The 57,555-nt window shown below is 49.1% G+C and overlaps 3 protein-coding genes and 1 long non-coding RNA gene across 10 annotated transcripts; all 4 read right to left on the bottom strand.

Moving 5' to 3' along the window:
• Positions 1-2,414: 2,414 nt before the first annotated feature.
• On the bottom strand, positions 2,415-28,888 carry arhgap10 (Rho GTPase activating protein 10). 5 transcript variants are annotated; one of them, XM_048971818.1, is made up of 23 exons: positions 28,379-28,888; positions 23,390-23,485; positions 22,861-22,922; positions 20,652-20,723; positions 20,450-20,551; positions 19,886-19,990; positions 18,414-18,518; positions 17,682-17,811; positions 17,483-17,589; positions 17,264-17,358; positions 16,699-16,780; positions 16,460-16,499; positions 16,101-16,169; positions 15,718-15,792; positions 15,428-15,536; positions 14,106-14,164; positions 12,937-13,042; positions 12,616-12,775; positions 10,833-10,947; positions 9,706-9,817; positions 4,782-4,865; positions 4,007-4,086; positions 2,415-3,323 (listed from the first exon to the last, which is right to left on the bottom strand). In XM_048971818.1, the coding sequence occupies exons 1-23, from the start codon at positions 28,530-28,532 to the stop codon at positions 3,235-3,237; spliced, it is 2,208 nt and encodes a 735-aa protein (XP_048827775.1). In that variant the 5' UTR covers positions 28,533-28,888; the 3' UTR covers positions 2,415-3,234. The 5 variants fall into 5 exon arrangements, 4 of the variants coding, with proteins under 4 accessions (XP_048827775.1, XP_048827776.1, XP_048827777.1 ...); XM_048971819.1 differs by having other exon boundaries at positions 15,428-15,515; XR_007381467.1 differs by having other exon boundaries at positions 3,255-3,323; positions 4,007-4,375.
• A 1,709-nt stretch (positions 28,889-30,597) lies between these two features.
• On the bottom strand, positions 30,598-35,382 carry LOC125705318 (transmembrane protein 184C-like). Its single transcript, XM_048971822.1, has 10 exons — positions 34,938-35,382; positions 34,637-34,767; positions 34,463-34,499; positions 34,155-34,360; positions 33,697-33,771; positions 33,060-33,153; positions 32,778-32,890; positions 32,579-32,678; positions 32,097-32,268; positions 30,598-31,937 (listed from the first exon to the last, which is right to left on the bottom strand). Exons 1-10 carry the CDS (start codon positions 35,052-35,054, stop codon positions 31,654-31,656), a joined length of 1,329 nt encoding a protein of 442 aa, XP_048827779.1. The 5' UTR covers positions 35,055-35,382; the 3' UTR covers positions 30,598-31,653.
• Positions 35,383-36,693: 1,311 nt separating this feature from the next.
• LOC125705156 (endothelin receptor type B-like) lies at positions 36,694-47,430 on the bottom strand. Of its 3 annotated transcripts, XM_048971558.1 has the most exons (9): positions 47,272-47,430; positions 46,126-46,605; positions 44,737-44,864; positions 42,098-42,296; positions 40,885-41,037; positions 40,100-40,233; positions 39,520-39,628; positions 38,901-39,036; positions 36,694-38,776 (listed from the first exon to the last, which is right to left on the bottom strand). In XM_048971558.1, the coding sequence occupies exons 2-8, from the start codon at positions 46,564-46,566 to the stop codon at positions 38,902-38,904; spliced, it is 1,299 nt and encodes a 432-aa protein (XP_048827515.1). In that variant the 5' UTR covers positions 46,567-46,605; positions 47,272-47,430; the 3' UTR covers positions 36,694-38,776; position 38,901. The 3 variants fall into 3 exon arrangements, with proteins under 3 accessions (XP_048827515.1, XP_048827513.1, XP_048827514.1); XM_048971556.1 differs by having other exon boundaries at positions 36,694-39,036; XM_048971557.1 differs by having other exon boundaries at positions 36,694-39,036; positions 47,268-47,414.
• A 2,825-nt stretch (positions 47,431-50,255) lies between these two features.
• LOC125704953 (uncharacterized) lies at positions 50,256-55,433 on the bottom strand. The gene is made up of 3 exons (XR_007381300.1): positions 55,255-55,433; positions 51,227-51,325; positions 50,256-50,604 (listed from the first exon to the last, which is right to left on the bottom strand). It is a non-coding gene; the product is annotated as an uncharacterized LOC125704953 (long non-coding RNA).
• Positions 55,434-57,555: the final 2,122 nt, after the last annotated feature.

Here is a 57,555-nt window from a genome sequence, read left to right as displayed (position 1 = left end):
TATCACTGGGCGGTCCGGATGCTTTCATTACACGCCTTATTTATATTATATATAAAAATATATAAAACTTTATATGAAATACTCACCAGCTTCCGCCACCTAATTCCCATTCCGTCAGTGGCTCACTATCGAGTTTCGCCTCGGCTCCTCCTCTGCAGCGAAGCATTGTGTTTAGATGCTTGACACCGTGTCCTTAAGTGACCACGGGATTAACGCGGGGCCTGTTTATTGAGTTTAATATTACCGGTGTTTAAAAAAAAAAAAAAACTTAACAATCCCTCATTCGTGCAGACGTGGACGACTAATCCGCCGAAAGCCGAAACGGGTAGGAAGAAAAGCAATTAATGACTGACAGTCGAGGTCGCAGTACGGAACTAATTTTAGATCAACAGATTTAATAATTAATTGTTGATGACTGTTGTTGTAGCCATTAAAAGACACACTTGGGATCAGGAAAGTGTTGTGGGTGGAGGCGGGCGTGGGGGCAGCACGCAGCACATGCCACTGCTCGCCCGGCTGCTATCCACACCCCCCCCCCCCCATCCTCTCCTGCATCCTGAGGCATTTTAGGGCCAGTAGGTGCACGCCTGTCACAAGATTGATATCCCAGGCATTTCTGCACTGGTTCAATCACTGCGAAACACGAACCGGACAACAGCAGAGTTTCCCCCAGTAAGAGTGCAGACAGTCGGGCAGAGTGCAGACAATCGGAAGCTCGGACGTGTCCGCTCGTCAAAAGGCTCTTTCATCAATGCTTTATGGTGCAAATCAAGAAGGCAACAGGAAAACATTACCCAAATACTCTTTTCCACAATTAGCTCTGAACATTAACCCCAGAACCAGTACTACCTTAAAAATAATACAAAACAAATATGATAAATAACCTAAAACAAAGTTTTAAATAAAACAAATTCAAAGAAATGTGTTTTTTCTTCAGATCTCATTGGCAATTTACGTTAAAAATGGTTTAAAATGGAAAAATAGGCTGGTATATAATAACCCTACCATATATTACACGTTTGCTTGTTCATTTCAATTGATTGAAACCCCCAGCGCTTCACGGTGGACCCCCCCATAGATGTGTGGTATGTCGTGAATTATGGGGGATCTGTTTTGCTATGGTTACTTACTGAGCCAGAAAAATGCAATGAAACGAAACACCGTTCAAAACACCACAGAAAAGAACACAAAAGTAAAACTCAATGCCAGATCCGACTGAGTCACACATGATGAGAAGCACGTGGGGGTGTAACATTTCCCATGAATGTGCAGGAGAGGACAAAGGTAAAGAGGAGGAAGAAGGAATGACACAAAGGAGGAAGGAGGGAGAGAGACATTTGTGAGGGGAAAAAAGGAGCACAGATGGAGAAAAAGTAAGAGGGGAGGATGGTGAGCGGGACTCGGCCATCGATTTTTACCAAAGAAATGAAGACACACTGCCTGAGATTCACAGTTAACCCCGTTACGACTCCCGGCCGCGTGCAAACGTGCACGCTGCCCGCCTCCCAGCTCTCCACAGCCCATTCTCCCTCCCCAGAGCCGCGCTGGCTGGATCAGCCCCATCTCCTGTCTAGTCCTCTGCCCCCCCCCCCATCTGTAATTGAGAAGAGAACATTTTGAGATCAATAGATGTTAGCTTAACGGTGCGAAAGTAATGAATAGTAAGTGACGATTCATGTTACAAGGAAATATATTTTTTTTAAAGCACACACTGAGTTTCCTTTCTTAATTAGACATGATGAAAACAGGGGAGTTCAGAGGTGTGATCGAGGACATTACCTTGAAATGCGGGGCATCGAGAGGGAACAGGCCTCTGGTCCGGGCACCACCCAATCTCCCACAGAAGTCATGGCTGGCTGGCTGCTTTCTTTATATTCATCAGATGAGCAGTTTTTACGCAGAGCAACACATTCATCGGACTTTTGTCCGTTCTTTCGGACCCACAATTTCCGCTGATCAAGAGTGTGCTCAGGACTTACGGTTTTCAGGAGAAATCCAAAAGGCCATACGTTTTGTACAACGTGCAAAGTTTTGCTCTTGATAGGAGTGTTACATAGATAAATGCGGGCAAACTAATCAGAGGGAGCAGAACCGTTTCCAGGAAGAAGAGCCTGTTCCATTGTGCTCATAGGTGATGGTGGATATGACCGAAGCTCGTGGAGGTAGAGGAGCGGGAGAAGAGGACGAAGGGGGCAGCAAACCGACATGCAGGATGAAAAGTGTCATGAGCGCAGCGAGACAGCCAACCTCCACGGCAGATGCGAGAACCTTCCAGAAGGCAACGACCTCTGAATATATATTATACAGATAATATCAGGAAGCCAGGGGCTGCACTGCGAGAATAAACCATCCGAAGGTGCAGGAATCACCCCCATCAGGTCCCAGTCATGCTAAGAGAGGGTCTAATTCCAGCCTGAGATTATAAATGCTTTATTTGACAAAATAAAGAAGAATCCGCATACGGGCTGCATTTTAAAATTAAACATTAACATTAAATGCAGAAAGGAGCAGGATGCACAAACCGGAGAAGGACGCTATAAAGGTGCTTCCAAAGGTTCTGGAAGCATCACTGGAGTTGAAACCTTAAAAGAAAACGCCCGACTGCCTTTTAGTCCCTCAGAACTGATGCATACAAATACACCATTGCAGACAAGCACGGCCAGTGACTGCAGTGCAATATCATCTGTCAATGGTTTTGCAAACCCTACAAGGACCTTCTGTTTTATGTAGAGTGGCTCTTTAGCTTCTGCAGTGGGCTATGAAAACAGTCACAGCACATGGTGCAGTGCAACACAGACGGTGACAAACATCCAAGGACGATGTCACCAAAACTCAGCTGAGAGTCAAGGTCAGCTGATCAGCTCAGTAACAGTCCTCCCTTCCCAGGCAGTCAGTTAACGGGTCTTTTTTAACAGGTCACTTTATAGGTCTTATAGAGCTACTCCGCAGGTTATTCATCATACCTGTCTCTGTGTACATTAACACCACACAGATCACAATACATGCATATTATTAAAACAGTCAGAAATGACAGACATTAAAATCTAAACACTTAAAATACATTCAACTTTTTCTCACCCTTATCCTTTAAATCACACCTTGCACATTTTCCCTTTTGAGATTCAGATTTACAATGATCATCTTTGGCAGGTTCTGGGTTGATGGTGTGCCCCAGACTTGCCGTGTGTCGCCGTGGAGACGCAGCGTCATGGATACCGTCTGATTGTTTTGGGTCTATAGCATCACCACGTAGTTCTTCGGTATGAGGCCTCTCTTGCCGTCCAGCTCGCCCTCCAGCCAGCCGGGCTCCTTCGAGTCAGTCACTGTAAAACGAGGGGAGGGGGCGTGAGCGGGGCGGATGAGGTGGGCTCCAGCAGGGGTGGCTCTCTGTGAAGGGGTTGCAGATATCTTCTCAGAGAGCGGGCCTTACACCTGAAGGCTGGCAGGCCGTACGCTGTGCCCCAAAGAGAGATGGCCGCCCTGGGTGGTCCCGCCTCTCTCACATATGCTTGGCAGTTTCTTCACATTTACATTTATTTTATCCAAAGCCAGGTACGAGTGAGAAGGCGGGGTCAGCCGGTCCCTGCAACAATTGGTTAGGGGCCTTTCTCACCGAGTGCGGGATTTGAACCAGCAACCTTCTGAGTACAGGCACACAGTCTTAACCCACTGAGCCCCCTTAGTACAGTAATGCATTAGTTATATTACTCATATTGAGGTTTCACTTTCCCATGGCCAGTACACTCCCTCCTCCCCCCGCCAAAGTCACTCAAAGGTCAGAGGGGGCACCAGCACCAGTGGCTCCCAGCAAACGAGTGGACGATGACCTCATTTCCCCTCAGTGCAATGTGACACCAGTGCAAAATTCTCTTTCAGGGACTGGAAATTAAATCCAGAGCGCGATTCACTCCCACCCCGCGATCGCAGATGAGATTTCCCAGCCCAGCCACAAATCCAATTTCCCCATGATTCCGAGCGAGTGACCGGCGGCACCGATAACACTTACCGCGGTGGAATATCGCGCCGACCTGGAAGGAGAGCTCAGAAGTGTGCTCTGCTTCGCACGCATACACCGCCCGGGCTGCCCTGCATGTGACACGGGACAGCGGTGGCGGTCAGCTGGCAGCTGATCTGGAAACATCGCCCCCCACTCCTGTGGCACTTGGCCCCCAGCCGGCAGCCGCCAGAGGGTTTTCCCGCTTCCATGGCATTCAGACATACTCCGTGTTTCTTGGTTAATTTCCTCTGCCAGCTGCCGAGCGCCCGGGAGGGGTGGCCCCGAACTTGGGCCCGGGGGGTTCGCGGGAATCTAAAGGACCCTGAGGGTGTGGCGGCCCAGGGAACAGGACCCTGCGCAGGCACCTTTCAGTTTGGACTGAAACCCGTCCCAAAACAGAGAAATCACCGGATCAAAAGGGATGTGGAAGGATGGAATAATTATGACAGGGTAGGGCTGCTATGGAATCATCACCACCACCACCACCACCACCACCGTCCTCAGACAAGATGGGGGAAATCTCTCTCTCTCACACACACACACGCACACAGAGCCATTCTTCCTCCCACCAAAAACAGCACTAGCAGAAATTGCAACTGACATGTTTGTCTCCATAACTGGTTAATGAATGTCAATTAAATTACTTATTGTTCTTCAATTAACAAACGGACTACTAACTCTGAGCACACTTTGCGGCTGACACAACTCATTCTCAGTCTGGTCCCCGTAAAACGCGTAGCTGCATGTGTGTATGTGGGCAGGCAGGCGAGGGGGCCATGTTTACCTTTCTGCACGCTCGTCACCCTGCTCGTCAGCTGGGGGAGGGAGTGGCTCAGAGTTGATCCACATCACCATGGACGAGTAGGGCCTGGGAATGGGGAGCACACCAGCGCGCTCTCAGTTTGTCCCCCCGGTGCCAACATGATGACGTGGACAGACACTCAAGTGAAGATGCCATCCGCGGTAGGCGGGAGAGAGAGGTCAGGCGTCAGGCAGACACTCAAGTGAATATGCCATCCGCGGTAGGCGGGACAGAGAGGCCAGGCGTCAGGCAGACACTCAAGCGAAGATGCCATCCGCGGTAGGTGGGACAGAGAGGCCAGGCGTCAGGCAGACACTCAAGCGAAGACGCCATCCGCGGTAGGCGGGACAGAGAGGCCAGGCGTCAGGCAGACACTCAAGCGAAGACGCCATCCGCAGTAGGCGGGACGGAGAGGCCAGGCGTCAGGTAGACACTCAAGCGAAGACGCCATCCGCGGTAGGCGGGACGGAGAGCCCAGGCGTCAGGCAGACACTCAAGCGAAGACGCCATCCGCGGTAGGCGGGACGGAGAGGCCAGGCGTCAGGCAGACACTCAAGCGAAGACGGCATCCACGGTAGGCGGGACGGAAGGGCCAGGCGTCAGGCAGACACTCAAGCGAAGACGCCATCCGCAGTAGGCGGGACAGAAGGGCCAGGCGTCAGGCAGACACTCAAGCGAAGACGCCATCCGCAGTAGGCGGGACGGAAGGGCCAGGCATCAAAGCGCACAGCATGGCACGTGACCCTCCGAAGGCAGTGGGTGATTCTCAGTACCAAGAATGCAAAGATCCTACTTTCCAAGATCATTCTTGGCAAGACCGGTCTTGCTAACTTGCTTCCCAAGAATGACCTTGGGGCGCAATGAATCATGGGATTCGTCTCATTTGGCAAGGATGCAATCAGTGCATCCTTAATATTTAAGGAGGGGCAAGAATGACATCCAGGGGTTTTTACTGTCTGCTCTTTTTGAGTATTGGAACTTGTCTTCAGCAATGAAGATGATGGAAAACGGGTATGACAGAACACAAGTACGGTGAAGTACTCAGAATGAGAAACTCCCAGTCTTGGCTAGTCAGACATGTCATGTGACTCGTTCTTTGGAGGTCTCTGCCCCCGATGAGCCTACCTCCCTGAGAGAGATAGTGGAGAGCAGTCATGGAGTCCAGCCCTCCAAGTCAGCAAGTCCAGCATAAAGTACGAGGCTGAAATGCTTTTGCTGTGAAGCGGAGCCTGGCAGCGCCCCCTGGTGACAGGGGCATCACCTTGCAAATCAGCTCCCTCCCTTCCACTATAATCACGGATTCTAGGCCTTCCTACAGGCGGCTGAGGAGTGTTTTTTTTCTCATTCTGTTAATACTTTAAAGAAATCCATTAATACTTTCCCTAGTGTGTGTTCATGCACTGTCCACTTAAACGTAAACTGTGTGCACTGTCACCTGACTCTGCATGGAGGCGAACAAACACCGAGCAGACTGAGCAACTCCAAGAGCTTGTACCAAATAAAAACAGTGTCCGTCGTTTGGACACATTGTGGCTTTAGTGAAGACAACACTGGTTTCAGCTACGCGAGGTAATACCAATCGGCTTCAACACTACGGTAGAAATTGCTTATAGTGATCATGGTTATAGTGATCAGCCACTTATATGAATCAAAACGCTTGGGACAGAATCATTCCTGTACAAATACTGTTTAAATAATTTGCTTATAGTAATCAAGTAATCTACTTAGTGTTCATTTTGTGTCTTTTTATACATAACGGAAAAAATGTAAATTATTTTTTACTTGCCTGCTTTGCCTTGTGGTAACCCATGTGCCTCTGGCTTAGCTACCCGAGGCTAATGTTTGCACAGAATTCAATGGGAAAAACAGTCATTTTCTCTCGATTACGAATACAGACCCATTCAAAGTGCCAAAAGCGAGTCACAGATGCAGCAGTGAAGCTACAATAAGCTGTATTTAATATAAAGTTCTGCACTGCATTATCACGCACCTGAATTATATACAGTTCAGTCATTAAATTAGTACTGTTCAGTACTGTCATTTGTAAGGCGTTTAAAACTATTTTAAAATCAAATTTAAGTAAATAGTGATGCTGACTTTTACTGACATATTCATGTAAGAAATGTACACATTGATTAGATGGTGATCTGCATGAGACATGAAGATGAAAAAAAATCTGTTATAATGATCATCCATTTATAGTGATCAATTTCAGCCAGACAGCCGTGGTTACTACAAATGGTTTGTTTGCAAGAAATGCAAACTATTTATTTTCTACTTTTTTTATGGAACTTGCTTTTTACATTAGAACTAAAAATGTGACCTTTTTCATAAAACATTTTCATTTCAAGTGATTTGTGCTTTGATTTCAGCCGTTCGAATTGTTCAATAAATAACCATAAATGGTTCATCCGTTTCCTTCTGTTATTTTTAAATCATAAAGATGACATACAGTCTGTCATCAGAAGAATATCCCAGCTGTTCATTCAACAGCTGAACATATTTACAGTACAAACTTTGTCAATGAAATATGAGAGAAAAAAATCTACCAAAAAAGAATCATTAATCATAATCGAGGTAAAATGTTGTTAGGTGTAATATTGATTTGAGGTCATGTTGTCCAGCCCTACTCTGTACTCTATCTTCCGGAGATGGGCTCTATGCCCCCAGGCAGCCTCAATACACCACCCCCCCCCCCCTTGCCCCTTTCCAGTATGTGACAACTTTCAGGGCTCAACATGGCTGTGGGGGTATTGCTACTGTGCCAGTGACAGGCTGAAGAGCCAAACGTCCCGTGTGGAGGTCCTGAGAGTCCAGCTGCTTCAGGTCGTCGGCGGGGGGGGGAGGGAAGGAGAGGGGCTGCAAGCTTGCTTTTACAACGGAGCACCACCCCCCCCCCCAACCAAAAGCCACTTAAATGCTTCAGGATGCAAGTGCTGGAATTACAGCCGAAGCCATTTAAAAGCGTGAAATTTAATCAGGCATCATGACTGCTTCTGTTTTGATATAAAAATTAATATTTATAACCACAACTCTGGTACTTTAATGTTTCTGTAAACATAAGTGAGGGTGGGGAGCAGCAGGATTTATTTAAATTTAGAAGCTCCGCCCCCTCACAATAGTACACTTACGCATTATCTGTGATTTCATTGTTAAGCTGAAACACCACGTCGCCCCAGGTGCTGTGAGGGGGTTCGGAGGTTCACATTAAGAGGAAAAATTCCCTCAGAAAAGCCCGGAGACGGCCGGCCTTCCACACGGAGGAAGACCGCGAGCAGCGTGCTGGCTCCCGATGATGTTTTCCACGCCGCAGTGGGGTGGGCTTACTGCCAGGACCCTGGGTGGCCCGGAAATGAGCTCAGATCCTGAACCGGGTCCGCGTTTCTAGTGGGGTGGGGGGCAGGGGCAGGTAGCGCTCTGAATGCTGGAACCGAAGTGCGCAGCAAATGTCAGACGGGCGCTTCGGAACGGGAGCCACCGGCCCTCTTCCCTTCATGAAAAGTAGCGGATGAGGCTGTAAAATATATTTAGGGTCAGACGACAGTGTCGTCTGCTGAGAGAAAGATCTTTAGAAAGGAAACGCAAGGAAGCAGACCGGGGCAAGATGATCCGGCCCGCTATGAACGTGCTGGGCAGGGCTCAGTCATGGGAGAGGGCTGCCCTGCAGGTGCCTGCACCCGTGCAGACAGGAACACGGACTGCGACCCCCGTGCTTAATCTATCCCCTTACCCCCCTACAAAAAGGGGTGTGGCTACAAATACTGGGTTCCCTGACAAAATGTCACTATGGGGCCCCTGCCCAATGTTATGCACTGAAGGGCCCCCGTGAAATGCTGCCCCCCCTGAATCTGCTAGGGTGTCCATGTCGTAACTGAGACCGTCGCTAAAAACATCACCTAGAGCACAGAGTTACAATCCTCCTGTTTGCTGTATAGGACTCTGTAAAAGGAAGAGAAGAAATCAACGGCAAAATCTCTATGACAAGTTAATGTCTAGCTTAACGTCTACACAGGGCATCCCGCTAACGCTGCAAAGCAAGTCCTCCGCACAGCCGCGAACCCGCCGGCGCTGCAAAGCGAGTCCTCCTCACAGCCGCGAACCCGCCGGCGCTGCAAAGCGAGTCCTCCTCACAGCCGCGAACCCGCCGGCGCTGCAAAGCTAGTCCTCCGCACAGCCGCGAACCCGCCGGCGCTGCAAAGCGAGTCCTCCGCACAGCCGCGAACCCGCCGGCGCTGCAAAGCGAGTCCTCCTCACAGCCGCGAACCCGCCGGCGCTGCAAAGCGAGTCCTCCTCACAGCCGCGAACCCGCCGGCGCTGCAAAGCGAGTCCTCCGCACAGCCGCGAACCCGCCGGCGCTGCAAAGCGAGTCCTCCGCACAGCCGCGAACCCGCCGTTGCTGCAAAGCGAGTCCTCCTCACAGCCGCGAACCCGCCGTCGCTGCAAAGCGAGTCCTCCTCACAGCCGCGAACCCGCCGGCGCTCTAAAGCGAGTCCTCCGCATAGCCGCGAACCCGCCGGCGCTGCAAAGCGGAGTCCTCCTCACAGCCGCGAACCCGCCGGCGCTGCAAAGCGAGTCCTCTGTACAGCTCCTCCGTAAAACCACAAAGCCACCCCTGACAATGTACACTGGGACCAGGGCTGAGGCTGCGTGATCCATCGGGATCAGAAACAGCCACAGCAGATACATGCACACCCTACATGGGGAGCCTGACCACAGACATGATGGACATGTTAGCCTACGACCAAACCAAAAGTAAAGAGGGCTGGCGAACGTAGGGGACATTTGGGGACAGCGAGGCGGGTCACAGGCAACAGGTTAGCTGGACTTCAAACAAGGCTGTTAGAATGGATGGCCACTAGGGGGCAGCGTTCAGGACCAGACAGACACATGGCAGATGCCGGCCCACCTGGGAGGTCCCTCCTCGTGGTTTGCAGGCTGCCCACTCTCTTCGGCCGGAAGAGCAGAGCTGGACTCCCTGGTCGCTGAAGACATTTCATCCGGAGTTGATGTGCTCGCAGCTGTCAAAGGATGCAGGGGAAGAAACTAAGTTTAACATCCAGTGCGAGTCGAAATGCCGAGTCTGAAAGGACTGCAGATCTAATTCACAAGTATCTCGTGAAATATCTGCCTCCCAAACGAAAGCAGTTTGCAGTCATGGCTGCGGCACAGTGGACCGTTTCCATTTCCAGACATTTCCTACCTGGGGAACTGCAATGGATCCATGGATAAATACCACTGAAATACTACTGCACAGATATGCGACAGCCACAACGACAGCCCCGCTTTGCTGGCTCATGCTACAGTACCGTCCTCACAGCTTTTTGGCTCAATTTCTGCTTCTTAAATGGCATCTGGTAAACTGTGCAAGTCATCCCTAAAACCTCTACTGAATTCTCAAGATGGCGCAAGAACTGCTCAGAGATAGCACACAGTAATGTGTGCAATTACTTATCCTCTCTGCACTTACAGCTCCTCTAATAACGGGGGGGTTTAATGGATAAGCTCAATCTTTCCATGAAAATTAATCACCAGAAGAGAAGTAAAACGCACTCGTGGCAGAATGAGGGTGCATGCGGGCTCCACCTGAGCTGCACACACTTCCATCTCCTTCACGTCATACTGCCAAAAGCCAGGAGCTCTCCAGTCACAGCAGTCGCGTTTTTAAGCTGACGTGATATTTGCAGAACTGGCCAGGGACACTGACAGAGAAAAATGCCCAAAGCAGCCTGCGTGACCTCAGCATCATTATGGGACAGCAGGGCAGGTTCCGGGTTTGCAGGTTGGGTTTTTAATTCAACGTCTTCAGTCAAAAGCACAAAAATGGCCACATTTTAATGAGCTGTGACGTTTGCCAGCGATGATGTGACAGGAGATGGTCTCGTCCCACCCTGTACTCTGGACATAACATACCTGACAACTTCTGGGACATGCCAACTGTCCTGATCTCCTCTGATATTTCCTAGGCTCCCAAAACCCCAGTTCTCCCAAAGATCCAAGGTGCTCCTGTGTGATGGATGGGGATATGGTCCTTACCTGCCTCGACAGTAACTTCCTGGAGGTCGGATGGTGGCCCACCATGGTCATCTTGTCCGCTGGACTGCTGGGTGGAAGCGCTGAAAGACTGTACCTCAGGGGGGCAGCCAAAGATCTGCGGTCACAGCATCAAAGGGGGGGGCGTTCAGCCATTTACCTTAGGGCAGATTTACCTTGGAGGATATTCAGGGCCACTGCTGTGCCAAGCGATTTTCCGCTGGGATAGAGCCAGAGAGCAGAAATTAATGCTCTCTGTAAACACGGCAAACGTCTAGGCATTGACATCCAGCAAATACATTAATCACACATCCCGGGGAAACATGTTACAGTGTGTCCAGATGAGGGATGTTTAGATACCAGAAGCAAGCATATAGGCAAACGTTTACAGTGGGGTTCACCGCAGGGGGGAGGTGCGTTAGGCAATTTATTAAGCAGCTGTTAGCGGCAAGAGATACCGGTATGAAAATGAAAACATGACCTGAACAGTGCTGGAATCCTTGCCTTTCTACATCTGTTTTTGATTTTACAAAGCGGTTTTTTCTTCTCATTTAAAAGCCATCAACATTCTTACCTGTTAAGGACAGGAACTTCACTGAATTCTCAAAAACCGCTCAGCTATTTAAAATAACCGCTGCCTGTTGACGAGCAAATAACGTGCTTTTAGCACAGAGGAGAGACTGTGACGGGCAAACGACAGCGTGCTTATAGCACGGAGGAGAGACTGTGACGGGCAAACGACAGCGTGCTTATAGCACGGAGGAGAGACTGTGACGGGCAAACGACAGCGTGCTTATAGCACGGAGGAGAGACTGTGACGGGCAAACGACAGCGTGCTTATAGCACGGAGGAGAGACTGTGACGGGCAAACGACAGCGTGCTTATAGCACGGAGGAGAGACTGTGACGGGCAAACGACAGCGTGCTTATAGCCCGGAGGAGAGACTGTGACGGGCAAACGACAGCGTGCTTACAGCACGGAGGAGAGACTGTGACGGGCAAAACGACAGTGTGCTTATAGCACGGAGGAGAGACTGTGACGGGCAAACGACAGCGTGCTTATAGCACGGAGGAGAGACTGTGACGGGCAAACGACAGCATGCTTATAGCACGGAGGAGAGACTGACGGGTAAACAACAGTGTGCTTTTAGCACAGAGGAGAGACTGTGATGGGCAAACGACAGCGTGCTTATAGCACAGAGGAGAGACTGAGTGGCCTCTAAGCACAGAGAAGGAAAACGAGCACAGCAGAGGCATAATACCGCAGGTTGACAGCATGTAGCTTTATGACCTTCACACTGACACAGACGGGCCAGCAACATAAACGATGTGGGACAGCAATGACAGCGAGAGGCAGCAGAAGGACAGCGGACAGAAGGTCACTTTGACAGCCCCTGTCATTTGGGAGCCTGGACTTCTGTCACAACTTATATCTGAGTATTAAACCAACAGTCAATGAACAACCCTCAGGAAAAACAGCTGCCCTGGTTTCCTGGGTTTATGTCACAATTTACCATAATTTTTGAGTTTCTCGGTGCAGAAAGCAACCTTGACATTTTACCCAAAGAATTAAGTTTCCCATGAGGTGCATTTTTCATTTCCCAGAGTCAGGTAAAAAAAAATACTGTAAAAGTCCCCAAGGTGTGCAAATTTGACATGCGAAAATCTGAAATACGCCCTCTGCTGGACATAACATAAATCCACATTCTTCCCCTGAAATAGATCCTCCTTCTCATTTAAATCAAGGAATCTCAGATAAGCTGCCCTGCTCTGTGGACGGCACCTGCCTTCTCATGGTGCTCAATGAGAATCTCCACAACGATGTTCTGGAACTTCAGCTCCATGATGGCAGCCACCGTCTCTTCCTCGGGCTTCATGAGAGTGGGCCCAAACACCACGCCCAGGTTGGCCACCGTCATCTGGTTCTCCTTGCAGTTTGCCGCCACGCTGGAAAGAGAGCCAGCGAATTGGGAATCTTCAACACCAGTTTTAGAAAAGCCCTTGTTGAAACAGTAATTGTTAAAATGACAGCGGACTGGGTGGGGTTTGGACAAATATGCGTGTTGGGAAGGGGAGCGGGCAGCAGGAGGCGCTACTGGGTCACTTACTTGGCGAGGTGCTTGATGAGCATCCCCAGCATTTCCTGGTTCTCCTGGGGCAGCCGGTGCACCAGGCCGAGGACGGCATGCGCTCGAGACCCCGGGCTGGCGCTCTCTGCGTGGGAGAACATGCCGGAACACAAGGTAAGCACGGCCATTCAGCTACTCTCCCGGACAATGTGGCCGGTTTTTCAGCTGAAATGAGCAGCTGGACACTGCAGAAACACTGAAGAAGCCTGCAGCGCGCTGATCGCCCCGCTATGACGTCCTCGCACACGCCGATGGCAGCTAGATAGCTTACAGCTCACTCACTGTCCACGAGGGGAACACGAGGGGAACACGAAGGGAACACGAGGGGAACACGAGGAGAACACGAGGAGAACACGAAGGGAACACGAGGAGAACACGAGGAGAACATGAGGGGAACACGAGGGGAACACGAGGGGACAGAAGAGGACGATTGACGGACATCAGTATGAAGTCGGTACAGAAGACAGTCAGTGGCGTCAGTAACCATCACGCGATACAAAACTGAGCCAAATGCAGGAGGCACTTGGCACTACAGCACTGGGACCCAAGCACTGGTCTTCAGGACGTCTACAAAGCAGCTTTGGGAAGACTTAGAAAAAGGGCCATTCCTGCTCCGGTCTTGAGAAGCATGAACAGAGCTTAAAATAGACGTTTATTAAAACCAACCCCCACCCCCAGGCCAAATCCTGAGCATGATCCAAGGCTCGGTCCAACACAATTCTGGAAAAAACAACAATTCTAAAATATCCGAAGAGATTTCTCCTCCAATTACCGAAATTAAATCCATCTGAGAGACAAAGAGCAAAGAGCGCCTTTATAAATAATAACATGCATATAAACAAAAAAGAAAAGGAAAAATACATAAAGTGAAATCCATAACTGTACTCATACTATTTTATCACTTGGGGCATGCTGCTGTCCAATCAGTAAGCCAGGCTCGGTCACATGATGAAATGCAAAAAATAAAACATCTAGTGGGTCACTTACAGTCCAGAAGCCAACGAGAAAAAGGAAAGAGGCCAGTGGGCGGGTCGTGAACCACAAGCAGCCCCATGATTGGCTACACAGCCAGAACCACATGAATCCAAGGCGACTAAGAGTGCAGTTAGCGCGCTGTAAGGCTGCCAGACGAAAAGACGGCCACTCACTGGCAAGGTTTATGAAGTCCTTGTAGAGGTCGTAGGTCATCAGGGGCTCAGGGAGACTCCTTCATGGTGCAAGAGAGCACAAGGGTACACTGATGAACATGTCACAGGTCCAGTGACAGCAAAACTACTGTACCTTCTGAAGGTCTTGCATTGGACTGGGTACAGCTACTACTGTGAAATAGTGTGTCTATGTGCCCTGCGACGGACAGGCATCCCGTCCAGGGTGTACCCCGGCCCCGTGCCCTGTGATGGACCGGCATCCCGTCCAGTGTGTACCCCGGCCCCCTGCCCTGTGATGGACCGGCTTCCCGTCCAGGGTGTACCCCGGCCCCGTGCCCTGTGATGGACCGGCATCCCGTCCAGGGTGTACCCCGGCCCCGTGCCCCGTGATGGACCGGCATCCCGTCCAGGGTGTACCCCGGCCCCGTGCCCCGTGATGGGCCGGCATCCCGTCCAGGGTGTACCCCGGCCCCGTGCCCCGTGATGGACCGGCATCCCGCCCAGGGTGTACCCCGGCCCCGTGCCCCGTGATGGACCGGCATCCCGCCCAGGGTGTACCCCGGCCCCGTGCCCCGTGATGGACCGGCATCCCGCCCAGTGTGTACCCCGGCCCCGTGCCCCGTGATGGACCGGCATCCCGTCCAGGGTGTACCCCGGCCCCGTGCCCCGTGATGGACCGGCATCCCGCCCAGTGTGTACCCCGGCCCCGTGCCCCGTGATGGACCGGCATCCCGTCCAGGGTGTACCCCGGCCCCGTGCCCCGTGATGGACCGGCATCCCGTCCAGGGTGTACCCCGGCCCCGTGCCCCGTGATGGACCGGCATCCCGCCCAGGGTGTACCCCGGCCCCGTGCCCCGTGATGGACCGGCATCCCGTCCAGGGTGTACCCCGGCCCCGTGCCCCGTGATGGACCGGCATCCCGTCCAGGGTGTACCCCGGCCCCGTGCCCTGTGATGGACCGGCATCCCGCCCAGGGTGTACCCTAACCCTAACGAATGAATAACTATAAGGGCTCTGAAAATCGGAACTTTTTGGAATATCAAAATATTGGTATTAGGAAAACGCCTAAAAAAAACCAAAAAAAGCTAAATAATGAGTTTGCTCTGGGGGGCGTGTCCTAATGTCCTAATGTCCTACGCCCTCTCAGGCGACAGGCGTGGTCCCCGGTCACACAGCCTACTCACAGGTCCCGCTAAGCACCTGCTCATCACGAATTCGGCACGGCATGCTGGGAACTCCGCCTGCTGTCTGGCAGACTGTCAAACTGACAAATCAACAATTCATTAATTCCCCTGGAACCTGCGCGTATCAGGCCAATTTACCTGAGGTAGAGTTTTAATGCACTGGTTATGGTCCTGATATCCCATTCCTCAGACGTGCTCAGATCCAGCTCACTGCCGTCTATCTCGTCTGGGGGTAACACAGAACCGCCTGTCAGTAGGGAGCAGAACAGACAGCTGGTTTATGAACATAAAGTCACTACAAAGTGAGATAAATGACAATTAAGGCAAATTACAGCACTATTACACCACACAGTACCGTTATTGGTAACGGTCAACATCTATCACGAAGAATCTCCAGATTAAACCATACAGTAAGAGGTCAGTCTTACTGATCAGGATGTTGAGGAGCTTCTGCCCCTTGGACACCACCCCTTCAACTCTGTACAGTCCCAGGTCTTTGATGCCTTCAAAAACAAAACACACAACAACTATGGAAAACACTCACTGGCAAGCACTTCATTCCAGTAGCAGTTTTTCACGCCAAAATCAAAGAAAGACACCGTTGCCCCCTGGTGCTGAACTTTCAACATTGCAGTGACAATTACCGCCACCTAAAGAGCTCTGTCTCTAATACAAGAATTCACACCATCTTTTGAAATTGCTTTATTAAACCTCTGTGGAACTTCTGTTCCATTCTCAAAAATGCATGAATCTGATCACATTAGCTACAGCAAGAGCTTAAATCTTTCTCAGCTGTCAGTTTCTGAATTACCTCTTCTTTCCACAGCACCGATGGAGTTCCTTACAAAGGTGAACCCCACTTTGTCCAGCTGTGCATCAACTACGAAAATACGCACACAATTTTTGTTTCAGACAAAACTGCACAGATGTATTTTCAAAAGCCAGACATTACTCAGTCACAACAATGGGGCCCTCAGCCATTTTGAGCTCTTACCCATGAAATACCCTAAAGCTCATTTTCACAGAGGTTTATACAACCTGCACTCGTTACAGCAGGCCTAGCTGTTACGTTAGTGAGAAGAATACATCTAAGAGAAATAAACTTCATTTACATTAACCTCTCTACTTAAATCCCTCAGACCTTCCAGGAAAAAAGAAGTGTTTACTTACTGCCTCTTTCTTTTGAATAAAACTTCTTTAGGTAACAAACCTAAAAAGAAAAAAAAAAGTGAATTAAAATCACACTGACTCCATAACAATAATACAATCACAATTTCTTTGTTCAGCAGGCGTTTTACTCCAAAGCAGGTTTGGACAGACCCTCGAGCAGTCAGGACTTAGGGGCCTTGCTGAAGGGCCCCACGGTGACATTACTCTGCATGACCCTGGGATTCGAGGTGGCAGCTTACAGGCTCTGTCCCACCCATGGCCTGCATCCAGAACTTCCGGTCCTCCTCTGACAGGGCCTGGACGGTGAGGACCTGGCTGGGTCTGAGACAACGTGCCACAGGGCATCAGTGCTTCAGGAGAAAAGACCCCCATGAAGGATAGTTCAGCTTTGCCCCGCACTGCAGGTGAAGCCGGGATTTCAGTGCCACATTCATTCGGCAAAGGATTTCAGCCCCCTGCGTTTACAGCTGTTTGCCGCCGTTTTGCCCGGCAGACTTGCAGAACTGCAGCCCCTCTGACACATAAGCCAGTGAAAATGAAATCACGACTATCTCTGCACAGGTGAGCTGAGGGTGTGCTGGAAGTGGCGCTAATCTGAAGACAGACTTTCCGACATGAAATACCAGAATCATGCTTCATTGTCTCGGCGGCGCAGTGCAGAGGACACAGATAAGGCAAGAGCCCAAAACCGAGATACTTAAGCTGAATCCCTCTGGGAAAACAGCCAGTGGCACTAAAGGGCTTAGAGCAGCCGAATGTAAACAGAAGGTGCCATAAGACAGTAAACGAGGAAAAGCAGCTCACCGGTCAGAGACCTCGATGTCGAAGCAGAACCTCCGGTCCAGTGCGTCTGCAGTTTTCCACAAGCACGACTTTAAGGTGACGGAGTCTTTCTCACCCTGGAGACAGAGAGCAGAGACGCGGTCTTGGTTCACGCTACGTCACAGTGTGGGGGACCAGCTACTGCTGTTCCGGAAGGATCCCAGCGACGCGGCGATCCGGGGGCCTAGCGAGGTCACTCACGATCCTGCCTCCCGACCGGTGGTCGAACGTCAGCATATGCAGCACCTTCTGCTCCTTGATGTAGGTGCAGTAACGCTTCACCCAGCTGGACCCAAAGGGCGCGGGCCCTGGGGACACAGACGGGCCCTTGCCGTCAGATTGCGGCCCCTCACTGGCATTAGGATCTCCCCGCCCCCCCGGCTTAGGGACTGGCACCCACGTTTCTCCTGCACGTAGAGGTAGCCCTCGACGCTGATGGGGCTGATCTGCCGGTGCTCTCTCGGGGCTCCTTTGAACTTCTTCATGAGCTCCTCCACCTCGGACCGGGTGCCCTCGAAACGGCTCCTCGCCTAGGGGACACAAGCGGGACAGGCTCAGCCCGGCGAGCCGGTGACACGGGGATGCGAACATCATCTTACAGGGCAGCAAATTCATTCCTGCCCAAAACACACTGGAAGGTGACAAGTGACGAAAAACCACCAGACAGAGGTGAGCATCAGCAATAGACAGACACAGTAAGTACAAAGCCATCTAATGGCATGTAAAAAGACATGTTGAGAGAGAGAGAGAGAGAGAGAGAGAGAGACTCACACATACACAGATTAGGCATCTACATCTTGGGAGGATTCACTTCTATGAGCATAACCCTAATTCCACCATGACGACCTTAACCCCTATCCAGCCCTAACCGGAACTACAAGTAACCAAACAAAATACAAGACTTTTGGCATTTTTAGTTTTTCGAGTGCAATCACGGATTTTTATAAAATTGAAGACATCCTCGTGGAGATCAAAAAAACGTCCCCATGAGGTAATTACAGACACACACACACATGCACAGGTACACACACACACACACACACACACACACACACACACACACACACACACACACAGCTCCTAAACAGCACAGTGCCCAGTGCTATGGGCAGCAGGCGAGTGCACTGCCTACGTTCTGAATATTAATCTGCAGCTGCCGCTTGTAATGGTCGAAGTCCTTCGCCAGCTCATATCCCTGGTGGTAGAAGGTGAAGACGGTCTGAAAGAAGGCCAGCATCTGCAGGAGACAATGGGAATACGGTCCTGAAAGGACAGGGTGGGGGCCCTACCCTGTACACCCCCCCCAGGACACGCCCTCCATGGCGGGGGCCCTACCCTGTACACCCCCCCCAGGACACACCCTCCATGGCGGGGGCCCTACCCTGTACACCCCCCCCAGGACACGCCCTCCATGGCGGGGGCCCTACCCTGTACACCCCCCCCAGGACACGCCCTCCATGGAGGGGGCCCTACCCTGTACACCCCCCCCAGGACACGCCCTCCATGGCAGGGGCCCTACCCTGTACACCCCCCCCAGGACACACCCTCCATGGCGGGGGCCTTACCCTGTACACCCCCCCCAGGACACGCCCTCCATGGCAGGGGCCCTACCCTGTACACCCCCCCCAGGACACACCCTCCATGGCGGGGGCCCTACCCTGTACACCCCCCCCAGGACACACCCTCCATGGCGGGGGCCCTACCCTGTACACCCCCCCCAGGACACGCCCTCCATGACAGGGGCCCTACCCTCTACACCCCCCCCCCCAGGACACGTCCTCCATGGCGGGGGCCCTACCCTCTACACCCCCCCCCCCAGGACACGTCCTCCATGGCGGGGGCCCTACCCTCTACACCCCCCCCCAGGACACACCCTCCAAGACAGGGGCCCTACCCTCTACACCCCCCCCCCCAGGACACGTCCTCCATGGCGGGGGCCCTACCCTCTAGACCCCCCCCCCAGGACACGCCCTCCATGGCGGGGGCCCTACCCTCTACACCCCCCCCCCCAGGACACACCTTCCATGGCGGGGGTCCTACCCTCTACACCCCCCCCCCAGGACACACCTTCCATGACAGGGGCCCTACCCTCTACACCCCCCCCCCAGGACACACCCTCCATGGCGGGGGTCCTACCCTCTAGACCCCCCCCCCCAGGACACGCCCTCCATGGCAGGGGGTCCTACCCTCTACACCCCCCCCCCCAGGACACACCCTCCATGGCGGGGGTCCTACCCTCTAGACCCCCCCCCCCCAGGACACGCCCTCCATGGCAGGGGGTCCTACCCTCTACACCCCCCCCCCCAGGACACACCCTCCATGGCGGGGGTCCTACCCTCTACACCCCCCCCCCCAGGACACACCTTCCATGGCGGGGGTCCTACCCTCTACACCCCCCCCCCAGGACACACCTTCCATGACAGGGGCCCTACCCTCTACACCCCCCCCAGGACACGCCGTCCATGGCGGGGGCTCTACACCCCCCCCCCCAGGACACACCCTCCATGGCGGGGGCCCTACCCTGTACACCCCCCCCCAGGACACACCCTCCATGGCGGGGGCCCTACCCTCCACACCTCACCACTCTGACTACCCCAGACTCACCGGCTCCACACACTCGTACTTCTTCCTCTCCTGTATCTCCTGCAGCTTGCAGATGTACTCCAGAGACTCCTCCTGGAACCGCTGCCTCAGCACCTGCAGGTCCGCCTGGAGGGGGGGGGGGCGGCACGTCTTTCTTGTCATGACAAAACTGCCCTTTGGCCTCAGACAATCAGCTTACTTCACGTTCACTTTTTTAATTGACTTGAGCTCAAAAATGCTGTCTTGACATATTGTCCAGTTCACACTAACAACTTGAGAGTGTTCCCGGGTTTCTGTATGATGCGTAGCCATGGACGCGCCCAGAACACACCCCGGTGGGACCTCCACACCGTGTCACTGGGACTGTATCGCAGTGTCAGGACCGGAAAGCAGTTTTCACAAACAACCACCTCAATAACCACTTCCTCGCACCACCCTTTCAAGAAAGAAAACATGGCGCGTGGCCAAAGAAATCGCAAAATTAATCACTAAGCAAAACATTAACTTTCAGGCAAACCGTTTCCCCCGTAAGACTGAGACTGGGAAGAAGCGCTCTTCTCCAGTGGACACTGTGAGGAACAGCACCTCCTGCAGATGCTGGTCTTTCTTCTTCGCTGACACAGTTAACAGCTTCTCCAGGGAGCTGTAGTACCTTTCCGTTTCCTTGTCATACTTCTTTTTTCCTTCCTTAAAAAGGGCAGAGCAGGAGGAGGAAGGGTTAGCGTTTGGGGAAAGCGTCACTGAGATCCAGTGGGCAGACACTGCATGTGGGTCAGCATCACCGTACCTTGGCTGAGCCTAGCTGCTCCTTACGGAATCGTTCCAGGGGGTTCAGGAGAGTCTCTGTGATGTTCTGCATCTGGGGGGGGGGGGGGGGGGGGGGGGGGGGCATGTTAATATGAAGCAGAAGGTGGAACAAACAATAAACAAACAGAAAATAATCTGAAGTTGCTATGTGAAAAAACAGACTTCCTGTGTTTGAGGTCTCTGAAACAATAGCTAACAAGCGCCTGCTTTCATGCCTGACATTGTAATGTTCCAGCCGCAGGCCCTGCCGACACCCACCACCCCTGCGTACCCCACCCCCCGCTCTAATCATAACAGGGAAACCGCTGCCCCGTTTACCACAGACCCCACTCTGCCATATCAACAACGCACACGATGGCTTATCTTTATGGGCGAATGGGTGAGACTGCCATAGAAGTGTACCGCAGCACTGCCGATTGTAGGAGGCCGCAGCACTGCCGATTATAGGAGGCCGCAGCACTGCCGATTATAGGAGGCCGCAGCACTGCCGATTATAGGAGGCCGCAGCACTGGAAATGCCACCTCAGTTATTTTAAAAAAATGCATAATTTACTATTCATGATGTGTCGGGTACTACAGTGGCAACATAAATTCACGCCTCTTTTGAGGTTTGCAGCCAAGCCCGAGCTGAACTAGGTATCAGGGCCAACCCACCGTGGCACGGAAAAGAGACACGACATTCAGAGGAAACCAGTTTATCAGTTGCAGGCTGACAAGCAGCAAAGCAAATGGTGAAACAGACAGGAAAGTAGAACTACTGGAATAGAGTGGCTTTTGTGCTGTGATGGAGGTACCAGATTTAATAATTACTGGCTTGTTTTTAGAACAGGATAGAATAGAATATCTTTATTGTCACTGCATTGCAACCAATGCAACGAAATTAAAACAGCTCTCAAAAACACATGCATCACTCACACAGTCATCATCACACATACAGTACTGTGCAAAAGTCTTAGGCATCCAAAGAAATGTTTAAAGCTGTTTATCTGGACAGCAAGTGTACTTTGGCTTAGAACAAAGAACACAATTTAACATCAGAACATGTGCAAATTAAGAGTAACACAAAAAAAACTAGTAATAATTTCTTCTGTTTTCTAAAAAGTTACTGATATCTAGTTGGATGGCTAGATGAACACCGCTTCAGTTCCCAAACTTCTCCTCCGGGGCACCTCAGCCGTTCCATGATTTTGTTAAAGTTCACCAGCGGCTCAATTAAATAATTAATTATATTGGTTTAAAAGGTCAGTGACAGACTGACTAGCTGTATGAGGTTTGCTAGTGGCCAAGTCAAAAAATACATGGCTGCACTGGACGGTCGCTGCAAATACCAGGATGATTTTAGCAGAGGTTCTGAAATGGCGAAGCTGACACACTTTGACAGGCATAATATCATAGTTTTACACCAACATGAGGATAATCTAAACATCATTTTCTTTGCCTGCCTAAGACTTTTGCACAGTACTGTACATAAATTAAACTCATCTTCACTAAAATAATCTAAAAATATAATCTAAAATATTCAAGTGCATGAAAATTCCATGAGAAGATAGTCCGGCTATTTAAAATGGTGGAAGTCGGGGCAGCGGGATGGGGGGTTAAGAGAATTTAGTTCTTTGACAGCTGAGGGGTGAAAGCTGTTCCTCGGTCTTGTGGCACGACACTTTAAGGCTCTGTAGCGCCATCCAGAGGGCAGTAGTGTAAAAATATGACGGAAAGGGTGAGTATTGTCACTGATGATTCTATGGGCTTTGCTGTGCGACCTGTAGATGTTGTCCAGGGGAGGCAGGGGGAGTCCAATATTTTTTTTATGCTGTGTTGACCACTCTCTGCAGGGCTGCCCTGTCTGCCTCTGTGCAGTTTCCAGAGGCAGTTTTAGCACCCGAGGTCTGGTGCAGTCACCCTGTTTTCTGCTAAGCATCACACTGACAGACACCAAAAACATACATAAAAACCCTAAATGCTACCTTCAACACAAACTCAGGAGCCATTAGCCATTCTACAGTGAGATTAAAGTTATACCAAATATTTCAGTTTCTTCAGATTCGCTGATTTACATATATTCATAATCAATCAGCCACTAGAACATGATGTATACAACACAAACCATACTTCTACTAAGTAGCTACAAAACACCAAGCAAAATAGAACAAATTTAAACACTTTGTTCTGATCAAGAACAAGCGACTCACCATCAGATCCCGCTGGTCTTCCAAGTTCTTTAGGAAAGAGGAAAACTCCTGCAAAGACTCGTCTGGAATGAAAGAGAGAATAACAAAGAACTGGAACAGTCGGCAAAGATGACAGACAGCGGCGGGATGAGAGCGGGTACAGACGGCAAAGACGACAGACAGCAGCGGGATGAGAGCGGGTACAGTCAGCACAGACAACAGACAGCGGCGGGATGAGAGCGGGTACAGACGGCAAAGACGACAGACAGCAGCGGGATGAGAGCGGGTACAGACGGCAAAGATGACAGACAGCAGTGGGATGAGAGCGGGTACAGACGGCAAAGATGACAGACAGCAGTGGGATGAGAGCGGGTACAGACGGCAAAGATGGCAGACAGCAGCGGGATGAGAGCAGGTACAGACGGCAAAGATGACAGACAGCAGCGAGATGAGAGCGGGTACAGACAGCAAAGATGACAGACAGCAGCGGGATGAGAGCGGGTACAGACAGCACAGATGACAGATACCGATGTACACCGAGGTACAGTACCGATGCATTTCTCGTCATCCGTCTTGGCGTCTCCGATATACTCAAACTGGAACATGCCGAGACATTCTGCAAACCGCCTCTGGGCCACACCCAACTCTGCAAAGCGGGAACAGATGGGGCACAACCTGTTTGTGAGTTCAGACAACTTGAACACAATATGTAATACATTTCCCTGCATTTTGTAATAAATTATTACATTTTGTGGTGGTTATTACAAAATGTAGGAGTTGCACTTTTTAAATGATAAAAATGTAATACTGAGCTTTATGTAATAACCAAGATGGACGTCTTCATTGACACTTTGTCAAGTTATTACATAATGCGGAATTATTACATAATGCATTGTAACATGGATGGAGGTTGAACTGATGGATGGATGGATGGACAGACGGGTGGAGGAGAATGCCCAGTGGCGTCCATCCCGCCCGTGCCGATTCTCCTCGCTGAAATGCGATGTGAGGCCCAAGCCGCAGTTCCCACGCCGGCCTGAGGGGGGAGTCGCACTGCAACAGCTGGATGACTTCAGATGGTGTGAAGAGAACATGAGGTGGTCCTGTGTGACCCCCTTATTGCGGGGGGTCACTGGTCTCAGACTCATAGGTTCAGACGGGTCTGACTGGGCGTTACACCAGCCGACCGCATCCCCTGACGTCAGAGGGGAATTTCCCTCTTGCCTTCTAACCTGGTCAGTCATGACCGTCTGTACTGAACACACTTAAAAGGTGCTTAAGTCAACAAGACAACTAACGCTGTACTCCATCTACTCTACACACAGACACAATTAGCTACTTATGCAAGTTAATGTGAAGACAAACTATAATGCAAGTTAAACCATAATGACTTAACACCTAAATACGCATATAATTAAATCTATAATTATGTTGTTATATCTGGACATGCCCAAACGATCCAATGATATATACAGTGGTGCTACTGCCTGTAATAAGTCAGAACTGAATGTAAATCATCCATCCTCCCTCTAGCTGAACATATCAAGTTCAAAGTCAGTGAGTGCAGCATCTCTCCATGAAATCACGAGGCACGGCGCCCCCTGGAGGTAAATGCCAGATCATCACAGGGCCCCCATTCACACCAGCAGGGATTTCAAGAAATTGACTTATCTGAACTGTATGTCTTTGGGCTATGAGGGGAAACCAGTGCAAAGCAGGGATGCGAACCCACAACTCTGTGGGTGTCAGACAAATGTGCTGCCAAGCAGGTCACCACACTTCTCCTTCTACTGCCCCCCCCCCCAAAAAAAAAGGGCATAAAAAGCAACTGACGTTTATAAGCCATGAAATGCTGGTTCTCTCTGCAGGAGAGTGCAATGTATGAGCAAACACACAACTTCTGTTTTAGGAGGAGAGTGCGTCATTTCAGAGCTGCACTGAAAGCAAGCGAGGCAGAGGCGAGAGGCCGGCGAGAGGCCAGCGAGAGGCAGAGGCGAGAGGCAGAGGCGAGAGGCAGAGGCGAGAGGCAGAGGCGAGAGGCCGGTGAGAGGCAGAGGCAGGCGAGAGGCAGAGGCAGGCGAGAGGCCGGCGAGAGGCAGAGGCGAGAGGCAGAGGCGAGAGGCCGGCGAGAGGCAGAGGCGAGAGGCAGGCGAGAGGCAGAGGCGAGAGGCAGAGGCGAGAGGCAGAGGCGAGAGGCCGGCGAGAGGCAGAGGCGAGAGGCAGAGGCGAGAGGCAGAGGCGAGAGGCCGAAGCGAGAGGCCGAAGCGAGAGGCCGGTGAGAGGCAGAGGCGAGAGGCAGAGGCAGAGCAGACTCACAGCCGTCCCTCCTCAGCTCAGCCTGCTGCCACCGGTGCCATTTATCCAGGTCAGACAGATAACAGAAGGCGGGTCCGGTCACGTGCCCAGACACCTCAGGACGCCCCTAAACAATTACATTCTTGTAGGACAGCAATAAAACACCATGGTTTATGCAGATAATTGCAAATTCACCTCAAGTTATACAAACACAAGGGGATATACAAATCACCTTAAAGCAAATCATTGTTCACAGCAGCATTGCGAAAGTACGACAGCCGCACATCCATCGGCATCAAGAAGCACAGCTTCTAAACGACTCTTAAAGCAACTTTCTGTGGTCTGGTCTCCAATTCCATCATACAGGCCAAAACATGACCCTATAACCAACAAGAGCTCTGGCCCAACAGTGTCCGATTGCGTAGAGTTATGTGTTAAGGCCCACAGTTTGATCGCTTTTTATCTTGTGCAAATATTCACAGTAACACATGTCATAACATCTGTCGTCCTCCAGGATTTTGATGCAATTCATGGAAACATAGTATATAACGAAAAAGTATAAGGAGTCACTCCTGTACAGCAGGGCTTGGGTCAGGCCAAGGAATTCACCGGGAAAACCCTGATCAGCTCCACAGCGTCCCCCCCCCCCATCCCACACCAAGTGGGTGTGTACAGGCATTCGCTCTGCATGTGTCTTTATATGATTAATGCTATATTGTGGTCAAAATATATAGAACTTCTCACCATTCTCACAGCTCAAAAGGCTGCCTTCCACACAGGAAGTCTTTCTACATAGAAGTCAGTGAAAACAGGAAGGAGAACGTCACCGCGCCCACACCAGCATCTCGCTGCAATTTTAGCGGACTGCCTCGTTTAACAGACCCCATATATAAATGAAGCAGCGGCACAGGCCTTCCAGTTGCAGTAAAGCAATACTGACAATCTTGCTCTGCTTTGCTGTAGCTTGCTGACTCTCTCTGCCGATTAGCCCAAAATCATTTCAACATAAACAAGATGAAGATCTACCCTGGTCATTCTTTAATGATTGCTTTCCCCATCAGCCCTCGAAGGCACATTGCGGAGTGTTTCAGTGTTGCTTTGAGGAACCCATCTCGCTGGACAGTCGCATTAATCAGGAAGACAGACAAGGGCCTGTGCAGACTGGCTCCGATAACCCTTCAGGCCTCTTTCCGCTGTCGACGGTTCGCTTGTGTCGTAAGGCCTGGGAGGGAAATGAGCTTCCCTGTCTGGGTTCAGCCTGGTACCAATCAAAAGGCCCAGGTTCAGAAAGATCCTGAACACTGATAGCTGCTGTAGGTGTGTCTCATCTCCAGAAATGAACAAAGGCAATCAGGGGCATATCCTTTGTTTTCTAAGAGCAGGACCTCACGCTTCCACCGGGATCCGGAAACTGGCTCTCAAAGCCCCTCCCTCACATCCTGAATACTGAACATATCTTTATGTGCAGAATGAAAACAGTAGGTCATTATTTACATTATATGTAAGCAGGGCCTATACTCGCAGGCAGGCAGGCAGGCAGGGCACTCCCCCCCCCCCCCCCCGGCAGTCTGCACTTTTAAGCCACCATGTTGAGATTTCCAGCCAGGAACATGATCTACAAGACAGTAACAAAAGAAAAAAAGGGGAAAAGAAACTCCTGTAGAGTGTTCCAAGTGTCTTTGTGAGAGGAAAGGAACAGAAAAACAAAAAAAGGACAGTGGGGGGGAGGGGGGGGGCGGTTCCCTGCACAGAAAACGTTAGAAATCGCAACGACCAAAAAAACTTCACTTGTATCACTGGTAGCTATCAGCAGCTATCAGCGCTAGACTTTTAGGAAAAATAAATCATGACGTCTCCATTGAGCCGCCGCACGATGAGGCCGCCACATCTAACACGACTGCCAACAGCTTTCCGAGCAAGATTTTGACAAATGTATGTATATAATGAGCGACCGATTAATCAGATGCTAACACTGACACAGCCGACCCCCCTGAATGACGAGGTCATGTGACAGCAACTGAATTCAGGGCTGGAAGCGAGATCTGAGAAATGTTAAAGGTGATGAGGTTTTTGGGGCCAGACGTGGTGCTGCACTGTTGGGATGTCGTACACTGTGGTGTTTAGGGTTTACAGAGAATGGTGTGGAGAAGAGAGATGCCCAGTCAACGGCATTGGTGGGACCCAAAGTCACACTGTAAAAGGGAGGACAGGGAAGAATGGACAGAATCGTTGACGTGTACAGGAAGGACATGAGTACTTCTGAAGCAATTCTGGAGACAACAAGCAGTTTGTAGCAGGTCCCAGCTGAAAGCAGCTAATGAAGCAGCACGGAGTGCATACCGGATACTGGGCAAACGCATCAATAGATTGATGCTCCTATGCCTATCATGAAATGCAAAATAAAGATCAGACAGGAGAGAGCTTCGCTGTCAAATACCGGCATGGAACAAAAATAAACCCACTAATCAGCAATGAGGCTGAGTGACGGGAATGCCGCTCCGAAAGGAGGACGGGCAGAACCGCAGCGGGGACCCGCGCGGGCAGGGAAGCCATGAAGCTGGCATCTCATAAGAAATGCTCCTAAAATGGAGATTAATTTGGAAGACAAATGGACCAGAGCACCACCGTGTACCACTACAGAACCGTATAAATGACTAAACAGTCCCTGAGAACACTGTCCAGAGCAAACATCTACTCGCATTTCATTCCTCGCAGTCGGATTAAGGATGAAAGTAAGTTTGGCGATCAATGAGGCAGCGGCGCGGATGGTAGGCGAAGGCGGAGCGGATCCCTCGGAGCGGGGATGCGGCGGCATGTCGCTGATTAACGTTCCTACTTATCACTTCATCCCCGGGGACTCAGATCTGCAGTCGGCAAGCCAGTGTGACCGACCAAAAGAAGCAGAAGACGGCAGTTCATCTTGCCGCCGGCAACAGGTGATGGATTAAGTGCTGCGTTGTTATGCAGAAGTGACCGTGACTCCTAATGTTTAACACCCATAAATGTAGGAAAATTAACTCCACACCTTCTAATGGTTTTATTGTACACAGGGACTGTAAATGCATAAACTGTAGGTGCGCCCGAAGATTAATTACTTTCGGTTTTCCACGGGCAGCAGTTTTAACAGCGCCTTTTGTTATATGATAAATAAGCACCATACCTGCGCAGTGCAGACCCGTGTGAATGTAAAACGTGTCCGTCTGGCCGGTGATCATTTATGCAGGAAGGAATAAGAAAATCTTACGTGTGGTGGCATTGATGAGGTTCTTGGCCTCCCTGTGAAGCTCCTTTATGAAGCGGCTGGTTGTGTCTAGCTCCGCTTCGTGCGCCCGGATGCGCTCCCTGAATGACGGGCTGTCCAGGGAGCACTCGCTGAACTCCAGGGGATACAGACCCATGGCCGCTCCGGGGGCGTCAAACCTGCATCCGCTTCGCTCCGCACCGATCCGATCACCGCCCAACCAGGTGAGCAATTAACCAAAGGACGAGGCTAATTCGGCCAGTTACTAACTATTGCTGCTTTACTCTGATTTTAAAAATTAACTTGAGAAATGTTTTTCCTTTTTCAAAAAAACAAAAAAATAAATGCACAGAGATAGCGATGATTCCCGTGTGGGAGCACGCAAGGACCTGCTCCAGTGGGAGTGTCCCAGACTGAAGTCCTTTTCTGCCCCGAGGGGTGGGCTGGAAGCTGGACGCCTCATTGCGTCTTGGCCGGTTGGCTCCAGTATCGCGTCCGTAGCCGCTCCGGGAACTGCGCCTGCGCACACGCACACGCACACGCCTAACTCCCCCTAACGCGCACTGGCAGCAATGGGAGGGTGTTCGTAACCGTGTAATTGTTCTTTATTATATATTAATTAGTAATCGGTAAGCGGTGCTCTAAAATGGCTCGAGTCTCCTGTATCGGACACTGTACTTTACGGGGCTGTTCCCCTACTCTGGTGAAAAAGTTATTGATGGGATATTTCTCTATAGCATTCATGCAGAAGGAGCTCTCGTGCTGTATATGCGACAACGACCTACGTCACCCGTCACGACGCGCACCGGCCTATTTGCGTAATCATAAAATACATAATAAACTTTACTCTTTAGTTCATGCTATTTTTAGGTAACCGCTTGCACTCCCCCTCACCTCAGCAGCGGGGTACTTCCAGAAGCACCGCCTACTTTCATTGGCTTCCCTGATATTTGTGTCGCTCTGTCGTTTCGATCTTTAATTACATGCATAGCTATAAAAGATTTTGAAACGTTTACTGGGGGGTGTAAATGTGAACATATCACTTTTGAGTATGACTCACGCACCTAACTGATCAACAATAAAGTTGGAGGGGGGGTATGTTTATAGAGAAAGAGGTAAGGATCATGCACTGATTACAGCGCGTTGCCGCACCCACCACATGACAAACCTGAGTGCAGCCATGTTGGCAGGTGATACCTCAGCGCCACACTAGTCCAGATGAACCAGAGTGAGTTTTTTTCTGGTGTCTGGAGTGCTAATCCTGCCACCAATCCCCAAATTTCTCCCTGTAAATTGGAGGACCTCCTTATAGGTCTGGAGTAGATTAACGTCATATCCAGGATGAAGCAATTGCAGGCTAAGAGTCTTGTTCAAGGGCCCAACGGAGTAGAATCACTCTGGGCATTTGTGATTTGAACTAGCAACCTTCCAGTTACTGACACAGATTCCTAGCCTCAGAACCACCACTCTGTTTGTAGAACTTAATATTATTCTAGCGATCTTTTGGGTGGGGGGGTCCTCAAGAGAGAGTGCACTGCTAGTTGAATAATTTACTGATAATTGTGCAAACGGCTGGGATTTCAGGAAGATTATTGGGAGCGTTACTTTCTGGATCAAGCGATTTCATTATCTAGAGCAGATGTGGTTGCTATAGTGAAATCATAAGTGGCATATAATGTAAGATCACTGAGTCCATCCATCCATTTTCCGTAACCGCTTGTCCGTTGGTCGCGGGGGGTGGGGAGCCAATCCCGGAGGCTACGGGCGCAAGGCAGGCAACAAGGCAGAGTGGGGCGCCACCCCATCGCAGGGTACATTCACACGCCATTCACTCACAGTCACACTTATGGGCGATTTAGTAACTCCAATTAACCTCAGCAGGTTTTTTGGATGTTGGGAGGAAACGGCACAGGGAGAACATGCAAACAGCGCCATGGTGCCACCAATTGTTATTCCGTTTTCCGAGAAAGGCAATGCAAAACTTGCAGCGACTGTCGTCCTTCATGCACGAGTTCCCAAGTCTTCACTTAGATGTGCAGTAACAGCGACATCTAGCGGTAGAATGTGACATTGCGTATTAATGGCCACCCTGGTTAACTCCTGAAACGGTACGACGGGACAAAAATGATCCTTTAAGGAGAATCTATCTCCAAAAGGCGAACCCACAACTCGAAAATAAGCTTCGCGAGATATGAGTAATGTACCCAAATTGCATACCATACAACTGTTATGCTATTATAATTTATTCATGTATAAGGACACACATTTGGCGAAAAAGCAGAAACGCTAACTGGTTTTAATAGTTTGCTGTTGTATTATCCACCGGCAGTAAATAAAGCTGTTTTCTGACATACCATTAAAAGTCTTTTACCCTCCCTTTGACGCCATTCATTTTCATACAAAAACCTGCGTCACGCCGTCGTATGGCTAACCGTGTACCAAGCATGGTAGCGGCCCCCACGAACATCTGAACAAGCATAAAAATGGGGAAACGATCAACCACAAATCAACCCCCCGCCTTTTCACGCGGGTGAAAACATGGCAACATCATCGACTATTAAACTTATCCACAGACACCGCTTCTCCTTCGACTTTGGGACGTGAAGTTGTGACACTTGACGGCAGCCTGTCCCAAAGCAGACACGGCATTAAACAATCAGCAGATACCCAAGGCTGTGTTTCTCAGTATAACTGCTCTGCCTCCACCCTGGCTTGGAGCATATATACTGCCGACATACACATTCCCCAAGCAGACACCCGACTTCAGGCATGTCCTTAAGATTTCTACAGAGATTCAGGTTACAGGCTTTTCTTTAAAAGCTACTGTGAGCAGATTCCCATCCACGCACCCTCTCCAGCTCAAAAATCACTGCTCGGCGTTGATCCCTAAAGCAACTGGTTAATAGTGTTTCCGAAGGCTTTGAGTGTGCAGGTTTAAAACTCAGTAAAAGGCATCAGCTCATAAATACCACGAGATGCAGATAAATAATCGGAATACCCGACCGCTGAGCTCTGAAGACGGCAGGCAAGGTCACCAGAAGTCCAGGTGTATGTCTTCAAACAGGACAATGGACCACGGAGGAATACCAAAAATTCAAGAATCGGAAACACGGTCATCCTGACAGTAGTTACTGGTAGTCCCATGGGCTGTAAAAACGGTGTGTGCACCTCCCACCCGTGGAGCATGTGGATGTAGAACAGGCCTGACGTCTCAGACGGGCAGTCCTCAGACGGGCCTATGGTGCTCGGGTTTACAAAGGGTGGTACGAGGGACCCAATTACGAGACCGTGTTGGGGTTTGTGTTGAGAATGTCTGTCTGGACGCCTGAGGTGCTGGCATCCTCATCCCAGGACGCGGAGCTGAGCCCAGCCGGAGCCGAGAGGGAGTGGGGCGTCACAGTACAGCCAAAGCCCTGGTAGCGCCCCCTGGGGGATGAGGGGATGGAGGCGGCCTCCACGGCAACTTCCTGGGAGCCCCCCGAAAGCAGGCCCGTGTGCTCGTTCTGGTCTTGGTCCTCTTCAGCAAAGTACATCTTTCTGGGTCGGCCAAGAACCGTTCTCCCTGCAATGGATGGGAGGGTTCCAGCAAAAAACACATGGTTCTAAAGTCTTTGTCATGTTTAAGGATTCATCTAGAGAATATTTCCAGTGGCATAATTTACACCGTTTCCTGAAACGCATCGAAACGAGCTGAAGTGCCCCTCTGCCCCGCGACACTCACCGACGTTACGCACTTGCTCCGAAATGTCGGCTCTGATGTCCGACACGTCCCACATGGCCAGGAAGGAGTCGAAGCAGGAACCCTCCTCAGCCTCCTGGATGTACGGCTTATACGTGAAGCTGAAGTGGTGAGCAATGGCAGCCAGGAACATCTCCACGCAGATGATGAAGTCCTACAACGGGCCCAGTATCAGCAAAAGTAATCAAGAGCAAATCACAACACGAACGTTTTACTTACTTAACAGACATTTGACATTTTTCTCCAACTCCAAAGCAACTGACACTTTGAGAAAAGGTCAGACAGTCCCTAAAGGAATTGGGGCTTAAGGGCCTTGCTCAGGGGCCCAACAGTGACCTCACTCTGCGAGTGTTAAGGTGTTAAGGGCCTTGCTCAGGGGCCCAACAGTGACATCACTCAGCCAACCCGAATTTGAACTGGGTGACCCACACATGCTCCAATCTGAACTGGTTCCTGGCTCCTACCTGGAGCCCCGTAGCAACAGCTTCCACACTGTCCCAGTCCCACGTATGAGAGTCTGAAATGACTCCCACCTTCACGAGAAAAGCGATAAACACGGCCTGCCTGGATGAGACCACAACCGAGACAAGAGAACAGCGTCAGCATCAAAAGACACCGGTTCTGAACGTTAGGGAAAGAAAGGTGTGGGAGAGAGCGACTAACCAGAAAGACACAAACACAACCAGCTTGACACACAGGAACTTCCCCACCGGACGAATCGGACTGAGTTCATTTCGTAGGGCCTTGTAGAACAGCACAAGGCAGTACATGGCAAACTGTAGAAAGAAAGGCGGACACAACGTCAAACGGCACTGACAAGCCCTGGTGCATTCTGGGAAGGGCAGAAATGGGCCATCTACTCTGAAGTAAAGTGTGTTAGCGACCAGCTACAGTGATTTGCCTTAACGGAACGAAAAAGAAATGAAAACCTCTAAATGCATGTACCAGCTGGGACAAGTTGTTGACTATCACCAGGTAGGTCCAGGCATTCCTGGAGCTGAAGTTTCCCTCATCATACACACCACACAGCTGACAGATCCTTTTCAGTCGGGGAGAGTAGAAGCATTAAAAAGACATTTATTTTTATGCCACAACAGATACATGTAAATATACTATATGTTTCGTAAAAGGTATGCTACGTCATTAGCTGGCTGTTAATGATCTAATAATTAACAATCAAATCAAGTCAATGATGAAAGAATTAACTTTTCAAAGTCTTAAGTACAACTGAATTTAATATCATTTAACTTTGGGTGAATCTCAGTTTGCGCACTTGACCGTACTCATGCTCTCATGTACCCATTTTACGCCATCTTCCATTGCAGACGACCAGTTCTTTAAAGGACAGTAAAAATCCCTGGACGTCATTCTTGCCACGCTCTGAATATCAAGGGTACATAGGCTGCATCCTTGCCAAACGAGACTAATCCCAGGGTTCATTGCGCCCGAAGTTCGTCCTTGGTGGGAACCTTAGCAGGATCGGTCTTGCCAAGACCACAAGTATGGTCCTTGCGTTCTTCGTACTGAGATTCACACAAAATATCAGTCGGGAAACTTCGCCCCCTGGTGGTGATATACGTACAAAGCTACGACAGTAGTGAAGGGTCTGACCACGGTGTACTGCAGAACGCCCAGCTTGCACCGGAACAGAAGAACCCTAAGAACAAGACCGTAAGATAAGCAACAGGCACATTCAGACACCAGAACGGGCTCTATTCTTCATGAATACTGTTATCTCACCATTCATCAAGGCATGGAGGACATGTGGACTAACAAGTACCAGCAGGGCAGGTCGCCTTCTCTAGGCACCAGAGCTCAAACACGATGCTGTCATGCACGACAGCAAGGCACATAAACGCCATCACGAAGCTTATTACTCCGGCTCATTTTTTTGCTCAAAAGACTCCTTAATATTTCCGCATGTACTTCAAGTTTCAGTCTACAGTAGTAAAGTTAGACTGCTGCCCGGAAAGTGACACATGCTGCAATACATGCTGTACAGGATCAGCCGCTTTAGCCTAGTCTCCCGACGGCACTCACTCCCCCATCGGCCACGGCGGACAGCAGCATAGCGGCGGTAAGTGTCTCTGCTGCTCCTGGACCTCCAGCATGACCACCAGGCTGGGGTACTGATTGGCCAGGTAGTTCAGCAGGAAGATCATGAAGTTGTAGATGACGTATGCCTCGTAGCATTCCCTGCACGTGTCCACGTAGATGGCGATGCTGGGGTACTTCAGGGCAATCCACTGCGGGAGAAAGGGTCTCAAATGCAGCGCTGCACATGCACCCTCAAGCAGCGCCAGCTTCACTACTTACTGTAACTCCGATTTCTTTTTGCTGGTACTTACACTGTCCAAACTGTATATCGGCACCATCCATAAGATTCTGTAATGATAGAAATACATAACGGTACGAAACAAAAGCAAACAAATATCTCTATGGCTACAATACGATCCAGAAATATAGTTATGCATACATGTGCAATATTTTGCTACGGCCGCTGGCAGGGCGCATTCACTCACCTGATAATAGGCTTTTGCAGTTCGGGCTGTGTGTAATGAACGAGGTGCTGGAGAATACCCCATAGCGAGATGGGAATGGTCATGAACACAAATATCCCGGCGATAAACCATGCTTTGTTGTGGGTACCAACCTAAAGGGTTAATTAATGGATCTTAAACCACCGACCAGGCTGGAGGTGACGTGCAAGAAACGCAATTTAAAGGACGGCTGGCGCTCAATGGCGTTAAACACACCGGAGCGTAAAATTCAGTCCCATTAAACATGCATGCAATCAAATAAGCAAAGGTTGCCCCGGCTCACCCCAGACTCCTGCAGCTCCCACACGCAAAAGGGCAGTACCACCAGCAGCAGCAGCACGTACAGGCACACCACCAGCGGCCGGATCCACCTCCTCCAGTTCCTGCAGGTGCACGGCATGCCGGCCGGCCCCCCTTCGGGACGTCCTGGCTGCAACACCGGTCTCGCAATCACACACAGCCGCCTCTTCCCCAGGCGACCAGACGGGCACGTAACCAAAAAAAAGCCCACCTTAATACACGGGGCGAGACATCGTGTTAAAAAGGCCGTGGTGTTATAATAGGCTTATGCTTGCAAAGGCTTCATTCCCAGCTATTCCTGTACAACCAGACATGCTGAATCATAGAGGTACCACCCACCTCCCGAGGTCCGATTGGACGGCGATCAGCCCGTTGACGCGAACGGACACACTCCTATTGGATAATTTTGTTGCCAATTTAAAGACATGTTTTTCAGTGTGTTTTAACCAAGAGGGCGGGTGTGTGTGTGTGTGTGTGTGTGTGTGTGTGTGTGTGTGTGTGTGTGTGTGTGTGCGTGCGTGCGTGCGCGCGTGTATATGATTATACCTAAACCAGTCACGTCTTATCTGTATTTATTACAGCAATTTCAACAAACTAATTTTATTTTTTTTCTGTTGCGTGCATGACTCGTTGTGGAATATTGTATTTAGAGCAATATCATCTTCATGGGGTCTAATTGTATCCTTACAATGCATGCAGTCTCACTATTTTGCTACTTTCTCAATTTTAATTCGTGATTGGATTATCCCAGTGTATGAGTTAACCAAAATCGTTTGTTACGTTAATGAGATGCTTACAGCATATCAGTATCACCACTAGGTGTCATTATAAATCTAATTTGGACCTCTTTAGTACTATATTCAAATTGAAAGTGTAATGACAATAATGTGATGTAATATAATGTGGCTGCCGATAGGGTGACAGGATATTCAAGAAACAACGATGGCATCTAATAATATTCATAATAAAAACATTAAAAGGTTAGAAGATAAATGAAAAATATTGTATAGTATCCACTACCAGCAATATAGCACATTTTCCAGTCTGTTTTGTGTGACTCGCTACTGATCAAACTTACATTCGTGGGACGGAAAAGAACCACCTACTTTTATAGGTGGTGGAGATGTGATGGCGATGTGAGTCGGAGGGCCGCATGTGGGAAATGCTCACACGTGTCCGGCCGAGACCCCGCTCGCCCCGCTGCCGCCCGCTTTAACCATACGGCAGTGGGGGGCGCTTTCATCCACGATGTAGGCAGCATCTGCGATGTGTCCCTTCTTAATTAACTTTCCATTTCCAACACCAGACTTCATAAGTGCGCAGCCAGAGTTATAAAACGGTGGCACACCGATAACTTGCAATATGTTTCTTTTAACAGCGAAGTGTGGAGATTACTTAAAAGTGGTGTTTTCGGAATATTGCTATGCCGGATGGTTTAATTAAGAGTTCATTAAGTTTGACATTATGAAGAGGAGGGATGTGACGCGTGTAGGAGAGTTTGAATGGATTCACAGGAGTCAGAAATACTCCGTAGTGCCATCTTGAAAAATAACGAATAAATATGATAAGTATTATAGCAATGTTGCTTCAAAAGTTTACATATGAGATACTGCCCTCCGCGAATCTGACGCAGTGTAATGAGTCACTGGCGTTAACACGGAACAATATACAGAAATACAGGTTTTAGTGTACTTTAAATAACTATATAGCCTACATATTGTAATGCACAGAGAAACCTGTTTGGTTTATAATACAATTTATTTTATCAAAGACACAGTTCTCTGATTTTACACAGGGAATGAAACGTAGGACATTGTGTATTAAGGCAGAAATTATATGCACAGTCAGGGAAAACATATTACTAAACAACTTCACTCATACAGAGACATTATTGCAACCTGAATTTCAGTTCAATATAGCTTGAGTAAAGGCAGCTCTCAGCTCAGTAAATATAAAAGTACAGAGTGACGGCAATGGGCGAAAGCATTAGCGAAATGATCCGGCCAGCAGCGGCGGAAGCGTCTCGGGTGAATGTCGACGTTAAGGGATAAAAATTGATTTTAGCGAATATACATACGCGCACTGATCACATCGTCGCATGAAGCAGGTATTATTTTCAGTAATAACGCATTCCTCAATGCAGTACAGCTGCATGTAAGAATGAAGAGATGCAATCTCACTGGTTATACATAAAGTATCAGTAAATAACAAAAATAAAAAGTTTAAATAGTGACAACAGGAAAAAATACATAAATGAATACAAAACATACTCTCCTTTTACTATTCATAATCATAAGACATGCGCTCCTGAATTACTATACTCGATATTTTTAGTTTACAAACAAATCCACATCTTTGGTGTCTGTGGTTTTATGGAATAAATATGATCGTTTAAGGTAACGTGACGTTTAGAGTGGCAATCCTACGTGGACGTAAAGTTCACCCAAAATGATTTTGAATCATCTTCATTTTTCTAGCAACTTGAGACAGTATAAATAATGCAGTTGTGAGCTCTAACGTAAAGTATTAACCAGAAACGAAGTGTTAGTTACGTACTGATTCCATTTTCGTTCATCATCAATCAGTCATAACGATTCATATATTTCATAGTTACTATTTTTGTTCATGATTGTACTGGAGTAGTAACAGTGTTGCTAACCTACTTTTGCCCCCTCTAGTAAAGCTTTAACCCCCCACAAAAAAAAAACTGCCTGGTTTAAGCCTGCCGGACCTGCATCAAAAGCCTACAAGGTTGGCTGGAAGGCAATTGGTAGCAGGAAATATTTTCTATATCAATTAAATGATAGATTATGATAGATTGATATCGCACTTTTCACCTGGAGCCACTTACATGAGGCACGTACATTTTCATTTTTTTTAATTCATGGATTACACTCATGGTGGCATGGATTTCATAAAATATTAGCATATAACTAACATAATACTGCATCTTAACTCCTTAAATCACTAGTATTGTGTCACACACACTGATCCTGTACTCAGGTACAAGTCCCCATCAGGCACTATGTAATAATTGAGTTTTTTTTTTTTGTGCAGGAACGTACCTTGCATTCACATACATTTTTCAAAATGTTTCTTTTTCCATTTTCTCAGAATGACATACTTAGTGACCTCTGAGCCCAGCTGATGTCCAGTGAGAGGTGCAGAGAGTCAGCACCTTCGGCGGTGCTGCTATCAGGACCACAGCATCCAGGGGTACCAATAAACTGAAAAGAAGCTTTCGGATTGAAATCCTTCAGGCCTGGCACTTAGTCAATTCCTGTGCAGGCCTTCTGGCAGAGTAACAGCGCCCATGATCTACAGGGGGGTCAATCTGCCAGTGCCTTAGTGCCGATGTCACTCGGTGCGGAGATGTGTGGGCCATGCTTTGCTGATGCTGCCGTTTTCCATGCGGCTGTGCAACACTGAAATGCAAAGGAATCCTGCAGTATGATATGCGCTAAGCCCATACTGCTTAAGTATGGCTGTGAGGAATCCATGGCTTGCTCTTTGCACACGGCACACTGATGGGAAAGACGGAGGTCCATGATAGGCTGGTGGAGGGGGGCGTGGCCTCAAATGTCACTGTCTTTACACAAGCTGTGGTCGGCATGGTGGATCTCCAATATGCTCTTTGCATACGGCACACTGATGGGAAAGACGGAGGTCCATGATTGGCTGGTGGAGGGGGGCGTGGCCTCAGATGTCACTGTTTTTATGCAGGCTGTGGTCGGCATGGTGGATCTCCAATATCCTCTTTGCACACGGCACACTGATTGGAAAGACGGAGGTCCATGATTGGCTGGTGGAGGGGGGCGTGGCCTCAGATGTCACTGTCTTTACGCAGGCTGTGGTCGGCATGGTGGATCTCCAATATCCTCTTTGCACACGGCATACTGATGGGAAAGACGGAGATCCATGATAGGCTGGTGGAGGGGGGCGTGGCCTCAGATGTCACTGTCTTTACGCAAGCTGTGGTCGGCGTGGTGGATCTCCGGCATCTTGTACTGTATACTGGTGCCATTCAGGGGCATCATGCTGTTTATCAGTGAGCCTGGGTGGTAACAGCAGCAGAGGCAGGACTGGGCGGGGTGAGGGAGGGGCCGGAAGGGGGGGCAGGAAGGTGGGAGGGGGAGGGGCAGGAAACAGGAGAGGGAGGGGCAGGAGGAAGTGAGTGGGAGGAGCATGGGAGGCAGAGGAGAATATTAACATACACAGAACCCTCAGCACAGCCCTGAGTGCCGCGTCCGTAGGGGCCTTGGCTGGGTAACGGCAGACTGACAGGCTGAGATCACTCACTCCACACTGGGCAGGTTTCATGTAAGAAGCTCACACTCATTCCCTGCTTCCCAGAACAACAATAAGTATTTCCAGACTTTGAAAATCATAGATTCAAATCAGCAAGACTCAGAGTGTTAAGCTCTGAACTAAGGGCTCCTTGGCAGGGCCCTGTCAGCGTAATGATCTTGCGGAGCGAGTGACATGAGAAACACTTTGGAGGAAGTGTAATGTCACGCAAGCACAGGGGAAACCAACACTTGTAAGGAATCCAGAATCAAGCCTACCTTAATGCAGTTCTTAAATTTCTTGCTCACAAAATACAGGATGATGGGGTTTATGCAGGAGTTGATAGTTGCCAGATTTTTACTCAAGTAGTCAAGCACCAGCAGGAACCTGAAGCAAAAGTCAGTCTTGTGTTCATGCATTCTTTGGAAATTCTCACCCTGGAGTCATTGGTATGTGTGTGAGCTGATAGATGTTTAAGTTGGCATTAAGGAAAACTATTTTTTCAACAGGTACGTCCTGTGATTTTCCACTTTTTATTCACTAATACCAGATTAACAGGAAGCCTCAGATCATTAATTCATCTGTCCTGTACAACAGGTATAATGCCTGAATAACCCGAAGTCCATTAAGACCCGGAGAGGATGTGGGCGGGGCTTACATGACATTAAGACTAGGGGAGTATGTGGGCGGGGCTTACATGACATTAAGACCAGGGGAGGATGTGGGCAGGGCTTACATGACATTTAGACCAGGGGATGATGTGGGCGGGGCTTACATGACATTTAGACCAGGGGATGATGTGGGCGGGGCTTACATTACATTATATTAAGATCCGTGGAGAATGTGGGCCGGGCTTACCTGAGCAGGTCGCATCTTCCTCTGTCATTCTGCGCGTACACCATCTTTTTGAGTATCCGACTGAGATGCAGAGGGAACCAGCAGAGTGCAAAGATGAGCACCAGACAGAAGACAGCTTTAGCCACTTCTCTCCTCTGGAACAGTCAGGAGGGGGAGACAGCAGTCAGACAACAACGCTGTCTCTCTTTTCACACTCAGCGTTAAAGAAAAAAACCAACAAATACTGCAAAAAAAACCCCACTTGAAGTGCTTTTGTGGCAACTCGGAAGTACCTTGCAAAATTGCCATGGAAACAAAATTTGTGAATTAGTAGATATGTATCGGACATGATGTCGAGTTCTTCCAGAGATTCTAACCATGGTAAGCTTGCATCATACAGTACAAGACTTGGATGTCAGTCTCACAGGACTATAAATAGCAAGTATTACTCATGTGGCAGCAATGGAAACACGCCCTATTTTCAGTTTAACTTTGTCAACTTCACTTATGATGTACGCAAAATTTTAATCGAGATACAGCTAATGACTGGACGCAGCATCGACACAGGCTAATAAATATGACGTAGATCAACACTTATGCTCTGCTAACACAGTATCGCTTAAGCAGGACAATGTGCTGAACCTTCTTAATGGAGCCAGGAGTTCAACGTCATCAGCGAGTCTTCGCTTGTGCTACATGACTGACTGAGAGCGGAGTCAGATGGCGTCTGAATAGACAGACGCCTGGTGAGAAATGTCTCCCGCTTTCTGAGAACAGGGGTTAGGGTTAGGAGCACAGTGCCCCACCTGCTTCAGATGCTCAGTGAGGGCGATCCGGAGGTCCCCGTTACGCCGATGCAGCATCTCGCAGGTCATGAGCGAGTAGAAGAAGGCGGTGCAGGCCAGCGGCATGCAGAAGTAACAGCCAAACAGCCACCAGTCCTTGGCTTTGGTGTAGAACTGGAGCGAGAGCGGGGCACAGTGGGGGGAAGGGGCGTTAGGAAAGCACGTGGCTTCGGGGCCCGAGGTGCGAGTAACCAATGTGAACCAAAGCTGAGACGCCGATACCCTCTGGCTGCAGTGCCAGTGCCGTCCTGGGCGACACTGCAGATAAGGGCACCCGAGAACATATGGCTGTATTTAAGATGTGCAGGGTCCCCGAAAATGGCCCTTTGCCCCAAGACAGTTAAGATCTGCTGGCCTGGCGTTGCCCACGGCGACTCGCCGGCAACAAAGCCACCCTCCAGACACATACGTCAGTTCCTTATTATTTACAGCTTTTCAAGTAAGTATGAAGTAATTAGCCTTAAATGAATGGCAGCTAATTTATTCATTCTGCCTTTTAGTGCACATAAATGCATATTGTTATATATTGGTTGTTTTTTATTTATTTCATTCGCTTACTAGTGTAAATTTACAACTTCTTTGACTCATGTGACCTACCAGCCAAAAAAGTATTGATTAATATGTGTGGGTAGAATTTATTTATCTTTTGAAGTTGTGTGCAGTCCAGAGTTTCAGCCCTTTATCACCCCTGGATAGGCAATAATCTCCTTTTTTGGTAATCCTGTTTCTCAGATGTTCGCAGTCTCAGCGATTCCTCATACATACCCAAGCAGCCCTTGTTTGGAAGTAACATTTTTTTCAATGTTCTTCAAAAAAGTCTAATTGATATATGTCAATAAATGCAGCTATGCCTTAATATCCACAACTTAATCTCACTGTTAAGCACTGTAACTATGAGTAATAAATACTGATAGGCACTGTAACTGAGTAATAAATACTGTTAGGTACTGTAACTATGAGTAATAAATACTGATAGGCACTGTAACTATGAGTAATAAATACTAATAAATGCTGATTACTATCATTTATCATACTGATAAATTCTACAATGTTACACTAATGTAAACCTACAGCATGAAACCTGCTTCCCAGTTAGCTTGTCGTAGACTTTTGTATCCATAGGAAAAGCTCTGTATCTGTTTTGTATCAGGAAGGTTACTTCGCCAAGCCGTACCATCATGAAGGGAGTCTGCGGGTTCAGCATGCAGGTCTTCATGGTGACGTTTTCGTAGCTGAAGCTGACCATGTCGAAGACGACGGCTTCAGGAATGGCCAGGACGATGGACAGGATCCAAATGGAGACAATTTCAATGGCTGTCACCAGAGGGATTCCCACCCCCTGGACCCGGCTCCAGGAGACCACCGCCCGGAACCTGTACCCGGCCAGGGGAAATAAACACATATACTGTAGTATTTACATCAGTAAAAAACCTGTAAATAAGGAGCACCCCCCCTCCCCCCCACCCTAGGCTAATGTTGGTAGCTCCCAGAAGATGTTGCTTATTTTCAAGCCTTGACTGTTGTTAATCTTGGACGGAGTTGGTGAGGCCTCTTTCTATGGGGCTGGCTAATGGTCTGCATATGTTCTGGAAGGTCCTCAGTGGGTTAGTTCAGTAGCTTCATGTGCTCCTGAGCTTCACAGGGCTGCACCGGCAGCAGCGTAAGACGAGCCGTATCCCGTGGGACAGCGTGCCGCCTAAACGCTCCCGGCCGTAATCCGCCCCACCTTCAGATTTTCTGGGGAGAACCTGAGTCGTGTGGGACCGGGATCATCTGTGGGACCGGGCAGACTGGCACCTCCTTCAGGTTCAGTTCTGCAGTCAGATTTCAGGCCAAAACCCCCCCACCACCCTGAGCGTAACTTAGTGAAACCTGCCATTAAGCTATTTAAATGGGAATCTTTTTGAAAATGCATTAATTATCAGACAGATAGTCCTTTCTTAAGGTTCTGATTATTTTTATTCTGTTAGCTACATCGTTACTCTACAGATAAACCAATGTTATTTAAGGTGTTTCATGTATCATTGCAGCAATTTAATAACTAATCCACACAAATACCTTCTCCATAGGCGAGCACACCATTAGACAGGAAACAAAGTTATGATGAAGGCTTATGTTCAGAATCGTTTTCAGAAGCACAGAAGTGTTAACGCTGCACAGTAACACTCTCACAGAAGCACAGAAGTGTTAACGATGCACAGTAACACTCTCACAGAAGCACAGAAGTGTTAACGATGCACAGTAACACTCTCACAGAAGCACAGAAGTGTTAACGATGCACAGTAACACTCTCACAGAAGCACAGAAGTGTTAACAATGCAGAGTAACATTCTCACAGAAGCACAGAAGTGTTAACAATGCAGAGTAACATTCTCACAGAAGCACAGAAGTGCTAACAATGCAGAGTAACATTCTCACAGAAGTGTTAACAATGCACAGTAACATTCTCACAGCACAGAAGTGTTAACGCTGCACAGTAACATTCTCACAGAAGCACAGAAGTGTTAACAATGCACAGTAACACTCTCACAGAAGCACAGAAGTGTTAATCTACTCATCAGCGAGTTCCTTCGTTTGTTTATGTACTTTTCTGGTTGACACTCACACGCTTTTATTCGTAAGTATTTTAACGGGGCCTGAGAGACTTGTGTGCTTCAGAGTGTTAGTGAAGCAGCTCTTCTTGGTTTCTGCCTGGTAGTACAGCTCCAGTGTGAGTTTAGCGCTAAATGAATGCATCTGACACACCTGCTGTTTCCTCTTGAGTTTTAAGGAAAGCACTAATTAATCTTTCCTGGAAACATTTGTCCCAGTTGCCACCAGACACGCCGTTCTGCCGTTAAAGACACATCCGTAAACCCGATCCGGGGGGAACCCCCCCCCCCCCCCCCCCCCCGCCATGACACCAGGGCAAAGGCCAGAGACCAAATGTGGCTTTAGCCTAAAGCTTTCTTCAGCATTCAGAGCTTCTCCTTATTTTCTGGGTCTCTACAGAACCCAACTCCCCCCCCCCCCAGTGACCCATGGTGCCTTCAGGGGGGTCGCAGGCTGGGGCACGGGGGGCGATGACAGCGGCACGTTTTTCAGCCCTGAACCTGAAAAGTTTCTTTGTGCCTCTGAATGTCCCCAGGGCCTTGACTGCCACAATAATGACAGATCCTCAATAAAACACAAGTCAGGAAGAATGAGGTCATCTAATTATGCTATCTGTGTATCAGCTTAGCGATGCATGTGCAGACATGAACGTGGGGTTTAACTGTGGACGCCTAGGCGGGGTTGGAGCCCAAGCACTGCTGGTAAGCAAGTTACTTAACAGTCTGGTGTTAAATAAAGTGTCGTTTTTTTCCGCTTGTTTGTATATGTGCTTTAGGAGTCGAGCATCTCATCTTTAATATGCAACTTTCTAATGTATGATGCTGTCCTGAGTGACAGTGTGTGACTCAGCAGATCAGGACGCTGTCCCTGTGATTGGACGGTTGCTGGGATCTCAGGGCTGGCGGAGTGATTTCCTTCTTGGGCTGTTGAGAAAGACCCTTAATTCAAAATCGCTCTGTGACTGATGCTGTTTACTCTAAATAAGCATTGCTTTGGATAAACATGTTTGCCAGATAAATAGATTGTAATGTATCGCTGTACAGTAGCGTCCTCACTAGCACTCCTGCTTGCTGATGTGCGCTGCCCCTTAGTTTGGACGTAACGAGACTCGTTTCCCTGGAATCCTAACAAAGACACCAGCTATTTTCTGTCCGCGACCTGGGATGCAGGCTGTCGGCCTGTCGCCCCCCTGAGGGGACAGCGGACGTCACTGGGACTTACCTGTCGACGCTGAGGGCACAGAGGTTGAACACGGTGATGCCCACGGATGCCTTCTGGAGGAAGGGGACCAGCTTGCAGAGGAAGAGGCCGAACGGGTGCTCGCTGAAGGGCCACCTCATCGCCAGGAGCTGCGGGGTCCGGCGGCGGCGTCAGAATGGCAAAGCAAACACCCAGAGCGACATGGCGCACTGCATGCCAGTGTCCCATGTGTATCACTCAGCAGTAACATTAGTGAGCACCGCGTAAATGATCTTTTAATGTTCCTGACTGTGGTCTTTTCCTGCATGAATACACTGCGTGTTATTATGCTCCAAAACGTAACGTTTTAGCACTCAGTGACTTCCTGTGTAATTCTCCAAAGTTTCCCAGACCGAAAGGAATGCTGTCTTACCAGGAGCCCTATGGAATTCGACAACAGGTGTCAAAATTAAACTTTGGAGAAATGAACTCAGTGAAGTGGAAGGTAGGACCGTGGCGGGGCGGTGAACAGCTCGCTGCGAGCCCTACGTAGCGCATTCCCCGCCGTTATTTTAGCGAGCGCTAGTCAGCTGTCGCTCCTTAAGGGCCGGTCTGGGATTATGGACAAGCGCTGGCGGTTAGCGGTTAGCGTACTACTGCCCCTTGCCAAGATGCTTTGGGTTATGAAACGTCTCTGTCCGGAAGGCAGCACACAGACCGAGGCACTGACATCTTCAGCGCCAAAGAGCTGCACTGCCACACATTATACCAACAGATACTCTCTGCTATCACCATAATTATCATCATCACGATTATCACCATAATTATAATTATTATTCGAGGCAGCACTGTAGCCTCACACCTTCAGGGTGATGGGATCAGCTCCCACCTCTCTGTTCGTGTGCAGTTTCTCTCTGTGCCTGTACTGCTTTTCTCCTGTGACTCACACTTTCCACGGTACAAAGATGTGACTCTTTCATAGAATGTGCTCTAAGCTGCTCCAATGAATGTGCGCTTCGCGTCCGTCTGGCATTTCTAGCTCATCAACTAGAACATAGTTATAATGATATGAAAGTCATGGGTTCAAATCCGTGGGAGTGTATATAAATTCCTTCTACTGTAATTCACTTTGGAGAAATGTGCAAATGTGATCCCTTCCAGGATGTCCCCCGACGCTGATTTTAATCTGCGGAGAATTTCATGGGAAAGGCTACAACCCAAGAGCTCAGACTGTTATTCTTACATGGTTCAACAGCAAAACAACATATCTCGTACGAGCCAATTTTCATTCATCCATCTTCACAAAGAAATGGGTGTGAAAGACACCGGCCGAACGTAACTCACGCCAGGGGCACTAACGCGAGAGAGCCAGCAGGCCAGCCTATCCCAGCCTGGCACCGCTCACTGGAGCCGGGCAGGCCGGGTTCTCACCTTGTACACGTTGATGGGGATGTTGATGGAGATGTAGATGAGATCCCCCAGAGCCAGGCTGGCGATCAGGGCGTTGGGCCCGTTCCTCATGCACTTGTTCTGGTAGATAATCCTCAGCAAGGTGGCATTGCCCACGATACCCACCACGAACACCAGGCAGGAGAACAAGGTGTTGATGTACTTGAAGTAGTGGCTGATGGACATCGGCACTGCGCACGGAGGGGGGGTTACCGGTGAGGTCTGTACGGAGCCGTTGGAGTCCTCCAGCCTAGAGCGGGCGCCGGGGAAGCTTCCCAGCCAGGGGGAGCCGGTGCCATGGGGACCCAGTAAGGACAAAGAGGCGGGGATGCCCCGGTCTGCGGAGTCACCTGTGCTGTTTGTCTGATAGCTTCCCTTCGGCGTAAAAAGGACCAAAACTACACAGAGTCTGGCAAGCCCCATGCTGGCTGGGTGCCGAGGAGGGTCCTCTGAACAGACAGTCTGGGTGACAAGGCAGACAAAACCACAGTCATTTACACCATTACAGGACAGCACGATGACTTTCCTGTCCAATAGTCTATAGTGAGAAGGAAGAAGCATCAAAAGAATACAAACTTTAAATGAGGAACAATTCTTTTTGATTAAATCAAAATCCAGGGCTAGGGAGATTGACTGCTTTACCAACGGAAGGCAGAAAGATTGCCTTCCGTTATAACCCAATCTCGGAAACCCCCCGAGATTGAGTTATAACATTTCATAAATAAAGGTTTAAACAAAAAGTAAAAATGACATAAAAACATTGTATATGGGTTATTAGTGAAACGGGCGCAGACGGGTGTGTGAAGACGGGGAAATCGCCTGGGAGCTGCATCTCCAGAAAACGCGTTAAAAGCCCATTGATCACTGGGGCCGGGACGCGTACAGGTACAGCGTTTCTACTGAAAAAAGCTTAATGTCTGCTTTCAGCACTCAAGGCAGAATAAATAAGGAAAACAGAAACTTAAAAAGTATATTAATATTTTGGATACACCTCTCTCTGTTTAACATATATGTATTATGGGATACGTTGTGCATGTATAATATAGCGGATGACTGAAGGTGTTATTTTAGCGACAATTATGTGATAATAAGTTCACGTTTCATAAATAAATAAAGACGCGCACCTACCGTCGCAGAAACTCTCGTCTCTCGTGGAAACTGTCGGCTCGTGCCCCGGGACGCCTGGCTGCGATCACATGACCCGCTAGCGGAGAGCGCGCGACTGTCTGCTCGCCTGCTGTGGGCTGCTTTGATTTTCCCCCCTCTGTCCTCTTCTGCCTCTCTCTCTCTCTCTCTCTCTCTCTCTCTCTCTCTCTCTCTCTCTCTCTCTCCCTCCCCCTCTCCCCACCTCACTCATCCGCTCTCTCTCTCTCCCTGGTTCTCTCTCTCCCTGTCCCGCTCTCCCTTGTTCTCTCTCTCTCTTTCTCTCTACCTCACTCATTCCTTATCTCTCCCTATCCCTCTCTCCTACCTGACCGTGGCTATCTTCCTAAATAAATATGGATGCTAACTGGCAGTTATGAATGAGCTGAATAAAGTTCTATGCATTACTGTCATGGAGCCAAATCAGTATCACAGTACAACAAGCTGCCGTGTCCTACCCAACCCTAACCCTCACACATTATCAGACGGCATTAAGTATGATTTACTATAATACTACACTGTTTTGCACAATTGTTGAACTGGGTCACTTATTCTAAGCGATATAGTAATCGATTCCTCAACACACTACTGCTTTTCTTTACTTTGAAAGGAAAAAACCCATTGTGTAATTTTTCTACATTTCATAGAAATGAAAATATAAAAAAAACAACAATTGTTCCTGGTCTCTCCCCCGTATGTGTGTGTGTGTGTGTGTGTGTCATTGCATTAACCTCTGTGCCAATTGAGCATGTTTGCTGTTTGTCAGTGATCTAGCTGGCTGGTGTCTGGTTTCACAGGAAAGGCAGCACTGAAAGTGACTGTTTCATTACCTGAAGAAGATCTGTGTGTTTTCTTATAGCTTTGTGGTTAAACGTTGGCCGTAATATTAATGAAACAACTAGCAACCTGAAAATGATGTCAGTAGGTGTTTGTGCATATAGGTGCAGAAATCGGATGTAAGGAAGGGAGTATTGTGTACAGAGATTTAGACATGATGATGATGCACCAAGTTGAATTGGTGGTGAGTTTGTTCCTGCTCAGGCTCTGTGTGTGTGTGTGTGTGTGTGTGTGTGTGTATGAGCGGGTATACCTGTCCCCATAACTTGATAAATATCCATTTTTTTCCCTTATGGGGACCGGTTTCCTGCTTGGTTACTTATGGTTATGATTAGGGCAGGGTGGGGGTTAAGGTTGTCATAGTTAGCGTTAGCATTTTTCCCTTAGAAGTGAATGAGCGGGCCCCATAAGGATAGGTATACCCTACATGTGTGTGTGGGTGTGTGTGTGTATGTGTGTGTGTGTGTGTGTGTGTGTGCGTGCGTGAGTGTGTGTGTGTGTGTGTGTGTGTGTGTGTGTGTGTGTGTGTGTGTGTGTGATTTTCTTTTGTCCTGGTCGGTACCCCTGTCCAATGACATGTGGACTGATGTCTGCATTGCATGCAAGATTATGGACAACAAATTTGTAAAGTTTTTTTTTAAAAGACACAGACGGCTTTGCTGGTTCTGCTCGGGGCATCGGGGCATCGGGGCATCGACACTGCGTTCCTCACTGTCCACAGCTTGGGGCCACAAAGCATTTAGCTTGTGTACAGCGGCTTGCTTAGGAATGCAAGGCGGCAGCTGTGTGCTGGCTGTGTGCAGTAGAGAAGGGGGCGATTCCAAGCCAAGATTCACCCAAGCGGCAGCCGCTAGAGGGACTCTGGGTCATCGGGGGCCATCGTCACTTAGGCCATTTCAGTGGAGCCCAGTGACATCACCAGCCCCCATAAATTAATTATAATATAAAGCAGGCAACATGAAACAGTTTTATATTAGACCATCTGCAACTGAGTGTGGTATGGTCCAGTGGGTTATGGCACTGTACCGGTGTGGTCGGAAGGTTGCTGGTTCGAATCCCAAAGTCAGCAGAGTGATGTCATCATTGGGCCCCTGAGAAAGGCCTTCAACCCCAGTTGACCCTGCTGTCTCAACTGTGCATTGCTTTGAATAAAAGTGTATAAGTATACCTACTTCACCAGTTTGTGAAAATGACGAAGATGATTAAGGGAAATGCTTAATTACGGCGAAAGGGACCTTATGCTGAGGTGTGGGTCGGGTAATTAAGAGGAACTGCGCATGATATGTGCATTTCTCTAGAAGTGTCTTGTTTTCCTTTTAAGGGGTCGTTAGAGTTCTTTAATAATCAAGCATGTACACGGTGAGCCCTTGACCCGCTCCGCGGCGCCCCTTTCATATTCCCGCACTGTCGCCATCACTGGGTTGGTCCTCATCACAAATTAATGGCATTCCCTCTGAAGTGTGAGCCAGCATCCTGCCAAATCCTGCACACGCCGGATGACATCTGCCATCCCCTCGGACTCTGGGGACACGCTGGCTCTCTGCGAGACCACGGCAAGTCCTGATCCGGGGCTGCCGGCGAGAAAGACAGGAGCAGCCTTTTGTCTTCATTATGGCTGAGAAACATGAGCTTTTGTGCGCTGACTGCGAACGAGAGATTTCAGGAAAGAAACACGTCCTGATTGTTGGCCTGGGAACTGAGTTTACAGGTTCGCAGTGACATTCGCTTACAGGTTCGCAGTGACATTCGCTTACAGGTTCGCAGTGACATTCGCTTACAGGTTCGCAGTGACATTCGCGTTTAGCCAAACTCCATAAGCAAAGCTGCTTCTCTGGGAAAATGAGCCGGCAAACGAACCACGCCAGTGAAGAAATGAGAGGGGAGCCCATAAAGACCACTACTGCAAATATGCAGGGACATGCCGATTCAATCCCATATCAGAAAAAGCAGCACTTCTGTGCAATATCAGGCTTACATGTTAGTTCTTCTTACTATCTGTGAAAGTACATGGAGTCGGCGGCGAATTTTAACCTTTGTTGTGCAGCTACATACAGGGCACATGTGTTTTCCATGTAGGCTTCTATTTGAATATGTTTTAGACGTTTATTTCACTAAAATAGTGTGACATACAGTACAGTGATTAGATATAAGATGTTAACTAAAATTAATTTCAAATAATCCATCCATCCATCTTCATACATCTCCTTCTGGTGAGACAACAGCATCCTGAGAATATCAGGCCAAATCATTCTTTCCGAGGCTCATTCTGGTGGATCTCCAGGCATTTCCAAGCCAGCTGGGAGATTTAATCATTCTGGCATCTTCTGTGGGGCCTCTGCCCAGAGCTGCTTCCTTAGGACCCATCGCAGTAGCAGCCAGCTCAGCTGATTCATCTGGACCTGAGGGAGCAGCATCTCTGTTTCAAGGTCCCTCCAGATTTCCAAACTCCTCACTTTCCCACAGGGAATGAATCCAGCAGTCCTGTGGAGAAACCTCACCTCAGCCACATGTTTTCATGACCGTGTCCATCTCATGACATTAGGTGAGGATGAGTAGACCAGTGGCCCTTGTGTTTGGAACTACTGGTTCTCATCCACGCCGAATCTAATCCCTGCCGCTTCACACTTGATCTCGAACCCCTCGAGGTTCCATCTGCCAGCCAAGACCACAGCCCCTACTGGGTTACGCGGGAGGTGCGGCCGCCAGGCGCTCGGTGGTAAACACCACCCCCAGGTCGTGCTGGAGGGCCCCGTGCCAGTGACCCCAGCCTGGCCAGGGTACTCTGGTTGTTATACTTATCTGGCTTCTCCCCATAGACCTGATCTTTAAGCCAGACCCAGCCAGAAGCTCCAACAGTGGATGGCACACCATCACCTTGCTTTGAGATCTGCTAAATGATTGTGGTTTTGTTAATACAATGACTGTTTTTTCAGTACTTTAAAATATTATTGACTCTCTGTATCATGTAGATAAGAGCAGCTCTGAACCTGGAGCTTCAACCACACACACACCACCCCCCCTCCCCCCCCCCCCAGCAAATAAAGCTCTCAGTCAGTTCCTGTTTAGCCTTTTCTTTCCAATCATTTCTCAACCTGTCCCTCACCATTCTGCTGTCTGTCTGTGGCAGAGCATCCAGCCTCACAGGAGATCCCCTGGCCAGTGGCCCATCCAGCTACGGGCCTCTCACCGCATATCATTCTGCCTGTGTTGGACAGCAGGATGTTTGGTGAGTAATTAAAATATTATAATAACATTAAAGAAAAAGGCCACCAACCAAGAAGTATCAGAGACAGTATGATTAAGAGGAACCCGTCCAGCATAGACTTAAAGAGTGAGTGTACCCCAATCTGGGGGTACCCTAGCGAATGAGGGTACCCTAATGAGTGAAAGTACACCAACAAGTAAGGGTACCCTAACGAGTGAGTATACCCCAACGAGTGAGGGTATCCTAGCAATTGAGGGTACCCTAGCGAGTGAGTGTACCCTAACAAGTGAGAGTACCCCAACGAGTGAGGGTACCCTAGTGAATGAGTGTACCCTAACGAGTGATGGTACCCATGTATATGAGAAGTGGGTGAATTGTACATGTTTAGAGGCAAAGCACAGTTGGCTGCACATCAGCTCTGCATATTTACAGTGCTGTGAACTTTGCGCTGGCATAAGGCATCATGTCCCAAAGCTGTGAATCCTCATTCTGGCCTGTCTCTCATGTATCTTTTATTAAGATGGGTCTATCTGGCAGTGCCCTCATTTCTTGCAGTGCTTTAAAAGAAATGCATTTTCTAGTGACTCACTTCAAAGGTGGAGACCTTCTGAGGACTTGAGTTAACTTGCACTGAGGTGAATTTGGCACGATGATCAGAACCATGTAATGTCACATGGGGCTGGGAGATAACATGGAACAGTACATCTTCTTCTGCCCAAGTGAGGCTGTAAGTGCAGCATTGGTGCCAAAAGGCTGCTTGATTAGCTAGCAGCCACGGATCCCACACACCAACCATCTCCATCAGCCTCGGATCCCACACACCAACCATCTCCATCAGCCATGGATCCCACACACCAACCATCTCCATCAGCCTCGGATCCCACACACCAGCCATCTCCATCAGCCACGGATCCCACACACCAACCATCTCCATCAGCCTCGGATCCCACACACCAACCATCTCCATCAGCCACGGGTCCCACACACCAACCATCTCCATCAGCCTCGGATCCCACACACCAACCATCTCCGTCAGCCTCGGATCCCACACACCAACCATCTCCATCAGCTTCGGATCCCACACACCAACCATCTCCATCAGCCACGGATCCCACACACCAACCATCTCCATCAGCCTCGGATCCCACACACCAACCATCTCCATCAGCCATGGGTCCCACACACCAACCATCTCCATCAGCCTCGGATCCCACACACCAACCATCTCCATCAGCCTCGGATCCCACACACCAACCATCTCCATCAGCCACGGATCCCACACACCAACCATCTCCATCAGCCTCGGATCCCACACACCAACCATCTCCATCAGCCTCGGATCCCACACACCAACCATCTCCATCAGCCTCAGATCCCACACACCAACCATCTCCATCAGCCTCGGATCTCACACACCAACCATCTCCATCAGCCTCGGATCCCACACACCAACCATCTCCATCAGCCTCGGATCTCACACACCAAGCATCTCCATCAGCCTCGGGTCCCACACACCAACCATCTCCATCAGCCTCGGATCCCACACACCAACCATCTCCATCAGCCTCGGATCCCACACACCAACCATCTCCATCAGCCATGGATCTCACACACCAACCATCTCCATCAGCCTCGGATCTCACACACCAACCATCTCCATCAGCCTCGGATCCCACACACCAACCATCTCCATCAGCCTCGGATCCCACACACCAACCATCTCCATCAGCCACGGATCCCACACACCAACCATCTCCATCAGCCTCGGATCCCACACACCAACCATCTCCATCAGCCACGGATCCCACACACCAACCATCTCCATCAGCCACGGATCCCACACACCAACCATCTCCATCAGCCTCGGATCCCACACACCAACCATCTCCATCAGCCTCGGATCTCACACACCAACCATCTCCATCAGCCTCGGATCCCACACACCAACCATCTCCATCAGCCTCGGATCCCACACACCAACCATCTCCATCCGTATGCCGATGGGGTTGTGGGCCAGCAAAATTTGTCATGGGGATCCTGCTCCCTCCTGCTTTGTCCTCTGTGGGCAATAGACCAGGGTCAGTTAATCCTATTCCAGCTTTAGCTGTAACTCCCAATCTAACCACCCACTGACTGAAAAAAAGATTATTCTTGGTCTCCAGCACACTTTCCCAACATGCACTCTTTACATCCATCTCCTCCCTTTCATTGTCCCATAATCTGAGGGATCTCACTGTTTTTACTATTAACCAACAAGGCTTCAATATCTCTTTGAAGCGATTAACACAGAGGCACTAAATGGCTTTATTACCCAGCTACTCATAAGGAAGAGTTTAACAGCCAGATAAACAGGTTCCCTTCTGTCATCTGTGTATTTAGAGAGGATCCCAAACACTGAAGCAATTCTCTGTGCTGAGTTTCTACCCTCCCAGTCGATATATGATACCACGCATTAAACAGTAAGGCGGTTGCGATAGAAAGCAGCGCCCTGTTTTGAAGGAGTCCGAGAGACTCACATGCTAACAGACTCTGCCGACATGCTGTCTTTTAAAGAAAATAAAAACATCATTGTGTTTTTTTTTTTGTTTTTCCTGCTGATTAAGGTTTCATTAGAGCAAAACATTCAAACGCCAAAGACCGGAGAGGGAACGTCTGTCTGAAAGGGAAGATAATCCCATCCGACGAGGACTCCAGCGGGAGCGCTGACTCGGCCCTAACTGCTGTATAATTATGCGCTTATTGTATTAAGGGATTTCCCGCATTCGCAGATCAGATTCCAGTCTCCCGGGAAGTCGGGGAACTTGTCTGCCATGCTCCTGTTTTTATGCCACTTCTGGTCCTGGTTTGTTTACAGCTGTTTTAACCCTACATGTGCATCTATGAAACATGAGCTTTGATCCCTCAGATGCTACGTACGGAGTCCTGATAGATTTGCCTGATGTATCCAGTGTCATAACAGTGCACTGCGCCACTAATGAGGGCACAGAACAGCCGGGAATGAGGGGCCTATTGCGCGTAAGTCATCTCACCAACATGACAGGAGGCTCCGATGTGTCCGATGACAGTTTTGTCCTCAGGATGACGTAAAGTATTCGGTAATGTTCACAAATAGCCATCGTACAAAATATGCAGCTATCGTACATGCTGGACATGCGGGAGCATGCCTGTTAAGCGGTCGCCTCCTACAGCGCGTCTCGCAAACCCTAAACACATACATGCCACATGCTTCCAGGGTGAAACTCTGTCCTCTTGTGTCCCTTAGTAAAAATGAGGACCTGATTACCAGCCTGAAAAATGTCAGAGCAGGAAAGCAACAGGCCAGGAAAACACACTGCACATATAATTCATCTGTCCAATTATATTTTATTACAGTCTGCAACCTTTGTAGTTCATTTCATTTACCATTTAATGTCTATAAAATGGGACAAAGGCTGCCGTTGGAGTGCAAGGAGCCTGTAAACGGCACGGAGGATGCAGAGGTTAACTGCTAATAGCGTGATTCTCGTTTCCTGGACGTACGAGACCTCACAGGGAGCCGCTATCTGTGGATTCAGAGCCAGGCGTTCTGAAAATACCACATTCATTACTCTGCGACTTTACATTTTGCGTAGCTTCTTCTGCAGTGCTGGGTCACGGTGAGTCGGGCCCCCCCCGCGGATCACAGATGCCGAGCTAAGAGCTAGGAAGCAGGGCCCCCAGTCCGAGCTGTGAGGACACGGTGCTGTTTTGCTCACATTCATTTCAATTACAATGCGATTGCATTTCAGCTATGCGACAATGGATCAGTGTGAAGTTATTAAAGAATCCATCAAAGCAACGACTCAATGTCAGTCTCCTTTGTGCTCAATAGAAGGTACGATAACAGAGGATGTTAAATACAGGAAGTCACAGAGTCAAGAACATCCGAAGTACGTACTCAGACTTACCTACGGATTTCTGTAAACCCCGTTAAATATTCCAGTCCATTACAAGGAACCAACTTTGTGAAGCTTGTGAAAACATTGTTAGCAATTTGTCGCTCGAGGTATGTAAAATTCTCGTTATGTACTAATTCTGACACATTAAGACAGACGTAAGGAATGGATCTCGTGGGATCACCTATATCTCAGTATGACTGGTCAGGAAATTCAGTATCAAGGTGTTGAGAGTGACGGTTATCAGCTGTAGTGGGTCGAGGGTGCTGGTTGCGTTTATTGCAGACGACAGCCTGGCACTGTAGTAAGGTACAGGCAGTCCTCATCCAGCAGAGATAATCTGGGCGTACAGGCCCCTGTCTCTGCCAAACTATAGGCCGAAGGAATCAGGAAGTGGGTGGAGTTCAGGTGGGCAGAGTCTTCAGCCACATGATCTGATACAGGTTTTGACAGATTTGAGAAAAACAAAGTCATTGTAAGCAGGAGTGACTGTTGTGCTGCAGCCTTTAATAACAATTACAGGACAGCCTCTTAGAAATGTCAGTGTTATAGTGTCACTCTGGAATAACAGCAACAGTATATTATTTATCAAATGCCTGCAGATAGATTAGAATTGCTGTTATGTGCCACCTAGTCCTATTTTAAGTCAATTTAATTTATACCTCACACAGAAAACTAAGTACAGTTTATTAGTATATCACGGCGTATTGCAAGACCTCAAGAGCCTGTACAAAATTCAGCCTGAAAATACGTCGACACGTTTGACAGCTTTAGGCTCCCATCTCAGCGGAAGCAGAATTTCACCATGCAAACTTGCCAAAGGGCGAAATGACAGTCACTGACTGATTGTCAGACCTCCTCCACAGAGCTCCCTGGGATCCCGTAAAACCTGCAGCTGCTCCCCAGGATCCTGTAAAACTAAAACCTGCCGCTGTCTCTGGAATCTGGTAAAACTTGCCACTGGTCCCCAGGATCCAGTAAAACCTGCTGCTGATCCCCAGGATCTGGTAGAACCTGCTGCTTCCTGGGATCTGTTAAACTTGCAGCTGCTGCCCAGGATCCTGTAAAACATTTTGTTGCTCCCCAGGATCCTGTATAACCTGCCATTGTTCCCTGGGATCTGGCAAAACCTGCTGCTGCTTCACAGGATCCAGTAAATCCTGTTGCTGACCCCTGGGATTTTGTAAAAATGTGCCGCTGTTCCCTTTGATCCCATAAAACCTGTCACTGGTCCCTCGAATCCTGTGAAACCTGCCTTTCCTCCCTGGGATCCTGTATAACCTGCCACTGATCCCTGGGATCTGGCAGAACCTGCTGCTGCCTTCCAGGATCAAGTAAAACCAGTCACTAATCCCTGGGATTCCACAAAACCAGTCACTGCTCCCCAGGATCCCGTGAAATCTGCCGCTGATCCCTGGGATCTCATAAAACCTGCCGTTGCGAAAACCTGCTTCCATGAAGTTTCATACTTCATAGTGAAGGGCCACTGAGTGAGGCCCATCTGGGAACAATTCTGTTGTGCAGAGGAACTGCTCCACACAATCAGCATTCTCAGCTGGGCCATAGACATTCATCTCTGGTTGAATGCTTCTGTTATGTGAAGGCACTTGGAAAGATAGTGAGGATGTTTTCAAGATGCTTAAGGTGAATGCAACTCCCACAGCTAGAAAAACACCTTACGTCACAGTACATGTCTGCACCATTCCCTAGAAAAAAGGCTGAATTATGTCAGAAATAACTGGCATTATTATCAGTTGGTAACATTAATATATCCTGATTTATCCTACATTCACCATAAATCTGAGTGTAAGAATGCCTCCCCAATGCTAAAAATATACAATCAAATTATTTCTCACCGGTTTTGCTTTTTAGAAGCTTTCTTGTTTATATGAGTTGTAAATTCCCACAGAAACACACAATCCTTGCAGAAAGTGTAGATGTTTCTGTGTCCTACACAAGACCCAGCAGTAAGTCTGGGCCTGGGAATTGGAAGATCTAACTTGCAGGTTTCATACAAACCTCCGTCTGAATATTACAGTCAGTATTAAACAAATTACAGGGCTGTCATCATACATGATGAATATCTCAGTTTCAAGACACTTCTTGCAAGATGCACAAGTTATGTAATGAATGATTTACTTCTTGTCCAAACAGGAACCTCAGTTAAGTAACTACAGTGATGCCGGCGTTGGAGGTGTCCTCTCAGACCTTCTGGGCTGGTCTCCAGGGTCACCACGCACCAAGAGGTCAACTAGAGAGAACAGTTACGGTCAGGACCTTAGATCTTCAGAGCCCTGGGACCAGATGTTTCCT

Source organism: Brienomyrus brachyistius, chromosome 12 (assembly GCF_023856365.1).
Source record: "Brienomyrus brachyistius isolate T26 chromosome 12, BBRACH_0.4, whole genome shotgun sequence".
In the NCBI taxonomy this organism is placed as follows: domain Eukaryota; kingdom Metazoa; phylum Chordata; class Actinopteri; order Osteoglossiformes; family Mormyridae; genus Brienomyrus; species Brienomyrus brachyistius.
The sequence above is the reverse complement of the archived record's forward strand: the minus strand, read 5'-3'. Positions and strand labels throughout refer to the sequence as shown.

What these genes read in the sequence shown, in the direction of transcription:
- arhgap10 (XM_048971818.1), bottom strand. Translation starts at nt 28,532, where the DNA reads ATGGGTCTGTATCCCCTGGAGTTCAGCGAGTGCTCCCTGGACAGCCCG. An exon ending in ACCGGTCGGGAGGCAGGATC is followed by an intron (nt 17,359 to 17,482) that starts GTGAGTGACCTC and finishes CTCTGTCTCCAG; the next exon opens with GGTGAGAAAGACTCCGTCAC. An exon ending in CGGTGCTGTGGAAAGAAGAG is followed by an intron (nt 15,793 to 16,100) that starts GTAATTCAGAAA and finishes TTGTTTTTGAAG; the next exon opens with GCATCAAAGACCTGGGACTG.
- LOC125705318 (XM_048971822.1), bottom strand. Translation starts at nt 35,054, where the DNA reads ATGCCGTGCACCTGCAGGAACTGGAGGAGGTGGATCCGGCCGCTGGTG. An exon ending in TCAACAACTTGTCCCAGCTG is followed by an intron (nt 32,891 to 33,059) that starts GTACATGCATTT and finishes TTCTTTCTACAG; the next exon opens with TTTGCCATGTACTGCCTTGT. An exon ending in GGAGCAAGTGCGTAACGTCG is followed by an intron (nt 31,938 to 32,096) that starts GTGAGTGTCGCG and finishes CATCCATTGCAG; the next exon opens with GGAGAACGGTTCTTGGCCGA.
- LOC125705156 (XM_048971556.1), bottom strand. Translation starts at nt 46,566, where the DNA reads ATGGGGCTTGCCAGACTCTGTGTAGTTTTGGTCCTTTTTACGCCGAAG. An exon ending in CGCAGACTCCCTTCATGATG is followed by an intron (nt 41,038 to 42,097) that starts GTACGGCTTGGC and finishes CTCTCGCTCCAG; the next exon opens with TTCTACACCAAAGCCAAGGA. An exon ending in AATTTAAGAACTGCATTAAG is followed by an intron (nt 39,037 to 39,519) that starts GTAGGCTTGATT and finishes CACCCCGCCCAG; the next exon opens with TCCTGCCTCTGCTGCTGTTA.